This window comes from Coenobita brevimanus, chromosome 8 (genome assembly GCF_032717465.1).
Source record: "Coenobita brevimanus isolate Jiangsu-jjx chromosome 8, ASM3271746v2, whole genome shotgun sequence".
NCBI lineage: Eukaryota > Metazoa > Arthropoda > Malacostraca > Decapoda > Coenobitidae > Coenobita > Coenobita brevimanus.
This window is the reverse complement of record NC_136961.1, coordinates 13,154,125-13,226,213: the sequence shown is the minus strand read 5'-3', so window position 1 is coordinate 13,226,213 and position 72,089 is coordinate 13,154,125. Positions and strand designations below refer to the sequence as shown.

Here is a 72,089-nt window from a genome sequence, read left to right as displayed (position 1 = left end):
GGTTCCGTCGCAAACAATATATATATATATATATATATATATATATATATATATATATATATATATATATATAATAATATTTATTTGAACATGAATGGATAATATGAAAGTGATGAAATATTTTGCATTTGAGGAGAGAGAGAGAGAGAGAGAGAGAGAGAGAGACTCTGTACGTGAAGTGTACAGGTACATTGGGCATTTGTATGCGTCCCAGTCCCACCCACTCCACTGCCGTTAGCCAGTATTGTCGCGCCAGGCCTCATGACGTGTTTGTTTTGCTGCATTTGTGTTGTTAACTGTAGTATTAAAGTTCTAAGATGGAAAACTGGTTGAAATACCACAACTTACGGCCGAAGGTGCAAGGTGATACACACAATACATCTACTAATTCTACTGAGTGTAGTGAGCGTGTTGAACAGACAGGTGGAATTAGTGATGTAACAGAATCCCTGCATGAACCACATACCTCTACTTCTGTGACACAAGAATCAAGAGCTAAATCAGGTACCGGATATTCGAAGAAGCGCAAATTTGATGACAGTTACATAAAATTTGGCTTCATGTCAGTTGGAGATGAAAATGCTCTTGATGGACAATGTGTTGAATGTAATCAAGTTTTGGCTAATAGTAGTTTGAATCCTGCAAAATTGAGGAGGCACCTTGAACCCAAACACTCACAGCTAGTTAACAAACACAGTGATTATTTCATAAGAAAACGAGATCAGTTAAAAGGGAATATTGCTTCCATCAAGAAATTTGCTTACCAACACAATAGAAATGCACTTAAAGCCTCATATCACGTAAGTTACCACATTGCTAAGGCTGGTGAAGCTCATACGACTGCAGAATCTTTACTGAAACCGTGCATGAAAGATGTGATTTACTGTATGTTAGGAGAGAAACATAGCAAGATTCTTGACACTGTATCAAATGACACCGTATCACGCCGAATCAAAGAGATGGCAGAAAATTGTGAAACAGTGTTAATAAATCGCATAAAAACTAGTCCTGTGGGCTTCACCATTCAACTTGATGAATCTACTGACGTTGCAGGTCTAGCTGTCCTCCTTGTGTTTGTACGATATGTTTCAGATGAGTCTGTGCACGAAGATCTGCTGTTGTGCCAAGCTATCGGAATGACAACAAGAGGTGAGGACATATTTAAGATCTTGGACACTTTCTTCACCAAAAATGATCTTAGGTGGGACCTTTGCATAGCTGTCTGCACTGATGGTGCAAAGGCAATGACAGGCCCAGTAAAGGGTGTTATTGGTCTCATAAAAAACATTGCACCTGCTGTGGAGCATAGACACTGCTGCCTTCATAGAGAGGCGCTAGCTGTGAAAAAGATGCCAAGTGATCTAAAAGAGACACTTAATGAAGTAGTCAAGGTAGTAACTTTCATCAAGGCTAGGCCTCTTCATTCTCGAGTGTTTGCCTCATTGTGTCAGGAGATGGGGTCCATTCACAGAACTCTGCTGCTACATACAGAGGTGCGTTGGCTCTCTCGCGGTAAAATTCTTTCACGTGTGTATGAATTGAGAAATGAGATTGAAGCATTTCTCAGAGAGCACAAGTCTTCTTTGTCAACCCATTTCATTGATGAAGTCTGGGTATGTAAGGTGGCCTATCTTGCAGATATATTTTTGAAATTAAATGAGCTTATCATTACAAGGTTCTAATATCAACATTTTGAATGTTCAGGACAGAATTGAGTCCTTTCTTCTTAAGATTGAGTTCTGGATCGGCTGTGTAAAGAAAAACCAGACCGAGTGTTTGCCAAATTGCCATGCATTCCTGAACGAAAACTCCTTAGAACTGGCTGACGGTACAAGAGACTGCATGATTCTGCACCTACAGCAATTAAAAGATAATCTACGAGAGTATTTTCCAAAGCAGTCAGACCCTCTGACATGGCTACGCAACCCATTCATGGATGCAGATAATGTGATGAAGCAGAATCTGTCGGTGACTGAAAAAGAACAGCTAATTGACATTGCCACTGACCTTACTTTGAAAACTAAATACAACAAGGACTCTCTCCTTCCTTTCTGGGCAAACCTATTGCATGAGTACCCGGAATGAGCAAAACGAGCATTGAAACATCTTATGAACTTTGCAACAACATACATGTGTGAAGCAGCTTTCTCTCACTATATTGCAACCAAAAACAAATATTGAAGCAAGTTGGATGCGGCACCTGATATGCGTCTGCAGTTAACAAACATAGTTCCAGATTTTGATGGTCTCTGATCCCAGAAACAAGCTCACCCATCACATTAAATAAGGTAAGAATTTTGATGCTGAGTACGTAATAAACTGCATTTTTATATAGTCGCGCGCGCGTGTGTGTGTGTGTGTGTGTGTGTGTGTGTGTGTGTGTGTGTGTGTGTGTGTGTGTGTGTTTGTTGAGGGGGGTCCCACCTATAAGGGGGTTGGTTTCCACCTATATTGGGTGAGGGGGTCGTAGGGGGTTCCCCCAAGTACCAGCAAAAGCAAAGGGGTTTCGTTAGACGGAAAAGTTTGAGAACCACTGCACTAGACTACAGTTCTCCAGGCTCCCACCCTGCTTTGGTGATACGCTACATTGACCAGTATTTTCTTTTCTTTTCCTAGACTTAAGAGTTTAGTTAAGTGTGCTGTTTCCTCACATGCTGGCTGGCTGCGCCGTATGTTGTTTCCCTAGGTTTAAGAATTTAGCTTTTGAGTGAGTGAGTGCGATCTCTTTATTTGAATTCATTTTGAAATGTAACATTGAATTTGTTCCTTTGTAATTAATAAATTTAACAGTTCTTTTTCTTTGAGCTTAATGTAATGTAAACTCGTGTTTCATTTCTCCACAATTAAGCTTATTTCCCTTATAGCTCCTAGCTTGCATAAACGCTTTGCTATTCATAAATGGTACTTAGGCCAGTCTTGTTGTATTAAGCTTAAAATCCGTTGTGCCTTCTAGGAGTTAACGCATCCGCAAGAACCTGATATTATTAATAGTATTAGTTATTTATTGTCAAGGGTGAAGTAACTTTCTCCAGAGGCTAACAGTACTAATAAACAGCAATTGTGAGTAATTAGTCTCTGCTGTGTAATGTTGATGGAGGAGAGTGGAATCTGAAGCAGCTGCTGTTTGCAGATGATACTGCACTGGTGACTGATTCAGAGGAGAAATTGAGACAGTTGGTAGAGGAGTTTGGAAGGGTGTGTGAAAGGAGGAAATTGAAAGTAAATGAGAATAAGAGTAAAGTGATGAAGTGTACGAGGTTGATAGATGGTAGGAGGATGAATATAGTTTTGAATGGTGAGTTGCTTGAGGAGGTAGATTGTTTTAAATATCTAGGGTCACATGTTGCTGTGGATGGAAGAATAGATGCAGAAGTGAAGTTTAGAATAAATGAAGTAGGAAAGGTGCTGGGAGGAATGAAAAAAGTGTTTAAATGTCGTTCGCTTAGAATGGATGTAAAGAGAAGGCTGTATGAGGGTGTTGTGGTACCGACTGCGTTATATGAGGCTGAAACATGGAATATGGGTGTAGCAGAGAGGAAAAGTTTGAATGTAATGGAGATGAGATGTCTGAGGAGTATGTGTGGAGTGACGCGTATGGATCGAGTGCGAAATGATGAAGTGCGAAGGAGAACTGGAGTTGTTCGGGAGATGGCTGGTAGAGTTGAGCAGAGGGTGTTGCAATGGTTTGGGCATATGGAGAGAATGGATAATGAGCGATTGGTGAAAAAGATAACTAGATCTGATGTGAGAGGTGTAAGACTGAGAGGAAGACCACGAATAGGATGGATGGACAGTGTGAAGAGAGCGCTGGATGCGAGAGGGATGTCTGTTGAGCAAGGAAGAGTGGCTGTGCGTGACAGAAATAAATGGAGAGAAATTGTGAATGAATAAGTGATGACGCAGCCCTGAGGGGATATTCTCCCGCATTTGGTCTGATCAGCTAGTCTGGTCAGGTGCGGGTAAGGGGATGGGTCTGTTATGATGTGGCAGGGGTAAACCAGTTCTGCTGTCGGGCCCTGCTGTGGATGTCACTGCTTGCATTGCGCAGTTGACCCTTGTGCGGTGTGATGCGGTGAGGATCTGTCCGTTCTCCCCTTTGGGGCTAAGATGCGAATGAATGTGTTTGAATGGATGAGTAAATGGAGAGTGAGTCGTCCTGTCTCGGCTACCTCCCTTTCCTTGGGGGAAGCAGCCTAGGTATATAGATAGATAGATAGATAGTGTACTGTTGAGAAAGTTTATAAATTCTCGTTCTGAGTGAGTCGGCGAAGCGGGCCGGCATAATCATTGCTTGATTTAGCAAGACAATTCATTGTCCCTGCTCTTCAGTATTATTGAACATTATCATTTAATAATTGAATTTAATTCAAAAACCCCGTGACACTCATCAAGAGGTTAGTATATTGGTTAATAGTCATCATCATCATCATTATCGTCGTCATGTTGCCTCCGTCGTCGTAGAAACCACCCTTGCAGTGCTTTTATTAAATGTGCATAAGCGAACGCAAAGGCCAGCCCGAATTTACTGACGGCATACTATAGGATCTAGGAATTATTTAATTTCATTGGGCTGTATATATATATATATATATATATATATATATATATGCGCTGGGGGGGAAGGGGCTGCACACACGGATATGTAGACAAAGACACACAGATAAATCAGAACGTGGAATGCATTTCAGTCAGATCAATCGATATCTTGCTAGGGAGTTACATTGAAGGAGTGAGTAAGATGGCTATAGTCTCAGAGCCTTGAGTTCTGACAATAATCCTGCTTTTGTGAAGCCTTAGCGCTTGACTGAGAGAGAGAGAGAGAGAGAGAGAGAGAGAGAGAGAGAGAGAGAGAGAGAGAGAGAGAGAGAGAGAGAGAGAGAGAGAGAGGAGTATTGCACTTATCCGCGCACATAGTTGCTAGTCCAAATTAATAAATGTCACTAAGCCAACTCTAAAGCAGTACTACACTGGCTATATAAACACGGAAAGATCCAGGTTGTCGCTACAGAGGTCCTAAAGTTTTAACATTACTGCTATATATTTTCTCTCGCTAAATGTTTGGACTTATCGGTATGTGGAAGTTGTTGTCTCTGCGTCTTGCAGCAACACCATAAATTACTAGACGACTATAATCTCTCTCTCTCTCTCTCTCTCTCTCTCTCTCTCTCTCCGTTTATAGACTTTGCAGTCTATAAACCTGAGGCCCACCATTCTTTCCAAGTGCCGCACACATCTACATGTCATCACATTGGCGCTCTGAGACGTAGCTAGACATTTGGGAGCCCGGGGGGGCTCCCCCAAATCTGGTGGGTTTGATGCAGAATTTACAGAACCCATTATTATTATGATTATTATTATTATTATTATTATTATTATATTATTATCATTGCCTTTATATCCGTATAGCGAATAAGTAAACAATAATTAAAACACTGTAATCAACTCAATAAATAAAATAAATAATGAAAACATTAGACTTCATCTGACTGTTAATGAACAATCTGTTACTAGCAGGTAAATCAAGAACTTCTTCAAGTCTCCCCAAACCACGGTAGCCACTAGTAGATAGATGGTAGGAGGATGAATATAGTTTTGAATGGTGAGTTGCTTGAGGAGGTAGATTGTTTTAAATATCTAGGGTCACATGTTGCTGTGGATGGAAGAATAGATGCAGAAGTGAAGTTTAGAATAAATGAAGTAGGAAAGGTGCTGGGAGGAATGAAAAAAGTGTTTAAATGTCGTTCGCTTAGAATGGATGTAAAGTATTGTAATTTGCACTACCATTCATTGGGTTAAGTTTTCCCGGGCATAACACTATTTATAATGTAAATGTCTAAAATTATCACTCAGGCAAGTATATATGGAAGATTCATAGTAAAATCCCCAGAAAAGTGAGAAAAAACTAGCAAATCATAAGAAAAATCTATAAACCTACAAACACCTAGCCCGATACCGTGTTTCTTCTTTTTTTTCTTTTTTGTAGATTTAATTTTGCTAATTATTATGCAGTATATTATTGAATAAATTAAAACTGAAGGGTCCATATGCCCGCCCCGCCCCCCTCTACTGGGGGCCCGGGGAAAGTTTCCAAACGGTAACCGCCTGGCCCCCCGTTAGCTACGCCACAGTCGGCGTTCATACCCACCGCCCATGCTGCATACATACCAAGTATGTTTCATACAGGACTGGTGTGATGGTTTTAGTGCAGGTGTTTTTATGAAGCGTTATTTCCTTTGCAAACTGTCAAATCTTGCATGGAGACAGAAGGAATTTTAAAAAGAATATATACCGTCATCATGGTAAATAGGTTAACGTGCCATATGCATGAAAAATTTAATCATGATGATGCTAATAACAGAATAATAATAATAATAATAATAATAATAATAATATAGTGGTTGTGCAGTTTCTTTCTGTGCATTCATCGAAACATGGACACTGCATACACAGTCCTGCGATATGCATGCCGATTTCGTTGACATCCTTGTGCTCGCTGACCTCCACGTCAGATCGTTTTTATTTTGGGGAGGGAAGCTGACCCCGAAAAGAATAATTTGGGGATCACGCTCGCCAAATATTGCTTTTTACGGATAACAGTCGTTTGGACAACATGTACTAAGATATCAAAACTACATCTGCCATCTTTTTACTGTTTCTGAGATATTTCATTTAAGGGAAAGGGGCTGACCCCTCTAGGAATCTCTGTTGGAAAATTATATATATTGGGAGAGTTTTGGAGTAACTACATTAACTCACCTCGAAAACTCCATGTAAATCTTCCCAATATTTGATTTTTTTTGAGAGGGGTGGGGAGAGGCTGAACCCCTTGAATCATGGGAGGGAGCACGTTCCCAAAATGTCACATTACTGAAGTGAGTCCTTTGTATAGCATACACTAAGTTATCAAAGCCATATTTTTTTTTCTATGCAAGGAAGGAGGAACCCAAGGCGAGGAGACGACAAATGGTTCTCTCCAAGAAAAAACAAAAACAAGATAACAGAGAGCCTAATTCAAGATCGATTATTTCGATATGCCTTGATACACTGTGATTGATAGAGTGGAGATCATAGGCAGAAGGAAATACAGACAGAGGGAGACAGTTCCAGAGCTGACCTGTTGCATACATGAAGGACTGGGAGTAACGGTCAGCTCTTGCATTAGAGAGTTGGACAGAAAAGTGATGAGAGTTGGCTGTTACACGCGTGCAACGCGTCCCCCGTAGTGGTGGAGGGATGCATGCAGACATTTCAGAGGAAAAGGACCATTGAAGTAGCGAGAGAAAGGAGATGAAGATGCACCAGTGCGGCAAAGAGACACAGGTTGATGGGGGCCAGTAAGAGAATTACATAGGATTACATAGGAAAGCAAAACAGCAACAGACCTTATAGTCCTTTCGAGGCTGCTTGTCACAGAGAAGACTATGACTGCGAGATCTAATCTACATGCTGAAAGATAAGGATAGTAAAGCAAGAAGGCTCCCCCCACCCCCAAACCCTCCAGGAAAAAGTGAGAAAAACCACCATGCGGCATGGAAAAACTGACATGGAAATTTCACAGGAAATACTGGAAAGGAAAAGTCACATTCTGTAATACTTTATCTATAAACTACTCGTTTGAGCAACCTGAAAGAGAAAGTAATGAAATAAACTAATTGTTATGGCATGATGTTATAGACGGGTACATTGAGTTAATGAGGCATCTGTAGACATAACGTGGAAACTACATAGTGCACATTGTGGATGTTTAGGGGTGGTGTGGCAGCCTTGCTGGCGCTTTTAACGTAGGCAGCAGTCAATCAGTCCCAAGCTCCATTCCCTCCACTGAGACAAAGAACTCTCCCGTGTGGGACAAGTACACGAGTCTCCTCCTGAAGCGGTGATCCCTGGTACATTAATAAAATCCCGATGGTGGTCATTTGTTTAACAGGGACCCTCAGTGATCCCTCAGTGTGAGAGGAATTAATGAGACACGAAGACTTTGACTCCACGTTGATGAGAAGACCTATATTAGTCAGGTGGCTTAGCGGCAAATTTTGCCATTATCGTTACACGGCAGATAAAAGCACCAAACTTGGTATGAGGCTTCCTTAAGGTCTAATGATGAATTTTAGAAGGGGTGCCCTCCGGAAAATTTTAAAATAATATATAGGTACCCTATAATGAAGGTGGAAAAATGGCTTTTTTCTAAGATAATAAAAATCGTGATTAGACGATATTGGTTGAAGATACTTAAAATTTGATACCAAATTTCTGAAAGGAAATTAAATTTTACATCTTTTATGTTCCATGCACTTTTTTGATCCGATTCACCGTTTATGAGATAATGAGTATTTTTTTTAGTTTTTGAGTTAATTTTTTGAATTGTAATAAAACTATATTGGTTAAAGTTATATTAAATTTGAAACCACTGTTAGAAAGGAAATTAAATTTTGCATCTTTTTTATTCGTGACACTTTTTTGATCTGATTCACCGTTTACGAGATATTGAGGGTTTTTTTTAGGTGTTGAGTAAATATTTCACAAAATTATTCCATTTTAAAGATTATCATCATTATAGGCATTACATGGAAAGGAAATTGCATTCTGTATTGTGATATTTTATTATTATTATTTTTGAAACATCCATTAAAAATACAAATTTTCACAAAAAATGTACTAGACTAAACTTTTATAAAAGTAACTACAATCATTGTAGGGAAAGAGCTTAATTTTTTCTTTTTTGTAAATTATGATGTTTGTGAAAACTTGCTGAAATCAGTTCAGTATCTCCCACAGCAACTAATAAGCAAATGTCTGCACTATATCCCCCAGTGCCATCAGCCTCTCCTCTTTAGACTGTTGTCCTATTTATCTAATACATTTGCACTTACAAAGTGGTGAACAATCTACATTTCCTTTAACGCACTTGCAGACTGAGCAGTCCCCTTAGCAGGAGCATTTGATCAGTTCCCTGCACGATCTGGACACTTCTGGCATAGTCATCCAAACTGGTACCCATGACCCAGATACCTTGGTCCAGGCAAAATCCTGTGGGGAAGGAACCACAAGCTGTGTTTGTCTGCTGGCCGTCCAGATTCTTGCTTGATACACTGTGCGGTGGACGTGCTGCAGGAGCCCATCACTGGTGGGTGGCAATCTGTCATTTGCTCGATTCTTCTGACAAAAGAGCTCCCTTCTTGTTTCGTTGACTGAACTCAAAGGGCTGGTTCTGTCATACATTATGACAGTCAATCTCTCTATCTTCTTGAAATGTTCGTCTTCGACATCCAGCAACTGGAAGGGATGACCAGAGAGATACACAAATGTCTCTGTCACGTCTTCATAAACCTGCCAAGCCTGCCAAACCAACTTCTTACCCTTGCCATTGAAGGCATAGGTTGTGTCGCAACCTGAAAAGGCATGGAACACAGGTAATGCTTGTGATTTTGGCTCACTGAGGCTTGCACAAATGGTGTTTTTGTGGTAAAACCTGTAGTTTTTGCCCATACCAAAGGCTACCCATACGGTGACCAAAGGACAAGTCGCAATCAGGTCATGAAATATGCCTGCAAGGATGACTATATCGTCTGTGTAGCACTTGAATATGCTTTGCTCCATTCTCCAATGCATGCACTACACGGACCACTATTCGGGTGTCTGCCTTCTCATGATTGCAGTTTTGCACGGGGGTGCTGGCACCGATAGACTCCACAGTTTCCCCTGAGGTGACATATACGGCTTTGGCTGGTGGCCAGTTGAACTCTTTAATTTTAGCAGTCAAAAAAGAAAACAGTTCCTCCTTGTTTGTTGGGTCACGAAGGAAGTCCTTCCAATTGCCTGGCAGTTTTGTCTTGTCTGACACTTTCCCGAATAGTGGTTCATGTAGTGCATGCATTGGAGCATGGAGCAAAGAATATTCTAGTGCGTAATGTAGACACAGACGATATAGTCATCCTTGCAGGCATATTTCATGACCTTATTGGGACTTGTCCTTTGGTCACCGTATGGGTAGCCTTTGGTATGGGCAAAAACTACAGGTTTTACCACAAAAACACCATTTGTGCAAGCCTCAGTGAGCCAAAATCACGAGCATTACCTGTGTTCCACGCCTTTTCAGGTTGCGACACAACCTATGCCTTCAATGGCAAGGGTAAGAAGTCGGTTTGGCAGGCTTGGCAGGTTTATGAAAACATGACAGAGACATTTGTGTATCTCACTGGTCATCCCTTCCAGTTGCTGGATGTCGAAGACGAACATTTCAAGAAGATAGAGAGATTGACTGTCATAATGTATGACAGAACCAGCCCTTTGAGTTCAGTCAACGAAACAAGAAGGGAGCTCTTTTGTCAGAAGAATCGAGCAAATGACAGATTGCCACCCACCAGTGATGGGCTCCTGCAGCACGTCCACCGCACAGTGTATCAAGCAAGAATCTGGACGGCCAGCAGACAAACACAGCTTGTGGTTCCTTCCCCACAGGATTTTGCCTGGACCAAGGTATCTGGGTCATGGGTACCAGTTTGGATGACTATGCCAGAAGTGTCCAGATCGTGCAGGGAACTGATCAAATGCTCCTGCTAAGGGGACTGCTCAGTCTGCAAGTGCGTTAAAGGAAATGTAGATTGTTCACCACTTTGTAAGTGCAAATGTATTAGATAAATAGGACAACAGTATAAAGAGGAGAGGCTGATGGCACTGGGGGATATAGTGCATGCATTTGCTTATTAGTTGCTGTGGGAGATACTGAACTGATTTCAGCAAGTTTTCACAAACATCATAATTTACAAAAAAGAAAAAATTAAGCTCTTTCCCTACAATGATTGTAGTTACTTTTATAAAAGTTTAGTCTTGTACATTTTTTGTGAAAATTTGTTTTTAATTGATGTTTCAATAATAATAATAATAAAATATCACAATACAGAATGCAATTTCCTTTCCGTGTAATGCCTATAATGATGATAATCTTTAAAATGGGAAAATTTTTTGAAATATTTACTCAACACCTAAAAAGCCCTCAACATCTCGTAAACGGTGAATCAGATCAAAAAAGTGTCACGAATAAAAAAGATGCAAAATTTAATTTCCTTTATAACAGTGGTTTCAAATTTAGTATACCTTTAACCAATATAGTTTTATTACAATTCAAAAAAATTTACTCAAAAACTCAAAAACCTCATTATCTCATAAACGGTGAATCGGATAAAAAAAAAAGTCTATCTATCTATCTATTGCCAGACGCCTCAATCCCGTTTGGGGTGGCCACAAACAAATCGCCTCCAAGTCGCCCTGTCCCCCGCCATTTCACTGCCCTGCTCCCAACTCACACCCCCCTCTCTCATATACCTCTCCACCCCATCCCTCCATCTCATCCTCGGCCTCCCCCTCCCTCTTCCCCCCTCCACCTCACTCACATACACTCTCTTCGTCAGTCTTTCACCCTCCATCCTCTCCACATGGCCAAACCACCTCAGTGTGTTCCTCATAACGCTCCCTATCACATCCACATCAACACCACAACTTTCCTTTATATCCTCATTCGTCAGCCTATCTCTCCATGTGACTCCACAGGCTCCTCTTAAATAACTCATTTCCACTGCTCTCACTCTTGACTTGTGTCCTTCCAACAACGTCCAAGCTTCACTTCCGTACGTTAGAGTTGGTATCACAATACTGTCATGTAGTAACTTTTTCACTTCCATGCTCACTTCCCTGTTTCTTATCACTGCTTTCAAAGAACCAGCAACCTTTCTTCCCTGCTGTACCCTTTCAAGCACTTCACCCTCCAAACCTCCATCCTTACTCATCACACTACCCAAGTACTTAAACATACTCACATTATCCAATTCCTCACCATCCAACCTCGCTGTACATTCACTGACTTCACCTCTCTCAAAGACCATCACTTTACTCTTCCCTACATTCACCTTCAGATTCCGTTTCTTACACACTCTGCCAAACTCATCCACCAAGCCTTGCAACTCCCCTTCCTCTTCACTCAACAACAAGTATCATCTGCACACAACAGTACGGGGAGTTTCCAAACACTATCCTCTCTCACCAGGGCCACTCCAACATCCACTACCCTACCTTGTACCTCTTTTATTACCCCATCCATGTACAGATTGAACAACCATGGAGACATGACACATCCCTGTTTCTACCAACTTTCAAAGAGAAAAATTCACTTAGTTCACCATCCACACGCACTGCAGCCTTCGCACCATCGTACATACTCTTCACAGCATTCAACAACTTCCCATCTACTCCATATATTCTTAACACTTTCCACAATCCTTGTCTATCCACCCTGTCATATGCTTTCTCCAAATCCATGAAAGCTGCATACAACTTCTTTCCCTTCTCTAGAAACTTTTCCACTAAGGATCTAAGAATGAATATCTGATCTACACAACCTCTACCCTTCCTAAAGCCTCCCTGTTCTTCTCCAACTAATTTCTCTGTTCTTTCTCTAACTCTGTCAATAAGTATCCTATCATACACTTTTCCTATTATCCTAAGAAGACAAAAAAGTGCATAGAACAAAAAAGATGTAAAATTTAATTTCCTTTCAGAAATGTGGTCAAATTTTATGTATCTTCAACCAATATCGTCTAATCACGATTTTTATTATCTTAGAAAAATGCCATTTTTTCCATCTTCAGTATAGGGTATCTATATATTTTTCTAAATTTTCCGGAGGGCACCCCTTCTAAAATTCATCACTAGACCCTAAGGAAGCCTCATACCATATTTCCATGCTTTTATCCGCCGTGTAACGAAAACATCGTTAAGCCACCTGACTATATGTGGGGAGACTGCCCTCACGTAAGAGTTGTACTCGACACAGGGGCGAATGTAACCCGTGTATAAAATCAACAACTGTGCAGGGATAAAGAAGGCACGAAGTCGGCCTACTTCCCCTAGTTTGTATCTTTTATATGTTTTTTGAAGGAGGCTGATCCCGTTAAAATTAATGAAGAAAAATCTTATACAGTAGATGTCAATATCAAGGAATCAAATGAACTGACCTAGGATGAGTCGTTGAAATCCATGTGCAAACTTTCCCCAATTTTTGATTATTTTAATTTTAGGGAGGGGAACTGACCCCCCCCACCCAAAAAATCATTGAGAGGTTACGTTCGCCAAATGTCGTATTACGAATGACTCCATTGTACAAATGTCCAAAGAGTGATGACCCTATTCAAAGAACCTATCCCTCAGAAAGTGACATCTGGCAACTGCCACGGCCTAGTTATATTTTCCTTTATCGCTCACCGGAAAGAACAGTATTTTGGTAAACAACACCAAAAATCAATATATAAGTGATGTTAATGTATCTCACATAACGTGAAAGGAAACTATAATATACTAGAGTTTAGGCTCTAACCGTTGGAAAGATTATGAAACGCACAGCCTATTGCTCAACAGTTCCAGGGTTAAAATGCGGAGAAAACTCTCGTAATGCATGGTTTACATCCTACATCAACGATACTAAGGAGGAAACGTCGCATAAAAGTAAATCTAGAGTTAAAAGTATTGTCCAAATTACGAGTGTTATTAAATCACGAAAATAAACATCTAAAATTGTATTCTTGCCCACATTTAAATCTTTATGCGGGACGAAATTCAGGTGGGAAAATAAAGCCCTAAGTGCAAAACCGTGAGCGCTGTGAGCAAACAGTGGAGTAATAAAAAGCAACAGTGAAGGCCATCCACTGAATTTAGTGAAAACGTGAAATTACTGGAGACCGACTATACTGTTTTACCTTAACCTGGCCCAGATTTTTGTCCTTTTGCAGCTTATCTCACGTACTCCAATGGAGGCACGACAATACTACGGCTCCGCAGTATTTCCAAGACACGTCTGAATTTTTTTTACAACTCGGCATTCAAGATGAAGATATGGCAGTTTTAGACCAAGTAAAGAGGGCAGTCATTTTTGCTGACAATGAAATTTCAACATGTGATAGAATCTATACGGCAGTCTCATGAAAGAAGATGGAAAGAGTGGTGGCCAAAAACAGGAGTGATGACGAAGAGTACTAAAGACTGTTGGGGGGGAAGAAAAAAAGGGGGGGAGGGGAGAAGGGGTAACGTGACAATGAAGGACGTATAAGCACACCTCCCCCTCATTGCATGATCATGACTGACGTGTATGGGTATGGGTCGCTGGGCTGGGGGCGGCGGGCAGCAGCTTGGGTGCGATTGGAAACGTGCCAGATATCGCGTACTATTTATTGACTGTTATTAATCTAAAATACTGAAGACGAACCTTAAGTTATATTTTCACTAGATCAAATGTCTTTTATTTCTTCAATACCATAAATTAAGTTTGGAGGGCAGGCAAGTTTTGGTAAACATAAATAAGAAAGTTTCAAGGAGTTTTGTCCGAAACTTAAAGAAAGCTAGCCGTCACTTGTTTGGGCGGTCGTACAACATGTACTGAGACATTAAAGCCATCCTTTTGTCTACTTGGCTGGGCGCCACGGGGCGCCTGCTCAGCTGGTAGACAGAAATGCTCTGCGTGCAAGTTTTTCCTGCCCGCCGGGCGAAGAGAGCAAAAGAATGAGGTGGATCGGTCGACGTTCTTCCCTGTTTCTAAACAAAGAAGATGACGACGGCGACCACTTCAACTCCGTATTACAAGTGCACCATCTGTGGACGTTTTTCTCTCCTATGAGGAGGTTGAACTTCACCAAATATCTTCGTGCTAAGTAATGAAACATTTAAGATTCTTTGGCTATAGTGACTAGTTTATAGGTTTGTAAAACCACCATGAACGTCTTGGTTGACTAAGCACCTATCTCTGAACTAAGATGCAGTATAATTATCATCATCATGTATTTAAGAATTATTACTAATGTGTTAAATGGGAGTTTTGTTGACGCTTGAGCATACAAACCTTATCAGATAAACTTCTTTAATCAGGTCCTTACCAGCAGCCTCCACCACCTTGAATGTTTTGGTTGGTCAGCTGATCTGTGTCTACTTGGCCGAGCTTTTTTTTTTTTCGCTCGACCTGCAGCACGCTGGGAACCCCCCCCCAAAAAAAAAAAAAAAAAAAAAAAAATGATGACTGGTAAACTGTATACAGTGGAAGACCTTCCCAGAACCCAAAGATTTCACTTTGAAAGTTTCATTGAGTTCCATCAAATAGCCTAGAAAGAGTAAGCACACACACAAACACACACACACACACACACACACACACACACACACACACACACACACACACAATCACAGAAAGGCTGAAACTCACGCAAAGGTACAGGGGGCGTTGCCGAAAATATACCATCCTGCTTTGCGAGACTGATAATAACAAGAAAACAATAAACTAAAGTTCGTTTATTCTAACATGGTGAAGATTTCTAACCCTCTTGCAATTCAGTTGATGACCAGCTGTAGTCTGATTGAGTTGCTGAAGTGACTATCGACCAGGGAGTCTCTTTTCTACCTCGTAACTAAAGCTCATCTAATATCATGCAACCACAAGAAAGTTTTCAAGTCTGGGGAGTGGCCCAGTTCCTTCAAAGCCAAACTACTTTAATAACCAAGGAGATTCAGTCGTCCCTCATAACTAAGGCTCATCTAATTTCATGGAACACGACAATGTTCTTGAGATTAATTAGTGGTTCATTTTTGTCAGATGATAACAAGCACACAATAAAAAGGAAGATGTGCTAAGGAGTTTCCTGAGATGTAAAGACACACCTTTAGGATCTTCACTACGATAACGGATTTTCATTTTTGTTCTTAGTAGTCCCAAAGGATTTCATTCACTGACATTTTTTTAATGAATGCGCTAGTGACATTTAACCATTTCAGTTAAAAAAAAACTCTTCAAAGCTGAATAAGATCGTCTGTAGACAGGAATAAGAAATACGTCATAGCATTGAATGGATTAATCTCTTCAGAATGATGGCGTCTTTTCTGCTCATATTTCTTGCTATCTCTAGACGATATTGCTCAGATCAGGATGGACCTCTAGTAATGACGGTGCAAATGCATATGTTGATGCAGATACATATATAACTAATTCCAAGAGCCTCACGGCCCTATTGGGCACTCATCAGTCATCCAAATTAGAGCTCTCACTTAACCTCGGTTTGCTTTAGAGCAAGTAAAAACACTTGTCCATGTGAAGGCCGTTCTGAACACCTGTCTCTAACAACAGCATTACCATCAACCACCACCACCACAGCTACCACCAAGACCATCATCACAGCTACTACCTCCACGATTACCACAGCTACACCAACAGCACTATCATCATCACAGCTAACATCAGCAACACCATTAGCACCACAGCTACCAACACCACCACCACCAACAACAACAACACCGTCATCAAAGCTACCACCAGCAGCACCACCACCACCACTTTTTACCTCGCCCTGGACGAAGTCTGATGAGATATTGTTTTTGGTTGAGTTTGTTTGTATGTTTGTTTCTGTGTTTGTTTGATAGCAAAATTATGAAAAAACGGCAGAATGAAATTACATGAAACTTTTAGGGTATGTGGGCACTGGTCCCAAAAGGAAGTGATTAAAGTTTGGAGGTAATCAAGTGACCTTGAAAGGTGAAAATCAAGGTCACGGATTTTCAGAGGGCTAAACTTGAAACCGGTTGATGATAGGTATTTACTTTTACCATCATTTAGGAACTCCCATATGGACTTTCATTCGGCACCAAGACCTTTGACCTTAAGTGACCCACCGAATGTTTAATAACATCCAGCTTAATCCTGCATCATCCTTAAACGTACTTCAGGTTTCATTTTCTCGGGACTTACCTAGGAAAGATGATATTACACCTCTTGTAAAATATGCTTCCAAGAGATTAGGTGTGCTAAGCCGACTCCGTACCTTCTTTACCTCTGCACAGTTGTTGACTTTATATACGAGTTTTATTCGCCCCTGTGTAGAGTACGACTCTCATGTGTGGGGAGGCTCCCTAAATACAGCTCTTCTCAATAGGGTGGAGTCAAAGGCTTTTCATGTCATTAACTCTCCTCCTCTTACTGGCTCCCTACAACCTCTGTCTCTTCTCCGCACTGTTGCATCTTTATCTCTTTTCTATCATTACTTCAATGGTCACTGCTCCTCTGAACTGTCTGCTTACATCCCTCAACCTTTAAGACGGGTGCGTAGCACCTGTCTCGCAACAAACTCTCATTCCTTTTCTGTCCAACTCTCTAATGCAAGAATTAACCGTTACTGCCCTTTCCTTGGGGGAAGCAGCCTAGGTATATAGTATAGTATAGCCAGTTCTTCATGTATGCAACAGGTCAACCCTGGAACTGTCTCCCTCTGTCTGTATTTCCTACTTCCTATGATCTCCATTCTTTCAAATGCAGTGTGTCAAGGCATCTCGAAATGAACATATCTTGAATTTGGCTCTTTTGTACTTTTTTTTTTTTTTTGGAGGGGGGGAAGAACGGTTTGCGGGCTCATGGCCTTTGATTCCTTTTTCCTTGCATTAAAAAAAAAAAAAAAGTTTAAACGTAAGGTCACGGATAATCATGGGGCTATAACTCGAAACTAGTTCAAGAGAGAGATATTTACTAACATGCAACAGGAGACCACACTGAAAATGTGGAACGTGTTCGAGCGAGCAAGTCAGGGAGTGCTGAATATTGTCTCATGTGGCTCATCATCTTCCTCTGATTTCCTGACCTGAAAATACTAAAAAGAACTTATTAGGGTACACCAAAAATATTCCCTCACACCTCCAAAAACCAATATTCCTCTTGTATTAATTTTAGGTCTAGGGTTTGGGACCCAGCAGGTTAATAATGACTTTGCTTTTTGCTCAAATGACAAAAATTACTCTCACCAAATCTCTCGGTGCACTCCGATTCGAATCAGAAATAAGAAATTCAGAGTTTCTTTCGTCGATCAGGGTATTGTATTAGTTTGACTCGGATTCAGTCAAAAAATTTCCAAAAAAAAAAAGCCAAACAGAAGGTATTATTTGTTTTGAAAAGGCAAAACCTGGTTGCTCTCAACAATCGTCGGAAAATACTGCTGCGCTACTCACGCAGCCTTAGACCGTCACTTCTTGCACAGCCGGCTGTTACGCTGATCTGCCTTGTAAAAAAAATCGTTTTCTCGACTTATGGAAAAACTATTGGAATTACGGGTTGTCAATGAAATGAATATAATTGAGGATGTCTATGCGATTTCCAGATTGGTGTAACTTCAAAATTGGCTGAGATATCCAACAAAGTTTGCTATTGTACCATTGAGTTTCCTGCCAACCCCTGCCCCCATTTCTTGCTGATCCGATAAATCTATCGCTCAGGCACATATGTTGGGGGTCCAAACTGAGATTAAATTTGGTGTTCTCGCTCGCGTCCCTCGCTCGAACAATTATCAACATATGGGAATTGCAATATAAGCTTTTAATTGGTACCATGACCTTTGACCTTTGTGACCTTGAAAGGTCAAACTCATGGTCATGGATAATCAGGGGGCTATAACTTGAAACTGGTTGAAGATAGAGATATTTACTATTATCGAGAAATAGGAACTCTTATATGGACTTTCATTTGGCACCATGGCCTTTGACCCTGAGCAATCTTCAAAGGTCCAACGCAAGATCACCGATTTTCAGAGGACTATAACTTGAAAATGGTTGAAAATAAAGAGATATTGCTATCACCACAAAAATACGAAGCCCTATATGGCCTTTCTTTTGGTACCATGAACTTCGACCTTCTAAGGCAAACACAATGTTACGGATCTCCACAGCGTTGTAAGTTGAAACAGTGGCATCCCAAATGAGCTTTTAAATTGGTACCTTGACCTTTGTCCACAAGTGACCTTGAAAGATGAAACTCAAGGTCGCGGATTTATCGCGTGAGGTTTTTTTGTGCCTGGCACCACTTGTTACTGAATAAAATCGTTTGTTTGTAGCATCAGTGAAGTAATAGACATTGATGTGTAGATCACAACCTCTCTCTCTCTCTCTCTTCAAAAAGGTGCAAAACTCCATGGAAATGCTCCCCCGCTTCTTCCACTTGTATTGCGCATATTGTAACACTAATGGGGGCAATTATTAGGGGACATAACACCCTTCAGAAAATATCGATCGACATGAAACTGATACTCGTCCATCTGGGACCCACCTCCAACCATCCTACCTAGTTTCATCAAAATCCTTTTCCAGTGTTGGCTGAACTACACACACACACACACACACACACACACACACACACACACACACACAAGCACACACACACACTAGATTTTACAGTAGTATACTGGACACAGACAGAGAAACAGAGAGAGATATACGGACAGAGAGACCTGCACACATTAATGTGTAGATAGACAGACAGAAAGTCGAATAATCGGTTACAGAGACAGATATATCTGAAGCAGCAATTCATCTGAGAAAAATCTATCGATGACTTGCAACGAAATAGCTTGAAGGATGGAGTGAGGTCGATAGACATACAAATGTAGATGTGTAGGTAGGTAGGTAGGTAGGTAGATAAACAGCTTGCTACATAGATAGACAGACATGTACAAAGAATCAGAGAGATGGATTGGTACAAAGAGCCAGATGGATCTGAAGATGCACTGCACCTCAGAGATGTCGATGACTTACGAGTAACTTGGAGGAGAGAGTCAGGTACGTTCCGTCTCCTATAAGCCAAGTTCTGCCATTAATCTTGCCCGTGTCAAGGCTTAGTTTTGTGTGTGTGTGTGTGTGTGTGTGTGTGTGTCTGAGAGAGAGAGAGAGAGGGGGGGGGACTTTTGTCATTTAATTCAAAGTTTATTAATTTTAGTACACACTGGTGAAAGTTGTTATTGTTGAGCAACTCTGGTATGTCTGGGCGAGCAGACCTGTCAACTGCAGGGAACCAACCAGCCCTGAAGGGTCTCCCGTGTCATGAACTGATGTTCCCTTGAGGTAGATAGCGCCTCGTCACAGCGAGGCGTCGGGAAGTGTGTGGAAGTTTGGTTCCCCGATGGACGCCGCACTTACGTCTCTTCACCCACTTAACGGGGACAGCATAGCAGGCTCCAAATCACCTAGTTATTTTTGTATATGGTTACTTCCAGTGTTGTAAATTATTTCCTAAGTTACAGGATATCATTGGCCTTTGTTACCCATTGTAGAGTCGCCAGAAGTGACAGGAATGATAAGAGAAATAGAAAGATAAGAGGGCAGATACAGAAAACAAAATGATAAAGGTAGAGGAAGAAGTAGGCTGCACTACATCCAGTGAGTGGTTGATGGGAGGGAAGACAGGGAAAAAGAATGATAAAAGTGAAGGAAGAAGTAAGCAGCACTACATGTAGTGAGTGGATGATGACCACCACCACCACCACCTACTACAAGAGCTTGAGGCAGAATAATTAATCAAGTAAACAAGTTCAGAGATTGATTTTTGCAGGAAGGACAAGGAAAGGCATAGAATCAGACTGGACAAAAAGGGCTATGAGTGTAATTACGCAGAACAGAGGTGCTGCAGAGGGAAGCCTTGATGTGCACTGATATAAATGGTAGGTAGAACTGCCTATTCATATAAACGTCTCTCAACTCCCCTCCTATACCCTCAAACAAAGTAAGTTGCGGGAGAGGGACGGCTTCAGCCTCCAGTCCACTGGGTTTATAACCAGAGGAGATTGGGGCTGCTGTTGCTGCTGCTGTTGTTGTTGTTGCTGCTGCTGCTACTGCTGCTGCTGCTGCTGCCGCTCCTCCTCCTCCTCCTCTGTCACGGGGTTTCTATAATATCACGGTAATTTTGATATAAATGCTTAAATATTATTTAAATTGATAATAATATTCAATAATACTGAAGAGCAGGGACAATGATTGTCTTGCTAAATCATGCAACGATTCTCTAAGAACGAGAATTCAAAAACTTTCTCAACAGTACACAGCAGAGACTAATTACTCACAATTGCTGAATTACTGTACTGTTAGCCTCTGGAGAAAGTTACTTCACCCCTGACAATAAATAACTAATACTAATAATAATAACATCAGGTTCTTGCTGATGCATTAACTCCTGGCACAACGGATTTTAAGTTAATACAACAAGACTGGTCTAAGTACCAGTTATGAAAGCAAACGTTTATGCCAGCTAGGAGCTATATGGAAAATAAGCTTAATTTGGATTAAATGAAACAAGATTTTACTTTACATTGAGCTCAAGAAAAGAACTGTTAAATTTATTAATTACAAAAAATAAATTTAACGTTACAATTCAAATCAAATCAATGAGACGCACTCACTCACTCACACAGAAGCTAAATACTTACGCCTAGGAAAAACACCTTAACTAAACTCTTAAAACTAGGATTATACAAAAAGGAAATACCAGTCGATGAATGCTATGTATCACCCGAGGGGTGGGAGGACTGGATTAACTGTCTCAGTGGAGCTTGGGTGCTAGCGACCTCTCACACTTCTTGGAGCACAGGACCTTCCTCCGTCACAACAAACACTAGACTGCCCAAGTCGTGGAAAAGAAAAGCGGAGCACTCGGCCGCATTTTCTAACGGTCGAATGAGCAGGGGCGAACAATAAAAAAACAATAGTATCGCTCAGTACAGCACTTAGTGACGTGCATTAGATCGGTCACCCCTGAAAACGGTGACGAATGTTTTGAAAAGTATACTCCGAAATGGAGAGAGAAACGGTTAACTGAGCGATACACAGTGAGTTTTCCACTAATAATTCGTGGCTTCTCACAAAACGGAAATGTCGCGAATTGATTCGTGACATCCTCCTCCTCCACCTCCTTCATCTATCCACGTCAATCTCTGTCTCCTCATGTTCTTTCCTCCACTTTTCACTCATGGACGTTCTGTTTTCAACTGATGGTACTGGTACACTTCTACAACTTGCATATCTAACTCGTGATTGCATGAAATTTGATGAAGCTTATTTACGACTCAAGAATGATTCTCTTTTTTCACTGATCACATCAACCGTCCAGTCTGACTACACTTGGTCATCAATTAAACTGCAAGAACTTAAAGACCTTTGTCAGGTTAAAATAAATGCACTAAAGTCATTCTCTCTCTCTCTCTCTTCCTGACGCATTGCATTACAGTAATTAGCTGCAGGATAGATTCAATCGGCAAGAACTGTCTGTCCCTGAAAACATGTAATCTATCATACTATCCATCTTTCTATCTCTACCCGGACGCCTTAATTCAGGAAAGTGTGGCCACAAATGTATTAACTTCATATCATCCTGTTCTCCTCCATCAGGCTGTCATTTCCCCAACTTCCCTCCGCCCCTTATATACCTCTCCAATCCATTCCATCATCTCTTTCCGATCTCCATTCTCCCCTACCCCCCTCCACCTCACTCATATACACTCTCCTAGTTGATCTCTCATTGTCCATTCGTCCTTGACGAACCTTAAAAAAAAAAAGGTTATTGAAACAAGAATGGCCAAATGGAACTCTTTACTTGCATTCACACCTTTGGTTGGGAAACATTCAAAGTTTGTACACTGCGTGGGAACATGAGTTAAGCAAGATCGAGAAAGTAAGAAACATTAAAGGAGATAAGACAGACAGATCCACACAATTATAATACAGTAAAAGTAAGACTGAAAAGATGTCTATTCCATCTGTGAAGCATAAGGGAAAAAATGAGACATTTTATATACTGCTTGATGGGCAGGCAATCTGCACAAAGAGTATAGAGGTTACATTTCTTTTGCATTAATTTAGACTAGGTAAGGTGAGGTTAGATTCTTTTGCATTATTTTCGACTAGGTACGGTTAGGTTAGGTAAGGTTAGGTCACATTATGATACCTTAAGTTTTATTTTGTCTAGTTTGGTTAGTTTAAGTTTGACCGCGTAGCTTTAGATTTGACGTTCTAGAGTGTTTTCCACATAGCCGAGCCACTGCATACATTACTTCATTTTATACTTTGCTTATAATCATTTAACTGGGGGAGGCGGTGGCTGAATCGGTAGAGAGGCGGCCTGCAGTCCTGATGGACCCATGTTCGATCCCCGGCTGGGGCAGGGAACAGTTTAAGGATGTGAATTTCATAAAAAGCAGACTTTCCTGATCTACCAGATGACCCGCCGACAAGTCGTAAAAATACCTCCGCTAATACCAATACACCAGTCCTGTATGAGACAGCCCTAGCATGTATTCAATATGGACGGTGGGTGTTAGCGCCGAAGTGGTGACATGGGTGACATGTGGAGGTGTAGGAGGACTACTGGGGCTTGGGATAGGCTACTGCCCCCGAGATATAGGCCTTGAAGCCTTTGCCCAGAGTCGGACACATAAAAAAAAAAAAAAAAAAAAAAGCTAGAAAATATGGCAAATCAAGATAACACACACACACACACACACACACACACACACACACACACACAGGAAAAAAAAAAACACATTAAAATTAGAAATCTACAATATACTGGTTTTAAACAGTTTTAGTTCTGTTCAGCCACGTACGGCACTGTATGGCACAATAAGCTCCACCAAACCGATGCATTATTCTCTCTCTCTCTCTCTCTCTCTCTCTCTCTCCACACACACACACACACACACACACATGTACATATCATTGGAACAGATACTAACAGCAGTTCCTAATTCATTTGGAAAGGTAACTGTGGGGAGGAATTGAACACACACACACACACAGACACACACACACACACACACACACACACACACAGATAGAGAGAGAGAGAGAGAGAGAGAGAGAGAGAGAGAATTGCATAAACAATCTCTTCCTATGAGCTTGGCAGTTCAGTTATCAGATAACCTGCCTACCCTTTTCTATGTCGCGAGCTGTTTTGTAGACGAACGTTCATTTTTTCTTTTCAGCTTAGATTTTTATCTCTTTGCAGATTATTTTCACTAAGTGGCAGAGGTAAAACAAAAAAAAATTATACTACGGCTTTACATCCTTCCCATGGCAGTTCCTCATGACTAGCACCATATTCTAGTGTTTATCTTCTGTTATAGCTCATATTCAAAATGTAGAAATCGCAATTTTTCGCCAAGTTAAACTGAGCAGAGTATATATTCCACATATCCTTATTCCAGCACGTATTGGTTTAACACGTATTTCTCTTCACCCCTGGAATCCGGTAACGTGTTTTCTGTTATTCTTTGTACAACAGACAGTTTATATTCTGCATGGGAAAGATCCCCAGTAGTGAAGGGGTTCATGAAGGCTCTCTCTGACCTCTTCAGCTTGGAATGTCTCTGTCCAGCCAGAGGTCATCCAGTCCATTTTTTTCCCATTAGGAGCGTAGACCCAGAACTAGGCTATGAAGGCTGCATCTGACTCCTCCAGAAAAAAGTCTTACCATCCATTCAGCCGTCTTCTAATCTTTATTTGCCCCTTTAGGTGTGTAGGTCCAGGGGCTTGGCTACTCAGTCCTGACATTTAAGGTAAGGGTGACCAGCCTCACCCATCCATGAGTAACATTTTGTGAGCAATAAAACTCAACCTTCCATCAGCTAGAAATCCATACAGTCTCACTCTGATTTGAGCTCCTTCATCTAACAAACCACCAGTTATCATTTAGTTATATGGTTATCATCCAACGTTATAACTGATTTCCTGAGCAAAAGGAAACCATTTGACCTGTTACGCAGTGTAGAGCCACCTGAATGCAGCACTGCATCAAGTGAGTGGTTGATGGGGAGCCTTCACCTACCAACGCTGAAAAGCATAATGTGGAGATTAAAGACACGCCATCGACTAAAAGAGTCAGACACTCATTTTCTTTTTGTTATTGTATTGTACTTGGTATAGCCGGTTCGTTTTCATCTGGCAAGACCCTAAACGCTCTTCATCTCACTTGATGGTGAGATGTAGTCACACTGGATGACTGATCTAATAACCAAGGAAACTCATTCCTACATCATAACTAGCACTCATGGAATTTCATGCACACATAACTTGGAATTCAAGTTGTGGTAATGGATCAATTCCGTCAGCTGAAAACAAACCGACCATAATAAATGCCCTGTCGACTGGCAACTGTTTTTGTGTGACTGATAAGGAAAACTTCCAAATACTCTCCCAAACTGAGCTCCGCAACCTTCATTGTACAGTCCAGGCTACTATTTTATTTCTAGTTTCGAACATACCTATATAAAGAAGACTCTGACAAAAGGTCTCGTGTGAATGGCTGACTGACAGAAGTCCCACACATTCCCTTGGCTTATGATAATAAAGTCTAGGTCACTGTTCCAGTTCTAGGAGCGTATCTTCACACAGGACATGTAACATTCTTGAACACAGAGCACAACACAGCCACTTCAAAGACTGTCAGCACCCTCACTGAAATTTAATCACAAGTTGATGTCATATATATTTCGTCTACATTAACTTCGAGAATTCTGTCACTTTTTGGCGCCTTTCTGGTAGCCCAGTGGAAGAATGAGACAATACTAAAGCTGTACATCATTTCTAAAGCATTTCTTCGTGACTAGATTCATATCGTAGTGGCAATATCCTGTTACACCTCGGCATTTAAGATGGAGAGGTAGTAACCTTGCCAAATTCAAGTGCACAGAGTATATCACGTTTTATGATGATCTCTGACTTGTAAGTTTTCAGTTTTTGTCTTATCTACACACAGACACCCTCTTTGTGATATAATTGCTCTAGTCTTCTTACCCTAACTTGGCCCAGATTTTCATTTTTTTCTCAGTTTAGTTTCACATTATCTGGTTACAGAAAGACACCATACCCAAGTACATCTTTTCCATAACACTTATTCGTGACCAGCATCGTATCCCAGAGCTAAACTCTTGCTGCAGCTAAACATTCACGAAGGAGTGATGGCAATTTCTGGCAAAGTTAGAGTAAAATAAATATATCTGGCAATGACCTGACTAGATCATTTCTCAGTTCCTGCCTTCCACATCCACTCACAGACACTTTCCCTATGATTTATTGTGAAGTGGAAAGGGATTTGTTTAGTTGGCAACATCTTGTAAACACATGTAAAATGTCAGTTTCTTGCATTTCCATTAATAGACACCCTACCGTCAGTGTAGAGTAGCCTAGTGTTGTACTGTACAGCTATTTAACTGATCTCGGGTACAAGTTTTTCAGTTTCTGTCTTCCATATCTACTGTTGGACACCGTTCTCGTTGTTTTCATGAGAGTTGTAAAGTGATCTGACCTGCCAGCGTCATCTGATAACTCCAAGCCCAGTCTCTCTCTTTCGCTTCCATTCCCAGAGTCCTTCCATGTAGTGTGAAGTAGTATTTTCCTGCCCGATAATAATTTGACTGACTATTTTCTTCTAATTATATGAGGTGTATATTGAATATTCTAGCATCCACGTCCATTCACTCACAGTATTCTATAGCTTACTGGGTGTTGGACATTCTTTTTATCTTATCTTTTTCTTCAGCCAACTCCAAGTATATCTTCAGTTTCTATCCTACATTTCCACTCACAGACACCTTTCCTAAAGTTGCTTGTTTACTGGACATTGACTTGACCAGCATTTCTTCCTATGTCCTCAGATATATTTTCAGTGTTTGTCGAGGACATTCAGCTACTAAAATCAATCTTTATTGTGGTTTGAGGTTATGTAATAGGACTAGGAACTTTATTCTGATGATACCGCGATCACTGTTGAAACAGTGTATAATGGGGAGGAGTATGGCGGGGAGAGCTGTTTTCACCTCATCATCCAACTGCTTGCCGAGCTAGTATGATTGAGTGATCACAGGTGAGGTACAACAGCCGAACTACTGCCACGCCACACCATAACACTGTCCACGTTAATAATACGCCACCTGGAAACCACAAAATATATCCCATTAACACAGAGCATACAAACAGAAGACTAACAAATTTTACAAACTGTTAAAGTTATAAGTAATATGCGTCTACATTTTCTATTAAACCTCTCGGCTATTATGAACGCAATTAATGTTAAAACTTCCTTATTGCCCGTTTACCAGTGACACGAGCGGCATTCAGAAAGTGGAAAATGTTTCCTAACCATTAAGTTACTGATGGAATGATGTCCAACCTGGTGGCGTCAGTGGGGTTAAGTTTGTTACATAGGTAACTGGTCGCTCGGTAGCCTTTGTTTTCCATGAAAGCACCTTTATATTTGTCTTCACTGAGTCTAAGTAGGCATCTTCGATGTTCTTACTTTTTTTGCAAATAATTAAACAAGAATAACAGTAACGATAATACGTGGGAGTTTCAGGGTCCTAATATGGGGTTTCATTAAATTCATTTACGTCTACACGAGTGAGCCATTTCATTTCCTAGAAACAGTAGTGAGTGATAGATGAAGAGGGCCACTTCTCGACGTGCTCCTTCATCTAAAACAGTGGTTCCCAAACCGGGGGCCATATATCAGAATGTAGGGGGCCATAACCTGAACCGAAGGAGTTTAGCGAGTAGGTAGTCAGTGGAGAGAACTTACACTGAGTGGAATGGAGATTCAAATGAAGGAAAAATGAACCTGGCATGAATGTTCAGAAGCAAATGGTCTGGGAGGAGGTGGGTGTGTCGCAATTGAAGGCCATGGTTGTGGCAGATAATTATGACTCACTATGATAGCATATCATTTCAGAATTATAAAGTTATCAGATTTGTAAGATTCAAAGATCAGATCAAATTGCGTGGGATTAATACACTTTTTCAATCCAGTGAATATTTTTTTATTGCTGAATCAGCTTTTCGCAATAATGCAATTTTTAATTATTCTAAGTATGGATTTTTGTAATGTGCATTTTATTATTCCTTTAGTACCATTTCAATAATTATATATATATATATATATGATTCAGCTAAGACAAAATACACATTTCTTTATTAATACTTAACAAAAGAGAAAATAACAAATGGAATCAATAAAATTACAGGATTTGATTGAGTGATTTTTATATGGACATGATGAGTGTAGGACTGTAGTGTAGACAGTCACTGTAGTCATGGGTTATGGTTGGGGAAGGGGGGCCATGGACAAGGATCATGTATGAAAAGTGGGTAACGACCAGAAAAAGTTTGTGAACCACTGATCTAAAATTTATTGGTCGTCCCTAAATTCTGAAAATGCCATTGGAAAGCATATAAAAGCTACTTCTATACACTTATTCATTCAACAGGGAGAACTACAAAAATGACCTGTGGCTGGGAAAATATTAAATGTTCTTCCCATTTTATTTCGAATGATAAAACTTGAATTTAATCTTCATGTCAGCGTATCTCTTAGTACAAACAGTAAAGAAACAAGTGGTATACGGTTTATGGAAACGTAAACACTCGGGATGGGGAAAATTGGCCCCCCCCCAAAAAAAAAAAAAAAAGAGGGAAAGGAAGGATGCCATTCCCTCCTTTATGCAAACTGCCTGGATACAGCAACAGATATAACTTATGCCGTCCTCAAGGGCTTGAGATTATTTTTCTAATACGAAAGCCACAACATGTCCAAGAAGAGGTGGACCAAGGCTAGTACTAGAACAACATGGCCCAACCCACGCACCTTAGTTTTCTGTTAATAGTAGAAACCTGTTCTGAAATCCAATACATCTTGTGTAAAATATACTAGCAACCTAAGCCCATATCTGGCAGTGGATATGAATTAAGAGTGATATGACAATATGCGTTTTACAGTACAGTATTGAATCCAGAAAGCCCAGCATAATCCACTGTATATTGTCCCCTGGGCAAAACAGACAGGTAATGACAGCAGAAGGTCCAGCCAAGAATGATGGGAGAATGGGTGGAATAACTGAAAGTCTCCATCCACTACGCTCTTAACTGGTGGAAGGAGCCACACTTGTAACGTCCTTCCATTTTGCTCTACCCGCTATTCCAGTGGAAGGTAACAGACTTGTGGCATCATTCCCGTCCTCCACTCGGTATTCTAATGGCAGGTGCGAAACTGATGAAGTTACTCCACGTGCTCCACCCACTACTCCAATGGAAAATGCCAAACTTGTGATGTTCTTTCCCTGTACTCCATCCACTATCCTAACCAACTCATGGGATGTACCGGTACCTGTGCCACCACATCTCTTGGTTCTTTCCACTCTATGATCAGCCAATGGGAAGCACCAAAACTCGTGACATCACTCTCCTTGGCTCCGCCCACTATTACAACACAGAGACAGAGGCATACCTTTTAGGCCACCTCAGTGCCACATACACACCTTTGCTGAACATTACTGAGGCTGATCCACTCTCCGCTGCCATACGCTCCTCCACAATGGATGCTTGGTGGGGGAGGTCTGTGTGTACGGATACCACGCTGCTCTCCCAATATCTACATGTCAGGAAGAGGAGAAAAAAGTGTCTTATATTAATGACTATTTAGAAGGAGAGGGTACTGAAGACAGACTTTAAATACTTGCAAATTTCAAGTCTTCCTCCAGACTAGTACGCACGTATGTTAAATTAATAATCCTGGGGATGCATTTACAGGTATACAGGATGTCAACTTACTGAACTACAAACAATTCTCAGTGATATTTACCTAGCAGAGCTCTATCTTGTGTTTCGTATTTTGTTACTTAACTGTTTTTCTAGCTCATAGCTTTCTGAATAAGGGCAAAAGTATAGACGATCATTACTTTCCACAACTTATATTTACTGCTGGACCGGGACACCATCTTGTAATAGCACCAGTATAATCAGTGGACTCAGCTGCCTGGTTTTGCAAACATCCATCTACTTTCCTGTCCCCCGAAAGGAGGATGTTGGGCTGCAGAAGGACAACATACAGCAAGTCTGCAGTCTAACATTGTCACAATTCACATGAGCCTGGGGTCAGGACAACAACAATACAACTTACACCTAGCTGAAGTAATAAGTTCAGGCCAAACTTCCTATTTCAGCTCTAGGTATGAAAAGGCTGGGGCAAGAAAGACCTTACCCAAATGTCTCATGGCTATCCCGGTGCATCAGACTATGAGTTACCCAGGCTAGAAGTAACTATATGTGCCATAGATGTCACGTTAATGATGTCGTGGATGCTCCACCCACTTCACCCTGTGTTGGTCCTTTGCAAAGACACTAGATAAAGTTAGGTCAGTATCTCTGATCTTCCCTTTCAACCCCTAACTCCTTGTGACTGGTAATTCGCCTAATGTACCACCTTTGCAAAGGGCCTACAAAGGGCGAGGTGGGCAGAGAGTACATAACATCAGTCACACAAGCACAGTTGTTATTTCATACACTTTTGATCCACGTAACTCTTGGTTCACTTAACCGAATGTGCATCTGATAATACACCACAATTCATCCCTTACCTGTCCAGTATAGCAGCAGTACACTTGACCTGAGCAGGACCCCGACTCAGATATCTGGGCATCAGTGGGAACACCATTCCAAGTGATGCAGTCTCCAGACCACTCGCACCCTCCTCCTTCACCGCGTACTGTCTTAACCACGAGGGCTCCGCCTGGAATAAGATGAAAGGAAGAAGAAGAAACACATTAATTCCGGGTGGTATAGTGGTAAGAATGCCCCAGTCGAAATGAAGGCCTATGGTAGGTGTGATCCCCATGAGACGACTGGAGGCTCTTGGTCCATGTAATGCCACCTAGGGAAGAAGACAGGTCATCTACCCTTAAATGTACTGGACTACAGTAACCATGCCTCAGTCTCTCACCTCAAAGAGGACAAAATGGGACTGGGTGTAAATGTTATCGATTATAATCGGTAACATTTACACCCAATCCCATTTTGTTATGTGAACATCATCCAGACAAAATATCAGTGTTTCCCATGTCTCAGTATTTCACAAAATTACACCTCGCAACCATCTATATTATATCCAGGTCCTTAATTCAACTGCTGCGTGAACAGGGACAAGGGGGAACAAACTTTGTCCGAGAGTCTGACCAGCCTGAAAATCAACTCGGGTTCTTTCGACTGCAAGCTGGAAGTGCAAACCAGTGCATCACTGGCCCTACCCGATGGTCTGTCAACAGATATGGTTTATGGCTGTGATGTATAAACGAACTTGTGATCAGTTCTTGTTGTGGTATACTTCTTTTGCTTTCTGTGGATTCAGTAGCCCTCTCAGTCCACGGACGCATACTTTATTCTTCCAGCCTTTAGAAGTTTTTAATTAAGTTAAGAAAAAAAAAATGTAGTACTGAATAACATAATGACTGCTTTATGTAGCCCCTTCAGTTGGAAAGATTTCTCCTGACCTGAAAATGAGCCTGAAGGAAGCAAGTTTATAATAAAAGTATGTCAACGAAGTTATTTCTTTTATTACTGTGTGTTCTGCAAAGCGATATTGTTCAGCTGGGATATATTGTTACAGTCAAGCATGAAAACATTCTCGATTAACCATTAGACTGTTAGAAATACCCTTACCTGAATACACTGGTTTGGATGTAGCCTGAATCTGATATTAAATGTATTTATAGCAGCGACAGGGTTAAAATTTTCGGTAGATTAAGGGAGGGGAGGGGGAGCTGAAGAATCGAAGGAAATTATCATAGTTTACTGGTGCAGTCGTATGACCAATAGTACAGGAAAGTTAACGGAATCACTGTTGTTCTAAACTACGAAACTGTTTTGATGTACTGTAGTTGCACTTTTCAATGTTTGAGACTATTTTCTCTACCAGTATGCACTCAGTTCTCATTCAAACATTTACTTAATTCTCGCCATACAGTATTTCGTGTGCAGATTTATTTTACAAGTAGGTCATTATTATTATTTTTTTTTTATTATTATTTTTTTTTACATTATATTCGTACTGGAAAGATGCTGCGCTATTCGATTCCCGTCAGTGAGGACCTATTGATGCAGTACAGATTATGTGGCTTTCAGTTACTCGGTGCAATAAGTCAGATCTTGTAAGGCTGATTTACTTATTATACAGGGTGGTTCATTTATAACGCTTCTCATCCACTCCGTCAGGCGATTTGTCATATCTTGTGGAGACTGGTCATCAGCTTCATCAGTGTCTATCCTTCATCATTTATTGATTTTATACATCTACTTCCATACCCACGCCCACACCAGCACTCTGAGTCGTTCCCACAATACATAAAATACCGCCAAGTGTGTTTCTGGTGGGCGTTATTTATGGGCCACTCCGTACAAACAGTGGCGGATTAAGGGTGTCTTGGGCCCAGGGCGGTGAGGCAATCATGGGCCCCCCTGACAGGTCACACACACACACACACACACACACACACACACACACACACACACACACACACACACACACACACACACACACACACACAGTAACTATACCAAAAGATTATATGGAGTAAATTTTTCTTATTATTTATTCAAGAACTCATTTGCTAAATTACATTCTAAAAATAACATTAAATAGAAAATAGCAAATTAGAAAAATTACTGGCATTTTGTAAAGTTGGAATACAAATGTGGGCGATTGTGTGTGTGTATGCGCCAACGCAAGATCGTGCTAGAAGAGTGAGAGAAGAGTTCTGGACAAATGTAGAAGTGTGCATGGAAAAGTTTGGAAGGAATGAGAGAGTGTTTTTGATTGGTGATATGAATGGTAAAGTTGGTAATGTGAAGGTGGATGGAATAGTTGGTGAGTGGGGTGTGCCTGCTGAGATAGATGAGAATGGGAGTGCGTTAGTGGACATTTGTGCTGGGAGGGGGTTGGTGATAGCCAATACCCTCTTCAGGCATAAAATGATCCACAGGTATACATGGCGAGTGATGAGAAGGGTGGGTGGTGAACTGAATGAAAGGAAGGCAATGATTGATTATGTGTGTGTGGATGAAAGGATGCGAAGATGTGTAAAGGATGCAAGAGTGTATAGAGGTTGGGGGAGTGGACTTTCTGACCACTACTTGGTGATGGCCAGAATTAGGATGCAAGTAAGATGGAGGAATAGAAGAAGGGAAAGACAAGAGGAAGGAGTAGTTGCAAGGAGAGTGGAAAGGTTACAAGAGGATGAGGAAAAGGCAGAGTATAAGAGAGAAGTGGAGGAACGATTGGGCAAATATGAATTGGAGCAGATGGGAGATGTGGAAGGTATGTGTAAGATATTTACAGAAGAAATATGTGCAGCATGTGATGTGATGTGTGGAAGAAAGAGAAGACGGAGGGGGGTGCAAGGAACAGCGTGGTGGACTGAAGAGGTGAAACAGGCTGTGGCACAAAAGAAGAAAGCATACAATGAATGGATGAGAAATAGGGGCGTGGAAGAAGTTGAGAGGCGGAAGAGAGAGTTATATGTGGAAAGGAAGAGAGAGGTGAAAAAATTAGTAAGAGAGAGTAAGAAGAGAGTGGATGAGGAATTTGGAAGGAATTTGAGTGTAAAATGGAGGGACTGTAAGAAAATGTTCTGGAGAGAAGTGAAAAGAGTAAGACAGGGTGGAAGTGAAGTTAGCAGGGGAGTGAAAGATAAAAATGGTAAATTACTAGTGGAGAAGGGAGAAAAAGTGAGCAGATGGAGAGAACACTTTAAGGAATTGTTGAACGTAGAGGATGGAAGTAATGCGAGTATAAGTGCCTGGGGAATGGCTGGGAGAAGGAGGGAGGTGAGAAGACAGGAAGAAATCAGTAGGATAGAAGTTGTGGAAGCAATGAAGAAAGTTAAATCGGGGAAAGCCCCAGGAATTGATGGAGTGTGTGGTGAAATGCTGAAGCATGGGGGAGAGATAGTAGTAGAATGGATGTGGAAGATGTGCAGATTGGCCTGGGAGGAAGGTAGAGTCCCGGAGGATTGGAAGTCAGGTATAATTATTCCCTTGTACAAAGGAAAAGGGGAAAAAGAAGTGTGTGGTAATCATAGGGGCATTTGTCTTCTTAGTATAATAGGAAAAGTGTATGGTAGGATACTTATAGACAGAGTTAGAGAAAGAACAGAGAAATTAGTTGGAGAAGAACAGGGAGGCTTTAGGAAGGGAAGAGGTTGTGTAGATCAGATATTCATTCTTAGATCTTTAGTGGAAAAGTTTCTAGAGAAGGGAAAGAAGTTGTATGCGGCTTTCATGGATTTGGAGAAAGCATATGACAGGGTGGATAGACAAGGATTGTGGAAAGTGTTAAGAATATATGGAGTAGATGGGAAGTTGTTGAATGCTGTGAAGAGTATGTACGATGGTGCGAAGGCTGCAGTGCGTGTGGATGGTGAACTAAGTGAATTTTTCTCTTTGAAAGTTGGGTTGAAACAGGGATGTGTCATGTCTCCATGGTTGTTCAATCTGTACATGGATGGGGTAATAAAAGAGGTACAAGGTAGGGTAGTGGATGTTGGAGTGGCCCTGGTGAGAGAGGATAGTGTTTGGAAACTCCCTGTACTGTTGTTTGCAGATGATACTGTGTTGTTGAGTGAAGATGAAGGGGAGCTGCAAGGCTTGGTGGATGAGTTTGAGAGAGTGTGTAAGAAACGGAACCTAAAGGTGAATGTAGGGAAGAGTAAAGTGATGGTCTTTGAGAGAGGTGAAGTTAGTGAATGTACAGCGAGGTTGGATGGTGAGGAATTGGAAAATGTGAGTACGTTTAAGTATTTGGGTAGTGTGATGAGTAAGGATGGAGGTTTGGAGGGTGAAGTGCTTGAAAGGGTACAGCAGGGAAGAAAGGTTGCTGGTTCCTTGAAAGCAGTGATAAGAAACAGGGAAGTGAGCATGGAAGTGAAAAAGTTACTACATGACAGTATTGTGATACCAACTCTAACGTACGGTAGTGAAGCTTGGACATTGTTGGAAGGACACAAGTCAAGAGTGAGAGCAGTGGAAATGAGTTATTTAAGAGGAGCCTGTGGAGTCACGTGGAGAGACAGGCTGACGAATGAGGATATAAAGGAGCGTTGTGGTGTGGATGTGGATGTGATAGGAAGCGTTATGAGGAACACACTGAGGTGGTTTGGCCATGTGGAGAGGATGGAGGGTGAAAGCCTGACGAAGAGAGTGTATGTGAGTGAGGTGGAGGGGGGAAGAGGGAGGGGGAGGCCGAGGATGAGATGGAGGGATGGGGTGGAGAGGTATATGAGAGAAGGGGGTGTGAGTTGGGAGCAGGGCAGTGAAATGGCGGGGGACAGGGCGACTTGGAGGCGATTTGTTTGTGGCCACCCCAAACGGGATTGAGGCGTCTGGCAATAGATAGATAGATAGATAGAAATACAACTGGCAGTCTGGCAGACTGTATGGGCCCCCTTTGGGCCTGGGCCCATGGCGGCCGCCCCTAACGCCCCCCCCCTCTTAATCCGCCAATGTGTACAAAAGTAACATTTGTATAGTTTGTGCAACTAAACTTATTAATTATTACGAGGAGAAGTGGTGAAGTTATGTTTACACTACGTTCAGCTGAGAAATGAACGCCCCGACACGACCCGGCCCAGCCCGACACAACACGGCCCGACCACGATGATTTTCAGAGGCTAATAAAAATTTTACTATGTGAGGTAGAGGAGATTCTTTCAGGAGGTAGTTTATACAATCATCTTTTTTTTTTAGCTGTATATTTGCTCATGAGACAAAAAAAACTCTTTGGAATTCCAGCTTTCTAAGGGAATGTACAGGGGGCTTCAAGTGACATGCTACACTATGAAATCGAATTAATAAAGATTCCTGTTGTAACATCGTTTTCTTACATGAATTCCGACAGTTAAATATCGGATATTAAGCTCATAATTTTACATGAATGTTTTTTTCTATACGGTTAAATCAGTAAGGGTAATCGCCCCATTTCTGGGTTTTATTATTCGATCAATAGCCAAGCGTTTACCGAAGCAGTTCGTTGACATGGCAAGTCGGGAGCTGAAACTTGAACATTGCACATGTGATAAATGTTATGTCCTCTTGCTATATTCACATCCAGAGAGAAAATATGAGAGAGAGAAAACGTGAGAAAGTAAGTGTTGTAGCTAAATTATTCTTATGTTATTGTTCGACTACCTCACCAGAAATATTGAAAGTTTACACCAGGATGAAAGTATGAGGATAGGTATATGTACAAACGCTCACTCGCTCGTCACCCGCTCACAAAGTGCACTTTACTGGTGGAGGCAAGTGTCCTGTGTCATGATGCACATAGCCATTCTCTCATGTCATGTCTTCGAAATTCTTGGCTCCAGCTATACTCTGTTCAATTTAAGTAGGCGAAAATTCACCATCTCCCATCCTTAATACTGAGTTGTAACGAGATTATCACTGAATTACGACGCTAGTCGCGAGGAAGTGCTGTGGAAATAATATCAGTTCACTGTATTGTCTAATTCTGCCTTTGGGCTACGGGAAATAAGTTGCAAAAGAACGAAAGTCTCCTCCAAGTTAAAATGAATAAACTACATATTAGTAGCCACTAACAGGTTCTGAGAGACAAGCAAGTGTGATATTTTCTATGCAAACAAAGAAATTGTTAAAGTCCTTCAAAAATCTGTCATCCTCAACATCATCATCATCATCATCATCATCTTCATCATCAACAACTTAACTCCTTTTTCACCTGTGGATGAGCTGAGGTGTGGTGTAGAGAGCAAGAAAAAGCCTGGTAGAAGTAGACTCTAATGGAAACTCTGTCAAGTAAATAAACAACATTTTCTTTCACCCATTATTCAAGCCCCCAACCCCTGAGTCCAGCCCAGTGACAAAAACCTCAACGAAAAAAGAATAATGACAAGATGCTTTGCCAAGGCACAGCCAACCCTGCTCTTCTGAACTGTCTGCTTGCATTCCTCCACTTCTACGACGGGCGCGTAGCACCCGTCTAGCAGCAAACTCTCATCCCTTTTCTGTCCAACTCTCTAATGCAAGAGTTAACCGTTACTCCCACTCTTTCATTTATGCAACAGGTCAACTCTGGAACTGTCTCCCTCTGTCTGTATTTCCTGCTACCTATGATCTCCAGTCTTTCAAACGCAGTGTGTTCAGGCATCTCGAAATGATCGGACCTTGAATTTGGCTCTCTCGTGTATTTTGTGTTTCTCTTGGAACAGTTTGCGGGCTCGTGGCCTTTAGTTCCTTCTTCATAGCATAAAAAAAAAAAAGTCTCCTGCAGTCATTTTAGTGCTGACATATAATCACAACAAGATATCTAGTCAAAGATGTCACATATCAAATTTGGAGTAAATCGGGTGAATACTGACGATCTCATGACGATTTGAAATTTTAGGCCCTACACACCTGGCACTGACCCCCCTATGACTAACTGGGGAGTGACTCCCCTGATGTAGTGAGGCATGTTATAGGATGCAAATTTGAAAGATGCACCTTTAGGCTTTGGTTTCGTGTCGATATGACGAAACTGAAAGGAGTTATGGCGAAAAAACGATTTTTTTTTTTTTTTTTACATTTTTGGGGCCTATATCCTAGGCCTTGGCCCAATTTGGCCCCATATTTAATCAGGTGATCACAAGATCATACCCCATCATCCCTGTAATATTAGTCAAAATCGCTCCAGTCGTTTTCTCAAAAAGATGCTAACAGACAGACAGACAGACAAACAAACAAACAAACAAACAGACAAGCCGAGTGAAAACAATACCCGTTCCCGAACCCCTCCAGAGCGGGGACGGGTAATCATAAAAGTTGTATACTGTATATGACAGACATGAGACTGTTTGGAAAGTGGGGAAAATGATGAGAACACATGCACGATATGGAAGTGTGATAGACTGAAGGAGTTCAGTTGAGAGAGGATAAGTCGTACGAGTACTGGGAATGGGACAGAGTGAGAACCAGAAGATGCAAAGTAGTAATGGTAGATGTACAGAAGTATTAGCAGTGGTAGTAATTATGGTAGTAGTAGTAGTAGTAGTAGTAGTAGTAGTAGTAGTAGTAGTAGTAGTCGTAGTAGTAGTAGTAGTAGTAGTAGTAGTAGTCGTAGTAGTAGTAGTAGTCGTAGTAGTAGTAGTAGTCGTAGTAGTAGTAGTAGTAGTAGTAGTAGCAGTAGTAGTAGTAGTAGTAGTAGTAGGAGGAGGAGGAGGAGGAGGAGGAGGAGGAGGAGGAGGCTCATCTGAACGTAAACTCAGTGAACTGCAGGCTGATGGTGACTTTCTCCTGCAGTCCACCTTCCTCCTTTTGAAGGACAGAAAAGATGTTAAGTGACGTTAATATAGCCCGGGAGCTCCACCATCCTGTCACATCAGTGCCACCACATGAAGGAGTCTCTCTCCAGCACCACAAGTAAAAGTCTAGAGAGGGAGTGTGGTAGAATGAGGGCGTGTGGCTATAAATTGCACAGGCAATGGGTGTGGATTGAAAATATGGCTGATAATTATAAACTAAAGTAGACAGATGCAGAGTTGACTAACCAGCTCATCGTTGATGTAGAAGGCTAGTGTTGCTGGAGGCTGTGACCTGGGTGAGGTGCAGTTGACTCTGACGTCTTCATGTAGCTGGTACGCTGCACGAACACCGCTGATCACAGGACGCTCGTCTGGCAGGTCTGGCCGGAGAACCAGGCAGGATATGGCATGTTTGAGGGACTGATTTTTTTTTTTTTTTATGTAATAGACTTTACTAATCTTCCACAAAACCCACCGATACGTGGAAAAAAAAAAACGCCAATATCAGTGCACCATTCCTGAACAAGACAGCTCTAGCTTGTATTCAGTGTGGACGATGGTGGCAATGCTGAAGTGATGACATGTTCAGCTTTGTGAGACGTAGAAAGGCTGCTGGGACTCACGGAGTCGCACCCATTAAAGATATGTGTTTGCATGTGTGTCAGAAAATAAGTTATTGGAGCTGATTAGATAAGCACATATGGCTGAAATGTATAAACAAAGCTTAATTGACGATGGTAATCATATTGTTTAATCCCGTTTTGGCTTCATAATCTTCATTTTGTCCACCTCACATAGCTGTGTATTTTTTTTTTTTTATGTGTCCGACTCTGGGCATAGGCTTCACAGCCTGCTATCAAGGCCCAGCAGTCCTCCTACATACCATACACCTCTACATGTCACCACTTCGGCGCTAATACCCACCGTCCATATTGAATACATGCTAGGGCTGTCTCATACAGGACTGGTGAATTGGTATTAGCGGGGGTATTTTTATGACATGTCGGCGGGTGTTCTGGTAGATCAGTAAAGCCTGATTTAATGAAATTCAAATCCTTAAACTGTTCCCTGCCCCAGCCGGGATTCGAACCTGGGTCCGTTAGGACTACAGGCCACCTCTCTACCGATTGTAGTGATATAATAGTAGTTGCAGCCCCAGGCTTATCTGAACGTGAATCCGATGGACTGCTGGCTCCTCCTGCCCTCCTCTTGCACTCCACATCCTCCTTTCAGAGACATAAGGAGGAAGTTGAAGGACGTTTGTATAACAACGCAAAGGAGCTGAACGGTAATATCGGTGTCATCACGTGAGGAAGTGCCTCACCAGTTTATACATTAACAGAAGAGATACACTTTAAGCTACTCTGGGTAAGTCAGCTGCTAAGATAAGAGGAGGGAAGAGAACCATCACACTGACCTATAACTGTCATAGTGGTCACATTGACTTTGTGAGGGAGAACGGAGGCCTAAGATACATATTAGGCCACTCTGGCCAAGGCCATTATCAGCGAAGCTTTGATAATTTCTTTGTCTGTTAAGATGGTAATAGTAGTTGCATTTATTGCAACCACAGATTCACTTGAAATGTAAACCCAGTAGACTGCAGGCTGAAGCTGCCTTTTTACTCTTCCACCATCCACTTTTTAGGAGACAGGGATGTAACTGAGAGACATTTGTATAGCCAGTCAGTAGATCTGCTCAGTTGTATCGGTGCCACCATGTGAAGGCATCCTTCTCCAGCACCAGCCGTAAGATATAGGAAGGGTAGTGAACAGTCATACTGACCTATAAGTACCAACATACTTACTTCTGACTCTGTGCAGAAAAACGACACATAAGATACATATCTGGCTACACTGACCAAGACTGTTGTCAAGGAAGGCGTGGTTATTTTTCAGCCGTTAGGATAAGAGGAGACTCGTCAACCATCATACTGACCTATGACCACCATGGTGGCCACCTCAGACTCTGTGTGGAAGGACGGAGCCTCAGCAGACACTTCACAACGCAACACACCCGTGGCTCCCAGGGTGACACCCAGCACCTTAACTCGGCCACGGTCTGACGCCGCCTTGTCCACCACCAGGGGTCTGCCGCGTATGGAGAAGGTTTTGACAGAGGGCACCTCCGCAGGCGTCCATCGGTAGAATTCATCCAGGCCGAGGTACCACTTGAGGGCGTACACATTCTCGCCCTCCTCCACGAAGTCACACTCCAGCCAGAACTCCTCTCCCACCACCACAGGGGATGGCACCCTCAACCGTCTGATGCGAAGGCCACTCACTGTCTCTGTGGAGCACGTGACAACACCAGCATTACAATGAGTTTAAAAGAAACCAAACAGTTATGGGCTTACTCAAAGGGAAACGTGATTGCAGCAGCATTACAAAGGATTGCAAAGGGAAGCAAACAGCAACAAAATTACTCTGTGCACGTACTTAGGTATAGAAGTGAGTAAGGACGGAATAGGAGGGGAGAAACAAAGAAAGATTAATGAAGGGAAAGCTCGGAAGATGACAGGCATGATTATAAATGGAGGGTGTAGAGTGATTAACAAGTATAACGTGGGTAAGAGTCTGTGGAAAGGAATAGCAGTGCCTTATTGTCTCTATGGATCGGAAATAACAAACTACCGAGATGGAGATATCATGAAGTTGGAAAATGTACAAAACATAGTGGGTAGATGGGGCCTGGGGGTCCCAAGAAGTACGGCAGTAGAAGCCATAAGGGGAGACATGGGCTGGATTACATTCAAAGAAAGAATTGTGAAAGGAAAATTGGGGTTCACAAAGAAAATAGAAAAACTCAGTGTGGAAAGATGGGCTACGAGGGTGCTGGAGAAAAGAGGGGCAAGATCATCGTGGGGGAGAGAAATTAACAGATGGAAGAGGAGAGAAAACCTGGCAGAGGTTTGGAGTCATATAGAAGGCAAACAAATTAAGAAAAAGATTGAAGAGAACGGATTGAACAGATGGAAAGCGGGGTTAACAGGAAAGGCGACTCTGAAATGGTATAAAAGAAAGCAAAAACCAGAAGGGCTAAACGGGCATGTAGGAGACTGGAGAAGTAGACTGTTAGTTAAAGCTAGGACAGGTACTCTGGAAGTGAATGGTAGAAATAGAGAGGAACAGGACAAGAACTGCAAATTCTGTGAGGGGATAAAAGAAACAATAGAGCACCTAATTGTTGAATGCAACAACTACGAAGAACAAAGGGAGAAGTTAATAGCATCAGTAGTAGCGGTGATAGGAATGGAGGAATGGCAGAGAAGACTTGAGGAAGAAGATGGGGGGGATTTGTACAGTACTGGGACTATATGGGGATAAGGAAGAAGCAGGGAGAATAATGAAGTTTGCTAAAATATTTCTAACACAATGTTAGAAGAAAAGGCAACAGCAAGAAGGACAGTAAATAAACATATAAAAAAGGTAACGAAAAAAAAAAAAAAATATGAAGTGTGATCAAGAAAAGAGAAGAGGATAAGGAGCAAGAAGAGAAGGAGGACCTACGAAGCGATACAAAGCGACAGAGGTCACAAGAAGAAGAAGAAGAAGGCACATGTGGTAGCATCAGCACTGCAAAGGAATACAAAAGGAAAACACAGCAGCAGAGTTTCTCTGTGGGTCACGATCACAGGACCAGCATTATAAAGGAAAATAAAGGAGAGCAAAAAAGAAGAATTACTCCATAGAACACGTGACAGGACCAGCATTACAAAGGTGTACAAAGGAAAGCACACAGGAACGGACTTACTGTTTTTATCTAGCTTGAACCAAACTTACGTAAAGGTTGAAGGTAAGACAATAACGAACTGATTATGAGAACATTCATTCAGAGGTCAAGGTCATAGGGCTAAGTTAAAGTTTGACCTGTGTGTGTGCTTGTTATCAAAGTAACCAAGAAAGTTTTCGTCTAATTTTAACCAGACTTGGTGTAAAGGTAGAGGGTCAACCAAAAAGTAAAGTTTTTGAACATTGGTCAAATGGCAAAAACATAGGACAAGGTCAACTTAAACCAATTTTATCTGATCTGCACCAAACATTATGGACGAGTTGAGGATAAGACAAGAATGAAAAGATTCCATTTTGAGAACAATCAAAGGTAAAAGTCACCTAGTAGGGTTTATATCCAAGGTCACAGAACAAGGACAACTTTGTTTTAGTCTGATTTGAACAAAATTTAGAGAAAGTGTTAAGGGTCAGGCAAAAATGATGGACTTCAATTCTGAGAAGAGTCATTCAAATCTCAAAGTCACAGGGCAAGGTCTAACTTTAACTCATGTTTCTTTATGTAAACAACATAACTACAGTAGATCTGATCTCGTTTGAATCAAACTCGCTGAATGAGGTGAGGATCACCCAAGTGGTTTGCCTGTTGTTTTTAGAACTAGGTAAAGGTCGTATAGCAAGGTCAACTTGAAAAGATTTTACCCGATGTAAACCATCCACTGTGGAAGGGTTCAGGTTAAAACAACGATGTAAATTTGATCTTGAGAGAACTTGATCAAAGGTGAAGGTTACAAAGAAAGGCAAAATGCCAAAATCAGTTGGCAAAGTCAGTGCAAACAGCTTTATTCTGACTTGAACCATGTTGGTGGAAATATCAAGGGTTTGGGTAGAATGAAGTCATTTGATTTCGATATATTTTGTCCAAAGTCAAGATCACAGGATAAAGTCATAATCTGCCCTTAGACCGGCTGGTGGCTACGGGCATTGCACTCTGTGAGAGCTCCTTCTTTTCTATTTGCGTATCGTCATTAATGCATGTTTATATTTTCTGTATATCTCTTTGTCTGTGTGTCTTGTTACCTATCTGCTACATTCCTTAGTATCAACCTCTTTGTCTGTGTGTCTTGTTACCTATCTGCTACATTCCTTAGTATCAACCCCCTCGGTCTATAAATCTTTTACAGACTTCCTTTGTTGCAATAATAAGTTTGTGTGAGGGCAGCAGAAAGCTTAAGGTGTTGTAAAAATAGCATAATATAAACGCAAAATATAGACCGTATCGCTGTGGGAAGAGCTTAGTATTAATTTGCTGTATGAGAGAGAGAGAGAGAGAGAGAGAGAGAGAGAGAGAGAGAGAGAGAGAGAGAGAGAGAGAAAGGATGGATCAAGTGGAGAGAAATTTCAAGGTGAGAGACAGGAAGGAGGTGATGGAGTGATGGCAGGAAGGTTTTGACAGGGATGACACGCACTGGCCACCGTCTCCCTTAAACTGCCGTGAATTAGCTCCAGCCCCGGAAAGTGGGAAGAAGGGAGGGAGAAAGGGAGGGAATGGTTGGAGAAGAGAGATACTAGGGGCTGAAGAGGTGAGGGAGAGAATTTAGGGTGCGAGAGGCTAGAGTGGGAGATGTTACGGAGGTAGAGGAGGAAGCAGAGCCGTAGATAGAGCAGGTAGAGCGAAACTGGTCAGGTAAGATCGCGTGATCACAAGGTGCCACTTTGTCTCCATCGCCTGTTTCCCTTCCCGCAGCCTAAGCACAGTAAAACATGGGTTATATATTACTCTGGGACACTACCCTACTTGACAAGATATCCTCTGTAGTATAAGGATTTCCTACACAACCTTGGATGGGTGAAATTATGCACAGATCTCCCACGTGTTTTTCCCGTAAGAACTGTATATTATATATATGTTGTTTTAGCGGAAAAAATAGCATAAAAGCAGCAAAACTAGACTTTGTATTATATGTTTTCGCGTTGTTCAGATGTGCTCCAATTCTATGTACTTAGGTGTCCTTTCTGAAGAGAATCAGTTATGACTGGGGGAGAATTCATGATCTGACACGACTCATGCTAAATGCTTTCCCTTTAAAGCTTGTTTTCATGCAATCAGCTGAGATCTTCCCCGACTAAGACACAAGTATCATGTACAGAACTAATACTGTACATATTCCTACAAAACAAGTACTGGCTAAACTCTCGTGCATAGAATCAAAGCCTATAAAATGTTAAATTATGGTCACTTTGAACAACAAACATCGTCTGACGAAAGCCGAAAGAGCAAAATACCCTGTTGTGTATATTCTTCCAGCTGAGGGAGAAAGCTTAGTTCCAACTCTCATATTCCTATAAAACAAGTACTGGCTAAACTCTCGTGCACAGAATAAATGCCTGTAATATATTAAATGATGGTCACTTTGAACAACAAACATCGTCTGATGAAAGCCTAAAGAGCAAAATACCCTGTTGTGTATATTTTTCCAGCTGAGGGAGAAAGCTTACTTCTGAATCTCATATGCCGATAAAACAAGTACTGGCTAAACTCTCGTGCACAGAATCAAAGCCTATATATATTAAATGATGGTCACTTTGAACAACAAACATCGTCTGATGAAAGCCGAAAGAGCTAAATACCCTGTGTATATTTTTCCCGCTGAGAAAGAAAGCTCATCATAAACGCAGATTTCCTTTCTGCATGGAAAATGGCAACAATAAGTACAGCAACAACAGCAGTATTAGGAAAGGATTGTTAGTGACAACTGAACCAGTACACACACACACACACACACACACACACACACACACACACACACACACACACACACACACACACACACACACACACACTTGTATTATGGCATTCCATGTGGACATATGGCGTACTTTGATTATACATTTTGTAAGGTACCAACAGATTTTTATCTTCATGATTGTTAAAATTACAGTGTCATCAGTATTTTCATCTAAGATTAAAAGTTAATGATACAGGCAGCTGAGAAAAAGGAAGTTAGAGCGAGCATGATGGCAATAAGAGTATGGTGAGCGAGTAGCCAAACTCTCTATATCCATGGATCTAGGTGGAGATGTTAGGAAGGGAGAGGTTAGGAAGAGATAGGTTAGGGGGAGGAAGGGAGAAGATAAGGAGGGAGAGATTAGGGAGGGAAACTTTAGTGTGGGAGAGGTTAGGGTGGAAAGGTAACGCGGGAAAGATTAGGGTGAAAGGGTTGGGGTGGGACAGGTAACCGTGGTAAGGATGGGGTGGAAGTTAGGAGGGAAAGGTAAGGGTGGAAGAGGTCAGGGTAGCAAGTTATGATGGGGGAAGTTAGGGCGGGAGAGGTTTTGTGGGAAAGGTTAGGGTGAAACGGAAGGACACAGAGAGGAACACCAATAACAAAACAAGATAGAGAAGCAAGAGAGAGGAAAATATGGCAGCTTTAGTCTGCAGTCCACTGGGCTCACGGTCAGAGAGAGAGAGAGAGAGAGAGAGAGAGAGAGATGGGGTGGGGTGGCCTAGTTTTTTTATACCATACAGTTTTCTCATATTATGCAGGTCACAGATCTACTTACACAGTTCTATGTAATATAAACTGCAAGGTCTGATAAATTCCGTCACTTACATACGCGTATAATCCCAGCAATGAAAACGTGTGTATTAGAGAAGCATATGGATTCACGTGGAGACAGACAAATGCAGAAATGGAGGAGTGTTGTGGTGTTGATATGGATTTACTAGAAAACATTCGGAGAAATATTTCCATGTGGAGAGGATGGAGACTGGAGAATGAGAGGATGACTAGGAGAGAGTACGAGTATTTGCGTGAGGTGGAGAAACGAAAGGGAAGGATGGAAAGAGAGGAGAGACCGAGGATAAAATGGAGATATAGTCTAGATTTTGGGTGTATATGGATGAGGGGTGTAAGTAGGAGAAAGGGTAGCCAGATGGCAGCTGATGGGTATGAGTTGGAGAGAGGGCAAGCAGACGGCAGTTGACAGGCTGACATGAAGGCAGTTTATTTATGGCCACCACTTACGTTTAAGGCATCTGTCAATACATATAGGTAGACAGATAGATAGATACATATACCGGTATAGACAGATGGATAGATAGGGAGATAGGCGGATAGATTTTGGATGCACAAAAAAAAGAAATCGGTGTTGTTGAACGGCAATTATCAATTGCCATCAACAAGATTTTCAAATTAAAATAAAATAGATGATCCAACGCTATTCCTTCGACAAAGACCACTGAACATTTCACATTTCGACTTTGGGGTAATATTTGTTGAACCTGGTTTGTATATAAATTTAGTCTGAGAGTACGGTACTCAGTATGAGTGAAAATTTATTGTCCGAAACCTCGAATCCAGTGGATAAAACGTTGGTTTAGGGAGAGAAATTGTACAGACCAATATCATTCATATCCCATTCTAAGTACGGTACGGCAAAAATTTTTAATGCTATAGTCGCGGCGCACGACTCTGAGGTTGTTACTATCGTGCCCTGGCAACCAATCATTCAAAGGTGCGTCTGATTTCGTGTATAATATGACGCATATGATTCGTGTATAATATGTTCGTGTATAATAATATTCGTGTATAATATATTCGTGCATAACAATATGATTCGTGTTTAATATGATACGAAATCGGACGCACTTTTGAATGGTAGGCTGCCAGGGTACGATAATGACAACCTCAGAGTCGTGCGCCGGGACTAGCTGTTGTACTAGTAGTTGCAGTTGTAACAGTGGTTGTAGTAGTAGTAGTAGTAGTAGTAGTTGTTGTTGTTGTTGTTGTTGTTGTTGTTGATATTGGTGTTGTTGTTGTCGTAGTAGTAGTAGCAGCAGCAGCAGCAGCAGCACTAATATGTAGTAGGAAGTGATTCACTACACTGAGGCCTCAGAGAAAAAAAAAAAAAAAATGTGATAAAATTAGAATGGCACTCAGTAGAGCGCATACCTCCGCCAAGGCCCAACATGCAGTTCCTTTTAATTCAATCAAGTCTAAGCCAATATGGAAAAAGACTACCCCCCTATTACAGCATATTTAAATCCGCTAAATCAGTAATTTTATATGGATCCGCGCCAAATTGTACACATTCGTAGATACCAACATCCTAAATATGCCTGATTTTTTTTTTTTTCATCAAGATCCATGCAATATTCAAAGATAAATTCACGAAAATGTCGAAAAACGCTCTATCTCACAATGTTAAAGAAAGTGAAAAAAAATTCCTGGATCCGCACCTTTATATGGATCTGCACCAAAATTTTATGGAGTCTATTCTGGGCCAAGGCCCATTGTTCTACAAAGGTTCGTGAAAATCCGTCCAGTAGTTTTTGTGTAATCTTGCTCACAAAACAACCAACCAACAAAAAAACAAACGGACAGGAGTGAAAACACAATCTCCTTGGCGGAGGTAATAAACAGATTTAATGAATATTGGTCTTTATTTTCGATATTTCATTACAATATATCCACAGTTACACCAGGTTTGGGAAATGGTCTCATTCAGCATTTGAGCATAATATAGCTTGGTACTACAAACCGTGAGTTTTGGGTACTATTTATCCTCTTGAATGGCTGCATTCTCCCTCATAATGTTTTGTTTTAGTTAAGCAAATGTATAATGCATAACTTTAAATCCTCGTCTAAGATGCTCCCACACTGAGGAAAAACTACTGAATTAAATCCGGAGAATTAAAAATACGTGGTCAGTTACTGAGTATGGCATGGTCAGAGGAGCAGCATTTCATTTACAGCATCTGCCTCGTTAAGTTCAAACACTGGGGGGTTTTTCAGCTGCAGTATTTGACTGGCATAGACCGAAGTTTGTAAGAACAGAGCTTCATGTAAATTTATTCAGGAACAACAGGATAATCGGCTTTATCCTGTTGCCTCGAAGTAGTGAATCGCCCTGTAGTATTTACACACACACACACACACACACACACACATATATATATATATATATATATATATATATATATATATATATATATATATATATATATATATTTTGATAGATATAGATATATAGACAGATAGATAGATGGACAGAGAGAGAGAGAGAGAGAGAGAGAGAGAGAGAGAGAGAGAGAGAGTCTTCGTAGGGAAAATGTTGGTCCCTTGGGTCTGAGGACAATATTAATTCCGGATACCCGATCACAATTTCACTTAGAACCAGAAACAATAAGGCTACCAATATAAAGGAAAAAGATAGTCACATCCACTGGTTAGGCACTTAAATGACACCTTTATGGCTAACAAGCTGTCCTAGTACAACTAACAACCCAGCTCTCTGCCCTGCCCCCCTGTGTCATATTTACAGCAATTCCGGCACGATGCAGGTACGTGGTAGACTAGATGAACACCACACCCACCTCAGACACATCACAGACATATCACCAATATCCCTCAACCTTCAGCACACCCTCATAAGGTATGAACACCATCATCACTAAAGGTACAAAGACTCAGTGAGTGAGTGACACAGTTAGGGGCACACTCTGGATATGGCCTCCCCTGTTAGTACAATAAGAAGATCTTTCTAACAAAGCTGATACCACTTTCAATCTAGGCTGTCCGTACAAGGTAAATTAACCCCTTTCAGTATGATGGTGTACAGTATTATATATCTGTTTTAGTCTTGCAGTCTGGAGATGATGCAGGGTGGTTTATTATGACCTTTACTATCCCCTTCATTACTACAAGTCCTAAGTATGATATGGCAAAAAATCTTCTGGTGATAGCAAGAATAAACTGAATAATGCATCGCTAGACTGAGAAGGTTAAGATCGTCTTGTGATAGCCAGAATATAGGGTGGTCCATATACAGTATAAGACTTTTCTACCATTCTGCCGGGTGATTGGTCATGTGTTGTGGGGACGGCTCAGTCAGTGCTAGCCTATCAATGTCTACCCAGCATCATTTACACATTTCCTACTCTCAGTGCCATACCCAGTTCGACATCAGCAGAATGAGTTGTTACCGCAACACATAAGATACTGACAGTAGAGATACTGTACCCTATTCGATTGACTTCTGCACCTGAGATGGATGGGGCGCGTAGGGTGTGTTTCATTCACGGCTGCTGATTGGCCACCGGTGATGGCAGATGATAGAAATTTTATTTTTAAATGCTTTTCTATTATATTCCTGGGCGTAAAATACTCAGACGTTCATCAAGAACCCGATTAGTATTTTTACAGTAATCTGTTAAAGATCTGTATGCTTTAATGCAAATAAAGACTGCCGTAATGAATAATGCTCAGATTTAATGTCGATGGTAACACTCAAATGGCTAGCGAGGGAAGGTATTAACCCGACTCCTCTCTCTCTCTCTCTCTCTCTCTCTTCCTTTCTTTCTGGGGGCATCGTGGCTCAGCAGTAAAGCTTCTGACTCAAGACCGAAGGGTCGAGAATTCGCGCCCAGCCCGGGTAGTTTCCCTGAAGGGAGAAGTAGCGCTCTCCCGTCACCTAGCGGGGATATATGATCAGTCAAGGTCTAGCTCGGGGAATTCATTTCTCTCTGTCTCTTTCCTTTTTGTGCTTTAAAATTTTTTCTTGATTATTGTTTTTAACGGCACGTCCATAGGCTCCTCGTCATGCGCTAGTCGTTTTCATTCTCTCTCTCTCTCTCTCTCTCTCTCTCTCTCTCTCTCTCTCTCTCTCTCTCTCTCTCTGTGAAGCGTTTGATAGTACGGCAAAAAGATTAAGGAAATAATAAAAGAAAAACTATCACCGGGTGTGGGAAACAAATGGAATGAGATTATCACCATAGCAGGAGAAAGTCAAGTAGGTATACAGGACAGCAGGTCAATTAACAGAGAAACACCTTTTACTGAACTTGGCAGAGTCACAAATTTATGAGTAGGCTATATACAAGAGGGGTCAGTCTTTCTACTACAATGGTTATTTCAAGTCCATTATTTCACCACTGCTGGTTATTTTCACTATTAATTCGTCAGTAAGGTGTTCCCTTGCCATAACTTTCTGTATCCAACGCTGTCCGTTTCGTCTTTGGAAACAATAATCTCTGCTGTCCATTACAGCAGTCTTTCATACAGTAAGTTGAAGAGATAGTTTATGTTTGATCCTATGAAAAGAAAATCATGCAAACTACATTTGTTTTTTCTAACATTTAAGTAAGTGCTGAGTTACTTCCATTGTTGCACAAAAATTTTCCAACAAGAGGTAGCCACTCATATCACTTATGTCATTGTAGGGTTCTATCAATCCTTCCAGTTAATACATACATTACCACACGAATAAAGCAAACTGACAAAAACTTCGTGATATAATGAGAGATTTTTACACTCACAATACTTTGAAAACTCCTCGGCGAGTGTTGCCACTGACGTAGATGTGAGGATTTATGCGTCACAGCAAGTACTCAGCTTATTTATAGTGATGAAAGCATACAGACCGATGGCTTGTTTAACAGAAGAACAGATTAAATATACTCTTTGTGTTTTTTATGAACAGCTGAGTATTTTACTAACAGGGACACAAGAGGAAAGTAGTTAAGAACAAGTATTGCCGATGATGTGGCGCGTATGTTGCAATGACATCATTGGCGGCCAATCAGCTGAGGCGAATCAAACACACCCTACTCGCCCCATACATCTCAGTTGCATAAGTCAATCAAATAGGGTATAGTGGAGCGCTCTATATGAACCATCCTGTATAACGGAAAAAAAAAAAAATGTCGTTGGAATGAAATGTTCATAACTGCTGTTGCTTCATGCGCTTTCAGGTCTTTAATCTAGGTGGCATACTAAATTTTGTACAGCCTCTTTCTTCGCGAATGATTTTGTAGAGTACACCTTTACTCTGTAATTATAACTGAATTCTGTCGCTTCAGCATCGACATAATTACCATCAATATCAGACAAGTGGATACTGGGATGTGATGTGCACAATATATCGACAAAGAGAACGTGTCACATCACCAAAGGCACTCAGAATGCCACCCTCAGTCCTAAAATTCCTTCCTAAACTGAATAAAGGCAATTTGAGTGAGCCAGAAAAAAATAGGGGGGGGGGGCAACTATTCTTCAGGTATAAAACTGACGCCTTCGATCTGTTATTTATATAGCTAGCTGCCTGTATGGCTCTCTATCTGGCTGTCTGCTGATACCGTGTCTCTTCTCCCTTTGTTTCATTCCCTCCCCCCCTTTCTCTCTCTCTCTCTCTCTCTCTCTCTCTCTCTCTCTCTCTCTCTCTCTCTCTCTTCCTTTGTCTCTCTACCTACCTCCTTTCCGACCTACCTATCGGTCTATCTGTCTTTGTCTACCTATCTATATCTCTGTCAAAATGTCCGACAGGGAAGAAGCAAGAAGACAGGATGAGATTGCGAGACAAAAGGGGGCAAGTGGAAATGTGAGAGCGAAGGGAGAAAAATGCAAGAGAAAAGAGAAATGGAAGACTAATGCAGGAGACAGAGGAGGAAGGGAAAAGAGAGAGAGAAAGACACACACACACACACACACACACACACACACACACACACACACAGAGTCCATTTCCTGTGCTTCCTCTTCCCCTGGTCAAGTTTTTTCACGTGGCAGTTAATGTTGCTCCATCCTTAAGTGCACCAGTCTCCTTTCCTCTTACTCCTCTTGCCTCTTTGTTGCTTCCTCTTTTATTTGGTGTCATTTGGATTATGCACAATGACGGATTTTACATTTTATTCACACTTTAAAAAAGAAGTTGTTTGGTATTGCTTCAACCCCTTCAGCGGGAGAATGTATTATATTTCCTTTTCTTATTAAGCTCTAATAATTTCAGTTAGGCGTAAAACTGCCACCTCTCGATCTTGAATGATGAAGGATTACACAGACTAACACTAGATTATGATGCTAGTTTCGGGAAAGCGCTATGGAAACATGTTGAACCTTATTATTGCCTTATTCTTCCATGAATGTAGGGGAAATAAGCTGTAAAAGGACGAAATCTGCTACTAGTTAAAATGAATGAACTAAAGTCGAGTATATTTTGTTTGTTAGAACATCGTACTGGTTGAAAGTTAATGATTAATGGGGAATGTATGCAACCCTTCCAATCTGAAATTCCGCTCCCGAATAACACTGTCAGGAGATGGCAACATGAAAGTGAAAGAAAGGGTCGTAGGATAAAGAGGTTAATAAATCGTTTACCTACTATAGATCCTTTATTTAGGCAAACAAAATTGCCTGGACACACTAAGAATTAATTAAATGTAAACATCCACGGATGAAGGAGTTTGAGTGGAGTCACCCTCTCCCTTCTCTTGGCAATTTAATGCTCTCTCGCTCTCTCTCTCTCTCTCTCTCTCTCTCTCTCTCGTAGCTGAATTTCGACAAAGGTATTAGCATCATTATACAGTAGTATTTTCTTCCTATTGAGCTAATGATGAGAGATGTCCAGAAAAGTCGTTATTGCTGTTGTTTTTATTCTTGTTTCTGTTCTGGTAGTGGTGGTGGTGGCAGTAGTAGTGGTGGTGGCTGTGGTAGTTTTTTTTTTTTTTTTTATGTGTCTAACTCTGGGCTTAGACTTCACAGCCTGCTCTCAAGGCCCAGTAGTCCTCCTACATACATACACCTCTCTACATGTCACCACTTCGGCGCTAACACCCACCGTCCATATTGAATACATGCTAGGGCTGTCTCATACAGGACTGGTGTATTGGTATTAGCGGGGGTACTTTTATGACATGTCGGTGGGTCATCTGGTAGATCAGGAAAGTCTGCTTTTATGAAATTCAAATCCTTAAACTGTTCCCTGCCCCAGCCGAGATTCGAACCATTCATATGAACGTGAACCAAGTGGACTGCAGAAAACTGGCCACTTCACCCGGCGATGCCATATCTTTGGTTACGTTGAAATTTTATCGGCGTTTTGCTAGTGTGGTTCATGAGGTAAGTGAGTTATTGTGTGTGGTGTATTTCAGTGAGGGCTTAGTGTACTGCTTGTGTCTTGTATTTTGTGTTGATACTGAAGGTGGGAAGGTAGGTGGCCGCATCGTTGTTTGGTTAAATGCATTCATATCTCTGGGAAGGACAGTTTCTGAGGGATGAATGTCTCGTGAGGGTTCATGAAGGACACAGTTTGGCTATAGGTTTGGGTGATTATAGTGGCTATGTGTTTGTTTACTGCATATGTTTGAAATGTGATGCTGTGTGGAGAAGGAGGGATGTCTGGATTGTGTGTGTGTGTGTGTGTGTGTGTGTGTGTGTGTGTGTGTGTGTGTGTAATAATGATAATGATGATGATAATAATAATAATAATAATAACAGTTTTCTGTTCATTTTCTCATCGCAGCCAATGGTTGAAAGCACACAATTCCAAAATCTATCATTCTAACCTAAGGTGGCAAACATGCTGACCCTGCCTGCTCCTGAGGAATGCCAACGCATTACCAAGCCTCACCGAGGCTGGAGGGAGGCGTAGGCACAAGGGGACAGACCGCCTACTCTTACTAAGCTGAGTTTCGAACCCTTGTAAGTCTTTGGCCACAGTTCACCTTAAGCTACACTTGACAGGTGAGAGCACACCTCGCCTACGAAAACAGCGCGGCCTGAGCGGAGCTGGAACTCCGGTCACTTGGACTGGGAGTAGAGTGCTCTATTAACCACCTCACCAGGTGTGTGTGTGTGTGTGTGTGTGTGTGTGTAATTCACCGGGTCGGTCAGGATCACCTGATGGTCGTGATCGTCAGCTTTTACCCTCCCGGAAGGGAACTGAGAGCTCATAGAGTCCGATCTAAGGGCAAGGCTGTGACCTTCACACACGCACACACCCGTCCCCTTGCTCAAGGGGGACAGTAACCACCCACTTCGTCAGTGAAACTTTTCGCAACCTGAGCGAGGCGCGAACTCCCGTCTACCAGATGGCAAGCGAGAACGTTACCACTGCACCAGCGAGTGTGTGTGTGTGTGTGTGTGTGTGTGTGTGTGTTTAGGGTATTGCACCATAAAATTCAAAGACTGGGATGGATCCTATGATTAAACGATGAGTTGTGTTGCTCATATGTTTCGTGTGGTCTTTGAGGAGCTCTTTTGCTCACAGTGAAGATCATCTCTTTTAGTGGTCTTCGTACATTCAGGCAATAAAGTCCATTCACCTCTCCTGCCTCATTTTAATCACTGGATTCACAGACGCTTGACTATGTCGTAGTGAAGCGAGGTGCATTTTTGCATTAATTGTAAGTGGCTATGCTTCTTTGTCCACCACGTCTTTATCAAGCACCTGTGAATCCAGCAATGAGAGAAACAGCCAGGAGACGCAAACAAACTTTTGTATTTGATTGTACATCTTGATATAATCTTTAACCCCTTCAAACCGGTGACGTACTTCTTACCTTATTCTCTTCACGTCTAAACGATTTCATTCGGCTTAGGAAGAGGAATCAAGTTATGTATGGGTTAGTGGAGACCGTTCCTAAGCCCGTCATCACAAGTGATTAACTCTGTCCAGTCTTAAAAAAAAACTGTCTGGAAGGAGCAAGATTGAAGGTGTAGAATAATATGTCATCGGAGTGAAGAGTTTAAGGATTCTCTCTCTCTCTCTCTCTCTCTCTCTCTCTCTCTCTCTCTCTCTCTCTCTCTCTTCAGAAAGGACAATTAAAATGGGAATGTAGCACCAGGTCATGTCTTCTTTGTTCTGCAAAGTAAGTCTTTGTTACTAGAGGATGATTATCATAACCTGTTTTTGGAGGAAGGACAGGCAAAGTACAGTCAACTATACCCTGTTTTCTTCATCTCCTGGAAAATTTACCATCCATCCATTTTGAAATTTGAGCTGTACCAAAAGATTGACACTGGAGTACGGCGCTTGTCACGAGGTTCTATGGAAATGAGGTGAGCCGTAGTACTCTCTTATTCTTCCACTGAAATACGGGAGATTACCTGGAAGAGAACATAAAGATGCTCCTACTAAAAAATGACTGAATTAAATACAAGTCCGTTTGCATCTCCTGCCTCAGTTTCACCGCTGGATTTACAGACGCCTGAGTGTGAGGTGGAGGACTGAGGTGCATATCATTATCCATCTGTAGCTTATAATATGCACCTTTGTGCACTGCGTCTCATTCAGGTATCTATGACTCCAACGACAAGGGAGGCAGAAGAGGCGAATGGATTTCTGCGTGTGACAGTATAGTTCAGAGCCTTCCTATGCCCCTCGTCCTTCTTTTATATCCAAATCTGAGTTACCTGATGGGGTGGACTGTAATTTCAATGGTGAATCTCGGTCCAGGATGCTGAGTTATAAACATACAAGCTATTTCTTATCAGTTATTATTATTATTTTTATTTTTTTTTTTCAGGAAGGAACAGGAAATGACAGTGCAGAATTTCCTTGTCCCTTGTTCTTCCAGCAAAAAAAAAGTAGTTCTAGTTACGAGAGAGAGAGAGAGAGAGAGAGAGAGAGAGAGAGAGAGAGAGAGAGAGAGAGAGAGAGAGAGAGAGAGAGAGAGAGAGAGAGATTAACCATCAGGGGGTACAAGTGGGTTTACGTCTCAAAGGATGCGGTGTCGGGCAACAGGGACAGGGACAGGAAGAGATATGACTAAATAAAGATGAAAGACTAAGACGCGGCTACTGTCTTGATTTTTTTAGTTCAATTGATTTTTTTTTTTTTTGTTCCGCAGCACCACACAGTTATATACAACTTAGAGAAGACCTTTTTTGGTCAAGTTGCTGAAAGCTATATATAATGTTTTTCCCATCTCAAAAAGTCGCTCCGAAGCTGAATAAAATCATGTGATGGTAGCTTGAATAAAATGCAGATGACGTCACTGTTGCTTAGAGATTTTAAGATGCAGCTAGGAAAATATTCTGACACGCATGAGTGGCAAAGTTACGGTACGGCTCATACTATAATTCCTCCTTAACTTGACCCAGATTTTCGTCCTATTGCAACTTATTTCACATAACTCAGGAGCAGAAACACACAATCCTACAGCTCTACATCCTTTCCAAAGCACTTCTTCGTGACTTGCATCGTTATTTAAAGTAAATCTATAGGTTCAAATCATAATTCAAAGAGATGAGATGGCATTTTTAACCAAAGTTAAAGTTGAGAAATTTATTTATTTATTTATTTTTTTTTTATGCGAGGAAGAAGGAACCAAAGGCCATGAGCCCGCAGTTACTCCTGCCGCCAGACTTCCATTCACCTTCGAAGTGGCTTTCCGCTCCCTCAAGATTAAAAAGCATTTCAGGCGACACTTTTCACCTTAAGATGGTTTCCGTCCTCTTAGCTGCTAAGGACTGAACCAGGTCAACTCTGGAAAGGTCAGGGCTAGACAAGATAATAACTTCATGTAATAAGCCTCCTGTAGCCTAGCAGAGGTTTGTTTCATGCAAGAAGAGCCATTACATTTCCTACTCTTTATCCTTAGCTTAGAAATGTCTTATTTACGACACTAAAGTGAAGAAAAAATTGTTCATTAACTACACTCTGTCTACTTCAGCTTGGCGTAAAACTGCTATCTCTCCGCCTTAAACACTAAGCTATAACAAGAGATCAACATTAGAATATGGCCCTAACCAAGAGGGAATTCTATGAAAAGGATGTTGAGCAGTTGTATGGTGTTATTTTGCCACTGGGCCACAGGAAACAAGCTACAAAAGGATGGAATCCATCGCCTAGTTAAAATAGATGAACAACTTACCAAATGTGAAGATAATGGCGAGGAGGTGGAGGACAAGGAGTCTTGCTGTACATGTCCCTTCCATGCTTTGGTGACACTGCTATATAACTTGCACGAGTCGCTTTCATCCGCCACAGTTACAGTTACAGCTCAGAAATATAACCACGTGTTGATTTTGCGATTTTTGTAAAGGCGGAACAGTTACAGATCCGACTTTAGGGTCCTCTATAATCGTTTAAACTTAACTTGGTCCAGTTTTAATGTGGTGTTACCAGTTCCCTACACGACTCTGGACCCTCCTATAATCCTTTTGTGTTTACCTGACCCAGATTTGTGACCTTTTGTAGCAAGTTGCTCAGTCCTAGAAAAAATAATGTTAAGACGACATCTTTTCCATAGCACTGTTTCGGGGTTGGAATCACATTCTAGTGTTAATCTATTGTCATAACTCAGTATCAAGATGGTGATTTTAGGTCAAGTTAGAGGGAAAGGAACACACATGATTATAATCAAGGTGCACAGAGTTTGAGCTATATCACTCTATTCCACTTTGTTATGTTTGCTTTTATTTCCACGAGAGTTGTAGAATTAACGATTTCAACCTAACTTCTTTTTCATTCCATCCTTTTTAGCTCCAGACGACGCTATTCAAGTAAGGAGATACTTTTTGAGCCGTAGGGATGAGGCACATCCTTCATTAGCCCTTACTTCTCTTCATATTAGTCTTGTTATATCCACACGAATTTCTTCTGCTCAGGAGAGATTTTCCCAGCTGAAGAGGTTAGATATTTCCCTCATTAACCCCTTCGCTAATAGGATGACCACTTTAATCTGAATAAAATCGCCTGACAGCAGCAGGAACGACAAAATTGACGCACTTTGGGTGACATCTATGTCATCTTATCCTTGCAATCTCCAGAAGTTGGTATTCTGATCTGAGGAGACTTATCGAACTGGACGAAGTTAGATACTGCCTTTATTAACCCTTTCACTAGTGGGGTACTCTCTCTTTGCCCTTAATAAAGTCGTCCGGCAGCAAGAGGAATAAAATAAAGGAAACGTGACAGCGCGATGGAGAGACGGGACGGGACGAGGGGAGAGGCGGAGAACACAACCTCCCACTCCCACAGATTGTTGGCGACTGGCTGTCAGGACTCAGGCTGCCTCTGCAGTCTGGCTTTGTTTACTCCTCATGGAGAAGTGCCTGTTCCCCCTCCTCATCCCTTATTCCTTCTCCACCTACTTCGCCTTCTTCCCTTCTCCTCGTCCACTCACCCATCAAAGGATGAAATCACTGAAGGCTGAGGGAAGGGTAGGATAGTTTGAAGGCACAAACGGCGGAACAGAGGAGACATTGGTATAGTATTGGTTAGAAGAGTAAAGACAGATAAAAGGCACGGACGGTGAGATAAAGCGACAGTGAGATAAAGAGACAGTGACATAGTGAAGGCTGCCAGGGCAGTAGCACAGATACAAGGCACATTCGATGATCCAAAGGTTAGTGAGAATAAACAGTGCTGTGACGGAGGTTAAGAGATTTGGATAGATAGAAGACAAATGCGATGAAACACAAGACAGTGGTAACAGGCTGACAGGGAAACAGAAGACAGTGGTAGTGGACAGTGTTCTTGTGTAGGTGAGGAAGAAAGTAGGATAGACACAAGGCACAGACAGTGAAACAGAACATTGTGGTAGTAGACAGCAGAAGGGAGTAGGTTTGGATATTAAAATGTGGACAAATGTTCCTCCTCTCCACCCTCTCTCCCTTCCTCCTTGGCCTCCCCCCCCTTCTCAATCGTCCCCGTCCCCTCCCCCTCCCCCTCCCCTTTTCCCCCCTTCTCCCTCCCTCCCTCCTCCCTCCCTTGTTTCCTTCCTTTTCTATTCCTTTATCTCATCCTCCCTCCCCCTCTTCTCGGTCACCCCCGTTCCATCTCTTTTCCCCTCTTCTCTATCCCTCCTCTCCCTCTCCCCACCAACCTCCGTCTTGCGCCCTACGTGCCACACCTCATTGGGATCTGAGTGCCTGTCCTGCAAGAAAGGCGCCGGATGTAGTGACTGGGGTAGTAGACAGAGCCACTCCGTCAGGAGCAAATGTCCCCCTGTCTGGCAAGAAAAAGGCCCATTTTGTTTTCTGTGTGCCATGGGAGACTTCGAAGCACCCTCCTCTTAGCGATTTATTACCTTGGGAAACGATGTTGGACTGGGGTAATTAATTCACACTCATTCGTTTGTTTGTTTATTACCTCGCCCGGACGGAGTCCGACGAGGTATTGTTTTTGGTCGGTTTTGTCTGTTTGTTTGTTTGTTAGCAACATTACGGATAAATGGCTAAATGAAATTACATGAAACTTTCAGAGTATGTGGGCAGTGGTCCCCAAAGAAAGTGATTAAATTCTGGAGGTAATCGACTGACCCTGAAAGGTCAAAATCAAGGTCACTGATTTTCTGAGGGCGGTAACTAGAAAACGGTTGAAGATTGAGATATTTACTATTATGAACATACGGAACTCGTAACACGGGCTTTCATTTGGCACAAAGACCTTTGACCTTGAGTGACTTGAAAAGTAAAACTCAAGGTCACGGATATTCAGGGGGCTATAACTTGAAACTGGATGTAGATAGAGAGATAATTACTCTTATCAACATATAGGAAATCCCATATGGGTTTTTAATATGGTACTTTGACCTTTGACCGTAAGTGACCTTAAAAGATCAAACTCATGGTCATGGATATTTAGGGGGCTGTAACTCGAAACTCGTTGAAGATAGAGATATTTACTATTACCAAGATACAGGAAGTCACATATGGGCTATTATTTGGGCCACTCCCTGCCTAGCTCTCGTGGTGAGCAGACATCAGGCCAGTCTCTCTCGAGCTGTGGACTCTGCCTCATTTACTGAGGACGATTTTTGGGAGTTCTTCCTGCTTTTTCCATTGTGGAACTTAACCTCATTTACTGAGGGAGATTTTTGTTTTTCTCGTTTTTTAGCGAGACTGTCCCTGACAGAGAGACCCTGCCTGCTTGTGTGTGTGTTTGGGAGTGATTGTGTGTGTGTTTGGGTGTGATTGTGTGTGTTTGTGGGTGTTTATTTTTTCCTGGCTGCTGTTAGTGTCTCTCTGCTTGGTATGAAGCCGAACCCTGAAGGGGTGCCATTAGGGCATTTCCATGAGGGGGGGCCATTAGGTCCTGGTTATAGGAAGCGCAGAGAGCAGCTCTGATAGATTAGGGAAGACCCGAAAGGGGCAGTGGCGGGGCCTCCTACGTCGCCCTTTAGAGTGCGGGGAGCATAGGTAGCCCGTCAATGTAGGGACCTGACAGACTTTTTTTTTTTTTTCTTTTAAGTGAGTGTTGGTATATCTGTCTGGGTGTCTGTGTGTATTTGTCTGTGTGTCTGTCCCTCAGGGACATGAGGAGAACCCAGATCCTCAGGCCCAGAGGGCTGGCCCGTAAACCCTCTTCTGAGCAGAGGACGTCTCGCCCTGCTGCCATGCCAGGCGCAAAGCAGGAGCGGCGTCTCTTGGATGCAAGCTCCCACTCGTCGACGTCTGGTGACGTCTCTGCCTCCCCTCCTTCTCCTCAGCCTACAAGGCCTGTTCCCTGCACACAGGCTGTCGCCTCAGCCCCCCCCACCACTTCAGCACATGCAACCAAGGTTGCACATGTCCATGAGGCAATGGAGGAAGCTGCTTCGGCTCCTCTTCCCATCTCTAGCAACGCGCCCTCTGGTGTTGTCCATACAGCTGCTTCTCACGCTGAGCGCCCACACCGCCAGGCACCTACCACTGGAAAGCCATTTCCACCTGTTACTTTGGCTGCATGCATTGGAGCCCAAGCTGCACAGGCACCCATGGCTGACCGTTCTCCTGCTGGAGCTGCCCCTTCTGCTACGTCTGTTGCCTCTCCTGACGCTGATGGATTTATCACTGTGGCGCAAAAACCACAGTCAGCGCTGCAGGGAAACGTCGTCGCTCCTGCATCCATGAAATTTGGTGCCACTGCAGCCTCCCTCTGCTCATTGCCCCTCAGTCTCGGTCGTGCCTCCTCCGCCTCCCCGCTTGTCCTTCCCGGCCTTTCGCGTTCCTTTCCAGGAGGGTTACAGCACAAGCTGCGATGCAGTAGCGGCACTGGAGAAACATCTGCCGGGCCTCGCAGCCATGAATCGCTATGGACGCAACGACAGCTGCATGCTGATCCCCACCGAGGAGGAGTTGTACCTATGCCTGAAGGCAGTGGGGGAGGAGGACGTCCCACTTGTCAGGCTCGTGGAGCTCCCTCAGGGCACCCAGACTACGAAGGCAACGGTCATGGCATATCCCAAGCGTATGCTGGTGGATATCCTCTTACGGCACCCTCTTGTAGGGGCACCAGAGTCCTGTCAAAATCAGTGAACAAGGGAGAAAACACTGCAGGTCTGTGTGACCGTGCAGGGGCCTCTCATGCCGTCCATCAACCTGGGCAATTGGGGAACTTTCCATCTCCGCCCCTTCATGCCAGAACCGCTGCGCTGCTACCGGTGCCACCGCTACGGGCACCACCGCATCACATGCAACCACCCCTTCATCTGCGGCATGTGCAGTGGCACTCACGACACAGAACAGTGCCTGCAACGGTTCAAGGCAAAGGAACCGATTGCCGCCAAGTGCCCCAATTGCTCAGGACAACACCACACCTGGCACCGCAGTTGCCCTGCGAGGGTTCAACGTGTGAACTAGGGTAAAGAGAGGCAGGTTGGTTTTGTGTGAGAGCACCAGGCCACCAGCGCCAATCTAGCTCCCCCAGGCACTTTCATATGGGGACAGCAGCTCCGCCCTCTCGCTCAGTGCCCACCAGCCCTCAGCGACCAGGACTTCCCTCCCTTGCCCTCAGCTCTCACTGTGGGCCAGACCACCGCCAAGGTCCACCACCCGCCGCTGTCTGTCTCGCCACCACCACCCACTGTGGTGCCCAGTCAGCCACCAACCGTTTTGCTACCACCACCAGCTCCACGCCCAGCCCACCCACCGCTCCTGCTTCACCAGTCCTTGCTTTCGCAGCTGAGGATCTGTGGGACCTGGGTTCACAGATTGCGGTGGCTGTTGCCAAAGCCATCTCCCTCAAACTGGGGATCACTCTGAAGGCGGCCTCGATCGCCTCTGCTGCCGATCGCATCATCGATCATGCAATCGACATGAAGCTGCAAGGCCTCGGTGCCCATCATGCCCCTCGCCACCTGGCTCGCTCTACAGGGGGTCCACGGACTCCCCCACTCAGGCCGGCTCGCTCTTTCAAGCGTGCCAAGCCCCAGAATGCTGCCGCCCTATCTTCCACCTCTCAGCAGAGTTGACCTTGCCCCCGTTAAGAGCAAGAGCTGATGCCCTCGGTGGTGACCTCAGCAGACATGGCCTCACTTCAGATGCCTGAGGACGACCGTCTCTGTCTCTCTCCAGACGGCGGGACGGCTCCCCCCTTAGACTCCTTCAGTGGAACTGTCTAGGAGCACGGCATAAGCTCCCACTTTTGCAGGAGGCGGCCAATAGGGACCGTCCTCATGTCATCCTACTGCAGGAGACCCTGCTCCCAGATAGTTCTGCTTTTCGTCTCTTGGGTTACACCACCCATCTCCTCCCGTATGTTCGTGGCGTCACACGAGGATGTGCCGTTCTGGTACAGGACCACATCGCATGCACGGATTGTGACCCTCCTCCTTTCTGTGGATCTGATGTGAAGCTCCAGGGGTGGCTCTCCACCTGGCAACATCGTCCCTGACGGTATACAATGTATACCGAAACCGCAGGGGCTTCTTGGAAATGGGAGACTTGTTCTCCCAGGCTGCCAGGGGCACTGTCTACGTCGGGGGAGACTTTAATGCCCACCATACACTTCTTTCATCGCCTCTTCCGTCCAATGATGCAGGGCGGCACATCTCTCTGATGCTGAAGGAGATGGATGGTGTATCCCTTCTGAACGATACTGGAGTTGCCACTCACATTCGTAGGGGCCGTCTCAATCTGTCTTTTGTGTCGTCCCCCCTAGCGGGATCAGCGAAGTGGTCACTTCACCCTCATCTCTCTAGTGACCACTTCGCCGTCCTGGTCACTTTACCTATGACTCTACTCCCGCCTACCCCTCTCCCTCCGCCTATGTGGGATCTCCGCAAGGCTGACTGGCCAGCCTTTGGCCATGCATTGGCTGCAGTCTTTGAGGCATCTCCTCCTGCCCCGGACCTCGAGAGTCAAGCAGACCAAGTAGCCCATACTTTTTCCTGGGCTGCCTCTCTCACTATTCCGCTGCAACGATGATCCGCATGGTGCTATCGAAACGGCTGGATTTACTGCGACAAGGTCAGGGAGTTGAAGAACAGGCTGAATGCTGTGCGCAGGCAGTACCTGCGGCGTCGTACATCCCCGCACCGTTGGTATCTGGCCGCTGTCACGCACCATGTGACATTGGAAAAGTGCCACCTTAAGGAGGAGGCGTGGGTTAGATGGTGTCATGCTTTGGATTCTCACTCCACTCTCCGAGAGATGTGGAGGAAAATTCGGTCCATCTCTGATCTACGTCCTCCTCGCTCGCTGTCACACCCTGACCCTGCTGCTGAAGCCAACCATCTTGCACAGCATTTCCCGGACTGTTCTGTTTCCCACAATCTTCCGCAATCCATCCGGGTCCTACAGGAGCTGCTGTCGGCTTCTCGTGTCACCTCCGTGCAGGCTGCTTGTGCAAGACCTGACCCCGCTGATCATCCCATCACTAGCGGGGAGCTTCATAAGGTATTGCGACGCAGGACTGACACTGTGCCTGGGTTCGATGGGCTTGCTTACTCGCTACTGTCCAATGCTGGAGATTATAGTAGTGAGAGACTACTTGATCTGTTTAACCTCTAGTGGTCTGAAGGCCGTTTTCCGAGATCGTGGAAGACAGCAGTCATCCACCTAATTTCCAAACCTCGCGATCCCGGCGCCATGTGCCCTATCTCCCTTCTTAGCTGTGTAGCTAAGATGGCGGAATGGGTTGTGCGTGCTTGCCTTGCCTGGTGTCTGGGATTGTTGCACCTGAGGACTTTTGCATACCATCCTGGCAGGAGTGCTTCCCACTGCCTCGTTTCTTTCCTCGGGGAGCTTTGAGGTGGATGGGGGATGGCTGTCTTCCTCAACCTCGAGAAAGCCTTCGAGCTGGCGAGCCCCCTTACCACCCAGGCAGCCCTTGTAGACCGGGGAGTCGGGGGTAGACTCTTATCGTGGGTGGGGGACTTTTTTATGCACAGGACAGCGGGGGTTAGATTTCAGGGGCAGACCTACCCTTTTTACCACCATCATAACGGCACGCCCCAGGGGAGCATACTTAGCCCCTTGCTCTTCAGTGTCCTAGTGGAGGGACTACTGGTGGTAGACTATGGCCCCGGTGTGACGCTGCTTGTTTATGTGGATGATTTGCCACTTGTCTTCTCGAGGGAGGACTGCCTCGCCCATGCACCAGCTGCTCTTTCCCGGCTGCACGCCAAGTGCAGCGAACTCGGACTGAAGGTCAACCTCGAGAAGACCAAGTGCCTACCCTTTGGTCTCCACCCTCTGGACCGTCCTCTCTTGCTTGGTGGCCACAGCATCGAGCTTGTCACACTCCACTGCTACTTGGGGGTCTATTTTGATACTGGCCTTACGTTTGCCAAGCACGTTAAGTACCTACGAGAGCGGGCTGCCACCCGCACTTCTGCTCTCCGTTACCTCTCTCGCCGCAGCCTCTGGGCACATGAAGTACCTACGAGAGAGGGCTGCCACCTGCACTTCTGCTCTCCGTTACCTGTCTTGCCGCAGCCTCTGGGCATCTTATTCTGTATTACGGACTTTCTACATTCATGCCATCTGCTCCATTGTAGATTATAGTGCCATATTCCTCACTGGTCTTGCCCTACACATCTCCCAGTCCTTGGAGGTTCTTCAAAATGAAGTCCTCCGAGTTATGCTGCATGCTCCATGCTGGACCAGGTTAGTTAATCTGCAGCTAGAGAGTGGGTTTCCATCCCTTGCTCATAGAATTGCTTTGCGTGCGACAGCTGAGACGCCCAGGCTAGTGCATCGCCATCAGCATCTGCCCATCTCTGTTCTACTGTGGCGTATAGCAAGCAGGCCCTCTGACCCACTCCCCTATCATGACTGGGCTTGTGCCACTACGGCTGTACTCCACAACTTGGGTGTGGCTTCAGAGGTGTGCAGTGACCCTGATCTCAATTGTCCGGGGTACTCGCCTCCTTCTCCCTGGTCGCCTCCCCCTTTCACTGTCGTCTATCCCTCGGAGTCTAAGCCTTGCCACTCCATTCCAGCCATCCTCTGACAGGAAAGTCTCAGCAGCAGCACTACTCTTACCTCTATGGCCTCAGCAGTCTACTACACATACGGCTCAGTCTCGTCTGATGGTTCAGCGGGAGCAGCTTTTGTTTCTGGACCACTTATAGAATCCCGGCACATCTCTTCAGGGGTCTCTGCCTTTTAGGCTAAGCTGGTGGCACTTCTCGGTGCCTTGCACCATGCCTACCAACAACAATATCAGCGTGTCGTTTTACTCACTGACTCACTCTCCTCCCTTCAGTGCCTGGAGTCTCTCTCCCTAGTATCCCATCAGTTCTTACCCACTGCTGTCTATACAGTCTCTTCCCTTATCCAACGGAAAGGTGGCTCAGTGATTTTTCACTGGGTCCCAGGGCATGTTGGGATTGGGGGAAATGAACTGGCGGACAGAACTGCATGTGCGGCTAGCTCCCACACTGAGGTCATGTTTCCGCTTCGCCCTTGAGCCTCCCAGGTTCTCTTGTTTGAAGCTAGCACTATCTCAAGGCGTACCAAAGATGACCACCAACTTTGTATTGCTGAGGGCTCACGCTCGGCTGCCTGGTATTCAACGGCGACGTCATATTCTCCTCTTTCCATACCGAATGGTTTACCCAACTACTGTACATCCTAGTCAGAATCCAGCGTCTCTGCCTGGGCTTCCTGTGCTATCGCCAGACTGCAGGCTTGGACTCTGAACCGTGCCCCCATTGCTACGCGCGGTCCGCTGAACCACTCTGCCATTATCTGCTCGACTGACCAGCAACAGCCCTACTTCGTGCAACAACTGACAGAGCCTTTCGTTGCACTGGTGATAATATCCTTGATGCGGCTCGGGTTGTTAGCAGTGCACCCTGCCAGAGGCTTTTACACACAGTTTGGGATTATCCCCCTCCTTGCTAACTGCGTTTCACTTTGTTATTGTCTTAGACTTTTTTTTTTTCTGCCTATCTCTGACGGGCTCTCAGTTTGCCCGTGTCCCACCAAGTATGGGCGAATATCAACAAACAAACAACAAACAAGCTTTTATTTGGCACCATGACCTTTGACCTTGACTGAACTTGAAAGTTCCAACACAAGATCATGGATTTTCAGAGGGCGTAACTTGAAAACATTTGCACCGGTATCCTAGACTTTAATTGTGCACTGACACTAAATTCTCTCTCTCTTTCTCTCTCTCTCTCTCTCTGCTCTCTGGCGAGGTTTGTTGTTTCTGGCACCACTTGTTTGTTTATTTGTTTGCTTGTCTCTTGCCTGCATGATATCTCAGAAAGTTTTTATCAAAATGGTGGATAAGTGGCCACTGGATCAAGGAAAGGTCGATTAGGTTTGGAGGTAGATCGGGACCAGTGAGCAGGAATGAATCATAAATTTTATTGGTGCTGGTGAAGGTGTCTTATCTGATACTGTGTAACATGGCAGACCAAGACCGAAGAATTAATTATCTTTGTCAAGGACGTTGGCCAGAGGTTAATAATTGATATTGGCGCTGGGACAGTTACGTTCCCTAACTGCTTTCTAGATAAGCATGTTACACTTCCATACTGCCTTTTATGTTATTTGTGTATTGCTAGTATCAATATGGTTTACCTCAGTTACGTGCAGCATGATATAAAAGTGTAATACACAAAATGAACAGGCAAGAAATAGTTGCTACAACCTTTCTGTGCCACTTGCGGGAATAATACCATCTTAGATTATTACGAGTGAGCGAGCGCAGTGAATGAAGCAACGTTTACTCTACCTTCATCTGAGAAATAAGCGGCCCAACATGACCCAGCCCGGTCAGACATGACACGGCTCAACCGCAGTGATTTTCAGAGGCTAGTAAATTTTCTACCATGTGAGGCAGAGAAGAGATTCTTTCAGCATGTAGTAGATACATTCAGTTTTTTTTTTTTAGCAATGTATTTACTCAAGCAAGCAAAGAAACCCCTCGGAATCCCTGCTTGTCAAGAGAATGTACCAAAAGCTTCAACTGACACGCAACATTATAAAATCGAATTTAAAAAGATTTCCTACTGTAACATTATGTTTTCTTGCATGAATTCTAACAATATACTCGTAATATTGGTCATTACGCTCATAATTTTACATGAACATCTTTTTCTATGTTTAAAGAATTAAATCAGCAAGGGTGATCGTCCTATTTCTGGGTTTTATCATTTGATTAACAGCCAAGCTTTTACTGAGGCAGTGTTCGTTGACATGGCAAGTCGGGAGCAGATAACTGAACATTGCACGTGTGATAAATGCTATGGCGCCTCACTATATGCACATCCAGAGAGAAAACATGAGAGAAAAGTGAGAAAGTAAATATTTTAGTTCAATTATTCTTCTGATACTGTTCAACTACCTCAGCAGAAATGTTGAAAAGTTACATCAAGATGAATTTACGATGACAGACATATGAACAATCGCTCGCTCGCTCGTCACGAGCTCACAAAGCACACTTTACTGGTATTCACCAGGTCGTATTCTCCCTGGCCTATATGACACTGTATCACCTTTTTCTCAGTAATTTATTTTGCACAATACACCTTAATCTCTTGTTACATATTATTGATGCAATATATGTCGATACTGAAGTGATGCAAATAACATACAAGGGAGTACTAAGGTGGAGTAAGCAGAATAAATCGCAGCAAGAGAAATGCCACGACGTCTCCTAAGTCAGTGAGTATACTGGTCCACCATACTAAGGGAAAGGCAAGTTATATGACAAGTGACATTGCTGTGTCTGCCCATAAAGATGTTTCTGTACTGAGAGAGAGAGAGAGAGAGAGAGAGAGAGAGAGAGAGAGAGAGAGAGAGAGAGAGAGAGAGTTTTGTTAATTTCCTGTTCTAACCCCACATGAAAAACACCGGGGTGCTCATAATTAGAGGGGAGGACAGTAGTAGTCGTAGTAGTGGTGGTGATGGTGGTGGTGGTGGTAATGGCCCTAAGTTCATGTGAAGGGCAGCGCGGTGGACTGCAGGCTGACTTTACTCTTCTTCGGCGGTCCATCATCGCCCTTTTGGAGGGTAGCGAGAGGGTTGGGTGATGCTTGTATAACTAGCCAGTTAAGTCGCCCTGCTATACTGGCGCCACCGCATGAAGGCACCCTCCCCACCACCAATAGGGTGGATAATGGTTGGATTAAAATTTTTAATGGGAGTGATGGTGGTGTAGTACAAAGCATACTTGGGTCATTACCAACAGGTCCAGGATCCGATTCACAGGCCGACTATGGTACCTTAGGACGTGGTCTTTTTTTTCCCAGCTTGTTCCCTTCTAGAACTGAATCTGGGATCTGGACTGTGAATACGACGGTTGTGTGTCGAATGTGTCGTACTCTGGGGGAAGGTTATGTCTTGGCAAACAACGTAAGATTTATTGTTCCTCTATTACTCCGTAGGCATTAGTGTAAACGCCTATTCTTCATCCACTATAGACATAGGAGAATCACCTTGAGGGACACTGCCCATACCACTCCAGAGATTGGCTTCTCGACTATGTCATCATCATCATCATTATCACCATCATCATCATCATCATCATCCCGAGCTTGCTTACCGACTTAGGGTGGAGTAAAGTTAAAGGAGGAAGAGAAGGAAAGAGAAATTACAGAAGTACGAGAAGTATCAACAACATACCTAGTGCAATAGGCCACATGCTCATCCATAACCGTACATCATTCAAGACCCAGAACCCTGGCTGTATCTCACAGGCCTAACCACCTGCAATTTGTTTTTTAGGGGAGGATGATTTTCAATGGAGACGCGTTTTACATATACCTGCCAGATAAATATTAACGAAAATAACGTGTGCAAGTACAACAAAGTACAACAAAGTGAGTTAGTGTGCAGAGCGCCGCTATGTGCTAGCAGCAGTGTACTGTTGTGAATTTTTTGGTGCACCTCTCTTTCAACCCGATGACGTCCTGTTTTTCACATTCTTGGTACTGAACAGACGCTCTTACAGAGTTTATGGGAGATCGTCTGCAGCAGCAGCAGCAGCAGTAGTAGCAGTAGTAGGAGTAAGTAGAAGTGGTAGTAGTAGTCGTAGTATTAGTAGTAGCAGCAGCAATATAGTAGCAGTAATAGTATTAGTAGTACATTAGTTGTAGTAGTAGTGGTAGTGGTGGTAGTAGTAGTAGTAGTAGTAGTAGTAGTAGCAGTAGTATAGCAGTAGTAGTAGTAGCAGTAGTAGTAATGGCAGTAGTTGTATTAGTAACCCCAGGTTCATATGAGGCGTGAAGCCCGAGGACTGCAGACAGAAGTTTCCCGTCTCCTGCAGCCCACCAACCATCCTCCTTTCGAGGGATAGGGAAGGAACTGAGTGATGTTTGTCTAAACACGCAGCAGAACCATCAGGGTATATCAGTGCTACCTCATAAAGGCGGCCCTCTCCAGCACAAATGAGAGGATCAGGGCAGGAATCAGGCTTACTGCTGGGGGTTACGGTGTTATAATCGGTTACATACTCTGCCCGCAGTCAAAGGTCTCGGGTTTGATTCGAGGGTGGAGCAGATGACACTTGGGCAAGGTCCTCTGTTCCTTAGATTCTTCGTGCCTAGAACTGAAATAGGGACCTAGATTGTATACTGCACGTTTGGGTGTAGTAGGCTGGGGGATGATTTGGACTTAGCAGACATTAAATGCGTGCCTTAATGAACCTACAGTAGTGTAGTCGATAGGTATTAATCAAAGTCTTATTACACATACATTAACATCTTCACTACAAGACGACCTCCTTGAGCAGAACAGAGTTAACTGGAGATGGGAAGAATAGATTACGAGATATAATTATGATCGAACAAAAGCAACTAAAATGCTAGTGTATGCAGTTTATGACATCTAAATATCGATGCAGTTTGCAGTAGCAAGATACATGGGGATTAGATTAATCAATAATCCTGCCATCTCAGTACGTAGAGATGTTGCTTCTTTAGAATTATTTTATAGATATTTTTACCGTAAGTGTACAGATGAACTGGCTTCAATTGTTCCTCCCCTTCACATTTTCTCCCGAAATACTCGGGCAGCTGGGAGCGTCCATGAATTCACACTCTCTTCCCCGCAGTGCGGAACCTCTGCTTATCAAAATTCGAAACTACTACTCTCTGGAATTCGCTTCCTGGGAGTTGCTTCCCACAAATATTTGATCCATTTCAGTTCAAGTCCAGTTGCTATGGGTATTTTATGAATGGAGGATGTCTGTAGGCGGTGGCTGAATCGGTAGAGAGGCGGTCTGCAGTCCTAATGGACCCAGGATCGAATCCCGGCTGGGGCAGGGAACAGTTTAAGGATTTGAATTTCCTAAAAGCAGACTTTCCTGATCTACCAGATGACCCGCCGACATGTCGTAAAAATACCCCCGCTAATACCAGTACACCAGTCCTGTATGAGACAGCCCTAGCATGTATTCAATATGGACGGTGGGTGTTAGCGCCGAAGTGGTGACATGTGGAGGTGTAGGAGGACTACTGGGCCTTGGGATAGGTCGCTGCCCCTGAGAAATAGGCCCTGAAGCTTTTGCCCAGAGTCGGACACGTAAAAAAAAAAAAAAAAAAAAAACATGGACTTATTTTTTTCCCCTTTGTTTTTCCTTCCTCCGTTCATTATCTATTTAATATATATATATATATATATATATATATATATATATATATATATATATATATATATATATATATATATATATCACTCTATATTAATGTCGTAAACCAGCCAGAATACGCCCTAATAACTACAACAGAAACATAGAGGATTTTTTACCTAGAGTTACACGACACTACGTAACTCCCTTCTTGTGCTATAGTCGGTTTGTTTTCATCTGACAAAGATCCTTTATCTTTTTCAGTTCAGTATATGGCCATGTGTAGTCAGACAGAAGCGTTGTTTTGAGTGGCAACCAAGGAGAATGATTCCTTCCATATAATCACGGTTCGCCTAATTTTATGCAACAACGATAGTGTATTCAGGTTGGGAGAAGGACCCAGTTCTGTCAGATGAAAACAAACCAGCAATAATAATTATGGCACAAACTCAGGACAACTCTTGCCTTGAATAACTAAGCGCTACATAACTCCCCTTTTACGCTGATGCTCCCAAACGCGTTTTTCCAACGTGGTGCTTTATGTCGTATATATAATTCAAACAAAATTAAGCTTGGCCAAATGAATGTATATTCATCAGGTGCAGTGTGCGTCCCCTTTGAGAGAGAGAGAGAGAGAGAGAGAGAGAGAGAGAGAGAGAGAATGGGTGTGAGAATAGGATGCAAGGACATATATAGCATTTATCAACATGGTGGGTGCGTTATAATTTACATTACCCATATAATTATCACCATCGAATTCATATATCAATTGTATTATCCGCTTTTTAGTTTAACTTGGCGGCCTGAAACTGCCATCTCTCTATATTGAGTCCTGCGCTATAATTAGATTTAACTCTGGCCTACAGAGCTAATCACGAAGAAGTGTCATGTAATGAAAGTAGAGTTATAGTAACTCACTGAGTTACGGGGAATAAACTGGAAAAAGATGAAAGTCTTCCCTATGTAAAACTGAATTAATCAGAGCATTATTCTGCTGAAGAAAGACGCCTTCACGTGATAACAGCGATGTAACTGGGTGGCTCCACTGCCCGATTATACTAACGTCCCTCACATCCCTCCCAGTACTCCAAAAGGAAGATAGTGAGCTGCAGGAGGAGGACAGCTTTAGCCTGCAGACCACTGGGTTCACATTTCAGACAAACATGGAGCTTAAACAACACATCAGCACAACAACAACAACAACAACAGAAACTACTACTAGTATTAGTACTACTACAACTACAACTGCGTCTTTTCCTTCTACAACAACAACAACTACTACTACTACTACTTTTACTTAGCCCGGATTTTCGCCTTCTTGCAGTTTGTTTCATGTAGTTCGGTGGTAGAAAAACAGTGATACGGTCCTACATTCTTTATGTAGACCTTCTTTGTGATTATCATCATATTCTGGTTTTAATTTATTGCTACAACTCAGCATTCTAGATAATGGCATGGCAATTTTAGGCCAAGCTACAATAAGAAGAGTATATACATTATCACAGTCCAAATAAAGAACACTGCACAGCACTTGTATTGACTGAGTAGGTGAATTAAATCGAAAACTTCCATAAAGGCGTGTGTCTGGAGAGAGGAGGGTGATGGAAGAGGATGAGGGGAATAAAACCTGACAGAAGGAAGGAGTTTTCTAAGAGGAAACTGATAAGACAGGAGGAAGGACCTTGTGGCGTAGTAGGCCTAGTTCTTGCTTCCGGTACATCTGATGTTTGAACCCGTTGAACTGCAGGCTGAAGTTACTGCCCTCCTGCAGTCCACCCCTCGCCTTTTGGGGAATAGGTAAGTAGTTGAAAGACTTTTCAATAACCAGGCATTTGAGCCGCCTAATTATATCGGTGCCGTAACTGATAAGAAAAGCTCCACTAACATTATGAGGCATACCATCAAG

At 42.9% G+C, this 72,089-nt stretch overlaps 1 protein-coding gene across 1 annotated transcript; it reads right to left on the bottom strand.

The window, feature by feature from the left end:
• Window positions 1–26,680: 26,680 nt before the first annotated feature.
• Window positions 26,681–53,025, bottom strand: LOC145405978 (uncharacterized). Its single transcript, XM_080277160.1, has 6 exons — window positions 53,010–53,025; window positions 39,876–40,226; window positions 38,184–38,317; window positions 30,228–30,379; window positions 29,099–29,242; window positions 26,681–26,753 (listed from the first exon to the last, which is right to left on the bottom strand). Exons 1-6 carry the CDS (start codon window positions 53,023–53,025, stop codon window positions 26,681–26,683), a joined length of 870 nt encoding a protein of 289 aa, XP_080133286.1.
• Between the last annotated feature and the right edge of the window lie 19,064 nt (window positions 53,026–72,089).

Bases quoted from the DNA above. Each gene is read 5' to 3' on its own strand.
- LOC145405978 (XM_080277160.1), bottom strand. The intron at 38,318-39,875 runs GTCAGTATGATG...TTCTCCGGCCAG, and splicing joins GGCCACCATGGTGGTCATAG to ACCTGCCAGACGAGCGTCCT. The intron at 30,380-38,183 runs GTTAGTCAACTC...ATCTTATTCCAG, and splicing joins TCTACATCAACGATGAGCTG to GCGGAGCCCTCGTGGTTAAG.